Source organism: Terrapene carolina, unplaced genomic scaffold, assembly GCF_002925995.2.
Source record: "Terrapene carolina triunguis isolate 2854851 unplaced genomic scaffold, T_m_triunguis-2.0 Scaffold131, whole genome shotgun sequence".
NCBI classification, from domain to species: Eukaryota; Metazoa; Chordata; order Testudines; family Emydidae; genus Terrapene; species Terrapene triunguis.
In genome coordinates this window covers 18,958,306-19,027,320 of record NW_020664482.1, presented here as the reverse complement: position 1 = coordinate 19,027,320, position 69,015 = coordinate 18,958,306, and the positions used below count along the sequence as shown (strand labels likewise).

The window sequence follows — 69,015 nt, the reverse complement described above, 5'->3', positions numbered from 1 at the left end:
GCATGTGCCCCTCCCCATTTGTTGCTTGGCTTGTACTGAACATGCTCGCATGGACCGAGCATGCACAGTAACACTGCTGAAGTGGCTGCCCTCACTCTGCCACCTCACTATTGGCAGGCGTGGGTCATCTCTGGTGCTTAAACCTATATTGGTCAGCTCCAGCGTGGTTAGGCAGGTATTAGCAATGAACCCTTTAAGAATTTACTTGTTTATACTCTTCAGCAGAAAAGTGATGTCATTGCCAATTACTGACTTCAGCTAAAAAACAATCTGAGACAGTTCACCCTTATTTCCAGTCTTAACCCAGATAAGCTTTACAAGGCCATTCCCCCTTACCAAGGCCATTCCTCCCTATCTCCTCCTCCCCTCCTCCTTGTGGATCAACAGTGTTTCCATTGCACCTGGGTTCACATAAGCTTTAACACTGGTATGTGGTTGGGAAGGCCATGTTGTCTCATTTTAAGACAGATACTTTTTGTCTTATTTAAAACCATCTGCAGTCACCCCTATTGGTTAGCGGCATTCTTTTTAGCAACTTTCCCTTATCTCATTAGTTATCCTTTGAATCGGACATCCTCCCTATTTTATTCCTTATGGCCTTATTATTTTCAAGGCCTTCCTTCTACTTGTTAATCAGGGCCTTTCTTTACAACATGTATATATTTCCTTAACTAAACTTAAGATAACTATAATACTTTAATTTCATGCTTATCCTACAGTAGGTATAAGCTATTTGACAGTCAACTAGTGGGTGGTATTAGCTCTAAGTCATTTTTTTTTTCCTCTTCAAGGTATCTCTAGAAGGAAAGAATGCAACCATTATCTATGATCCCAGACTCCAGACTCCAGACTCCCTTCAGGAAGTTATAGTTGACATGGGATTTGATGCTACCCTGGCTGATTCAGACCCAAAACCTGTTTTACTTGACACTACTTTTCTAACCATTCCTACTCAGTCACATGTAACATGTGAACAGATCCGTAACGCCCTACTAAAGAACAAAGGTATCTTGGATGTTAAAATTTCCTCTGACCAAAAAACTGCAGTTGTGACATTCATTTCTTCCATTATAAATGGCAACCAGATTATTCAAATGGTGCCAGGCATAGATTTAAATACTGGAGCACCAGAGAAGACATCAGGGACTGGTGAAGATTCCATTTGGTCCCAAGCATCTGATGTTGTGCTAAGGATGAAGGTAGAGGGGATGACCTGCCATTCTTGCACCAGCACCATAGAAGGAAAGATTGGCAAACTGCAAGGGGTACAGCGGATTAAAGGTAATGCCTTGTTTTAATTTTACATGTAGATTAATTGATTACGCTGTCCTTTTTTCATATCTGTTGATGCAATCAACAGATGAAGCTAGGTGGTTCAGTAGGATGATTCACCTGTGTATCAGTGGACACCCAGTTCCATGTTTTAGAGCAGTGGTTCTCAAAGCGGGTCCGCTGCTTGTTCAGGGAAAGCCCCTGGCGGGCCGGGCCGGTTTGTTTACCAGCCGCGTCCGCAGGTTCGGCCGATCGCGGCTCCCACTGGTCGCGGTTTGCTGCTCCAGGCCAATGGGGGCTGCAGGAAGGGCAGCCAGCACATCCCTCGGCCCGCACTGCTTCCCGCAGTCCCCATTGGCCTGGTGTGGCAATCCGCGGCCAGTGGGAGCTGCGATCGGCTGAACCTGCGGACACAGCAGGTAAACAAACTGGCCCGGCCTGCTAGGGGCTTTCCCTGAACAAGCGGCAGACCGGCTTTGAGAACCACTCTTTTAGAGCACAAGTGAAAATGATTTTCTAACCGTTTCTAGTTTCTAACAGCAGCATTCTAGTCTCTTTCACTTCCCCAGTGACCGAACACTTGCCTACTTTACAAAACCGGTTTACAGTTTGGTACAGTGCATCATCTATGCTCAGGAGACTGCCAGGCCTAAAGACAACAGGATGCAAATTAGTATTGAAGTTCGCTGACAGTGTCATAAAGAAAATAACCCAGTGTCTGACCAGGCTGTTGGTCTCACACGAATGCCTTACGTTTTGATTGGGACAGGAGTAATAGTGTTCCTCTTTCTTTCAGAGCTCTAATTATATTTAACTTTTCTTTTCCATCTAACCTTAAATAACTAATAATGGTGTATGTAAGGTAGTGTCGTAAATGGAGATGGCAGAAATACCTAATTAATTGTCTATAACATAAAGAAAATGACTTGGGGGTCTATGATAGAAGAGTTAGTTATTTCTTACATTAATGCTAAACAAACATATTGCTGGGCAAGGCATGAACTTTCTAGGAAAAGGTCAAAAAATTAGGCAACAGGAGATTAAGACCTGTTGCAGTATTAGGCACCAAAGGTAGAAAAACTAGATCACTTTGGGTACAGTTTTCAAAAGTACCCAAGTCCCTTTTTCAGCGATTTAAGCACTTAAGAGCCTAAATCCATCGCATTGACTTTCAGCGAGACTTAGTGATTAAATCACTTTTTTGAAAATTTTACCCCATTGACAAGATGCGCTGCTCATAGGACTCTCTATAGTCAGTGATATTTAAATGGAATGTTATGAGGAGGGGATGGGGAGCAAAGACACTAATACATTTTTCTGTTTAATTTTTAGTCTCCCTGGACAATCAGGAAGCTGTTATTGTGTATCAGCCTCATCTAATTACCGCAGAGGAAATCAAAAACCAAATTGAAGCTGCAGGTTTCACAGCATTTATCAAAAAACAGCCCAAACCCATCAAGCTGGGTGTTATTGATGTGGAGCGTTTAAAGAACACCCAAACCAAATGTTCAGAGGGAACGCTTCAAAAAAGTCCAAAGCATATTAATGACTTAAAGGCCATTGTTTTCAGAGTCGATGGCATGCACTGCAATTCATGTGTCTTAAATATTCAGAGCAGCATATCAGCACTCCCATCTGTAGCAAGCATAGTAGTTTCTTTAGAGAAGAAAACAGCTACTGTAAAGTACGACCCAGACTTCATCAGCATAGATACACTGAGAAGAGCCATAGAGGCAGTATCACCAGAGACGTTTAAAGTCAGTCTTCCTGATGAATATGAAAATGTAGAGCTTTTCAATGCACAGATCTCTCCAGTGAAATTTTCTCAGACCTTCTCAGGTGCTTTAAACAACACCAACCAGTCCCTTACTCAAGTTACTGTGATAAATATTGAGGGAATGACTTGTAATTCTTGTGTGCAATCTATTGAGGGAGTCATTTCCCAAAAGCCAGGTGTAAAATCAATATGTGTGTCTCTTGTGAATCATAATGGGACTATAAAATATGACCCTCTCCTAACTTGTCCAGAAGACTTAAGAGCTGCAATAGAGGACATGGGATTTGATGCTTCCTTATCAGGTAATGCCAAACTACATTTTTTTGTACTGAGTTTGTATGACTAATTCACTTCCCTTTAGCATATCATACTGCCTAGAATTAAATGTACAGAAGTATGGGGTACAGACTCAACTTGCTGAATGAGGTATTATCTATATAATTACTTTTCATGCTAATGGGATTGTACATGTGGAGACCCACCCCTATAGTGTTGAGACTCATTTCCTTAGTCCTCTGGATTAATTGAAAATGATTAACTCAAGATGCCTAAGAAAATTTTCCCCTCATTTCATGTTAAGTATTTTGTTGCTGTCTATCTTTAATGGGATGAATATGGGGGATGGGGAGAGTCCTTCGCACTTCACTAACAAAAATGTTGACAAATTGTAGAGAAATTCAGAGAAAACAAAAATGACTCTGTGGCTGAAGGGGAAGGGTTAGAAGAGCTCTGTATGAATCACTTGGCAAAACAATGGCTAGTGAGACATAGGCATAACTGTCTACTATTATCGGAATGGTGTAAACATCCAGGAGAAAAAGGAATTCATTAAATAGCGTCTCGTTTCTATGGTGATTGGCACCCCTTTATATGTGAAATGGGAAGAGATGTTTAACTAGGAGTAATGAGATAAAATTATGGGAGAGAATTTAGGCTGACTATCAGTAAAAAGAGATGCTGCTCAAGGGAAGGGGGTGGAAGTCCCATAGCCTGAATCACTAGGGCTAGATAAAACACTGACAAACATACCATAGGTAACAATTATTCTTCAGAGGTAGGGAGATGAGACTAGATGGCCATCTCCAGTTCCAGTGATTCTTTCAACCAGCTCCTGTGTGTTACTCAAGAGTAAGTCAAGAATATTCTCCAGAAGGAACTGCTACAAGAAGCAATTGCTCATGGTATTGAGAGAGCCTATTTACATTGCAAAGACTTTCACGCATGCTTAACTTTACACATTGTGTGAGGTCAGTGGAACTCTGCATCCGAAGAAGTGGGTTGTAGCCCACGAAAGCTTATGCTCTAATAAATTTGTTAGTCTCTAAGGTGCCACAAGTACTCCTGTTCTTTCTTCACAGTATGTAAAGTTAAACTCATGCATAAGTTTTTGCAAGACTGTGGCTTTAAATGTTTGTCCTGTTTATATTTGGAGTAGTTGTACTCACTGTAGCCATCCATATTTCTGACTTGTGCTCTCTGCCTAAAAAATCTTTTGATATTCTAGGGAATCTTTTCTGTACAGGACTGCTCCCCAACCCCTACGACGTAATCCATCATTTCTATACAGTGTGCAGGAATTAAATTATCCATTGATTCTTGGGAGGAAGGAAATCCTGAATGCTAATTCCATCCCTGCCACTTATTTGCTGTGTGACTTTGGCCACTCCTCTTAACTTCATCTCTTTCACCATTTGTAAAAATGGGGTTAATAATACTAACTCCATCTTCATTAATGTTATACAGCACATGGAACAAATAAAGTGCTAAATATTATCCTACCATATCTAGGCAATTCCAGCTATATCAAATGCCAGTTTTGTCTTTTAAAGATAAAATGAGAGAGAGTTGCTATAAATGTTATGCTAAATTGGCAAGGAGTGTGGTTCTGTTACATATCAACCGTCAGTGTATGACTGTGTCAATAACACATTTACCTGATCAGATTGCAATATGTTAAGTCTGTAGCATCTCTGATCTGGAGTAATGCATAATACTACTGTTTTAGTTCATGGAGGTCATGTCATGTACCTCTGTAAAATTAGAAGTGGCTATTAATTTTTGTAATGTCTGTTGAAGATTTATTATTATTCGTATTATGGTGATGCCTAGAAACAGCAATCAGTCTTCAGGTCCCAAGTACCAGTGCCACATTCTGGGGTGCAATCCAGACCTGTGAGGGGTTGTCACCCGCTGCCCTGTAATCTTGGGTGCTTAACAATGCTTTGCTGCTGTAGCTCCCAACCTGGGCCTCTTACAAACAGTCTATAAGCATGCAGGTCACAACCTGAGGGTCTGTGTGCTAGACAGCCCTGGTTTAGCAGCTCTAACCCCAGCAATCTGTCTACAGCCCCACTCTGGGTCCCACCAGTCTTGGTTACTACTTGCAGGTTAACCCCAACACATTCTCTGTCCCAGATTTTCCCAAAACCCTGTACTCTGCAATGTCCAGCCCTCTCCTGGACAGTTCAGAGAAATAATATGGTTGGTTTGTTCCTCTAAAGACACAAAATCAAATCACAGCTTATTAACTTAAGTGGGGGTAAATACAGCTTTCCCTTTAAATGCAGCACAGAGGTGGCTTCTAATAATAATAAAACAAATTGATTAACAATAGTACATAGGCTAAGTGATGCTAAGTAAAAGGAATAAAGTTAGAAATGATTACAAGCAAATAAAAGTGAAAACACTCATCTAAAAGTCTAAAACTTAATCTAACAAAATACAGGCTTTGTTCAAGACAGTTTCTCTCACCAGTTATTTTTCTTCCCAGCCATGGCTGACTTTCCCTCAGGCAGGACCTTTCACAAAAGTACAAGTTCCCTTATCTTCATAGGTGAAAGATCTTTGCCTAAGAAGGTTTCTCACCTATATTCAGTTCCAGAGACTTCAACCCCCTCTTGGTTGAAGGACCCATCTTTCTCAGCTTGCTAGAGCTCTCTTCCCTTTTGTCTGTCTACTGATGGACGCCAAAGATGGCTTCTGTTCTTGAGAGTTCAATGACCTGGCTTCATGAGGTAGGAAGCCCTTGTATATTCAGCTTGCTATGTTCATCAAGAAGCTGACCTCATGCTGTTCTTCCCTTCCTGTGGGATTCCTATCCCCCATATGTAAATGGGGTTTCCATTGTTTTGATTCTATCATACTTAATTTACATAGGAGACAGGTAAATAACTGCCACGACTCCTGTCTGGGTGAGAACTGTTCCTTCCCTTGTTCGGCCACACACTTTAAAACATAATATCAATGAGCATTCATAATTCCTTCTATAATGTTTGTCTCGCCTGCTGGAAGTGGCTCATGACTGTGAGTGCCTACTTCAGGGCAGACTGTCAAAAACAAGGCAGATACCCCAACTGATGGTGTGTTCTATAATTAGATTTCACCAGGCCAGTAACAAATGTTAACTCTTGGATCACTGCAACAGTTTTACCATGGAGTAACAAACAGTCCCGTTAGACTCTCCAGTCTATCTTGCTGCTCAGATAAACTGGACTTAGTGATAAACGGTCACTTACGCCAAAAGTCACACAATATTCAAGTTGCTTCCAGACCCAAGAGTCCAGTCACTTAACCCAGATCAATTGGTACCTTAGATCTTACACCAAAGACAATGCCAGTAGCCAATCCTGTAATAAATTATGTACAGGTTTATTGACTAGAAAAAGAAACTAGAGTTATTTACAGGTTAAAGAAAGCAAAGATATGCATACAAATGAGTTACCATTTAAATCCAAAGAGTGACAGAGTTGTAGTAATCTGTCAATTCAAAGTGTCTTTCATGGCGGACCCAGGAGGCAGCCCCTGGAGATCTGTGACTTTAGTTTGGTGTCTCTAGCCCAGTCAGAGTTCAAACAGAGCAGAGATGGAAAATTTTCCTACGACTTTGTTTTATTTTCTTCATTCAGCTTCCAAGTCCACAGGACGAGCTTTCTTGACATAACATTTCCAAGGTGCGATAGAGCCACTAACCAATCCTTTGTATTGTGATGTTCCTTGATGGCCATATGATTTTGATAGCCCTTCTAGATGGGCAGTGGGGACAATTCCTGTGCCTGGGTTCAGAGCAAACATGTTCAAAGTTATAAAGCAAAATTTACATATTTTCTTATAGCATGGAATACAGACGTTACAAGCGAAATTAATGTGTGCAGCAACTTACAAGCATTTCATAGAGTCTAAACACATTCTCATAAGACTAATACTTATTTTGAGCAAAACTAATGTACAGGTGAACTGGTCTGATGTCCAGCTACAAGGTTGTCAGTTCTTAGCTAATGTCTGCAGCCTGGGCAAGAGTTGGCATCAAGCTTGCCAGCGTCACAATGTTACAACATATATATCACAACGATATTAATCACCAGTGTGTTGTCATTAGCTTTCAGAAAAGACCTCACTCTATACACTTTTATAGTACAGTAATATTGTATATACTCAGTTAATTCAGTTGCTGATCACTTGAGGCTCAGACCCCCTGCATTTGTAGACCAGTAAACTTTTGAAACGGATTCTACTGAAAAGTAAAACCCACACCAAGCGTCTCTATCCTGCTGGGTGTAGATGCCATGCTGTCTTCTCCCCCACTTGTTAATGTAAGTTTTGCTTCTACCCTTGTTAGCTTCATGGGTCTGTTTACCTCAATTTATATATAAGCAGTAAACACACATTCCTTTGTTTAGGATAGACCTGGTTAGCAACTCCCCCTCATATACCTGGTTTGAACAAATTCTAGTTATAATTTCAGCTTATGTCCATAAGTCTTAATACCCACCATGTACATACATGATACAAGATTATTAATGATCAGTGAGTTACCAGTTTTCAAATAATACCTCTTAAGGTATATTTTGTATGAAGATTATTACCATAGTGGGTAAGGTGTAAATACAGCGGTGCTTGGTGTCACAACTAGGGCAGGTCTACATTTAAAACAGTGCAATGGCGCCGCTTCAGTGAAAACGCTACCTACACTGATGGGAGGGCTTCTCCCGTCCATGTAGGTACTCCCACTCTGCGAGAGGTGGTAGCTATGTCGACGGGAGAAGCGCCCCTGTCAACCTAGCACTGTCTGTACCAGGGCTCAGGTCATTTTAACTGTATTGCTCAAGAAGGTACATTTTTCACATCCTTGAGCGATGTAGTTATACTGACCTAATTTCCTAATATAGACCTGGCCTGAGTACTGTTCAGACATATAACAAGGATTCATTCCTTGCCCCAGCTTACCATCTACATAACAGACAGGATACAACAAAAGGACAAAATAGATAAAGATGATGGGGGAGGGTGAGTAAAAAAGGTAATGAAATGGACACAGTTGAGCAGAAAAACAGAAGTCACAGTTTATCAGTTGCCTAACCAGTATCTAAGGGAGTGGTTTCTAGGGAGCAGAGGTAGGCTTATTTGACTTAGCACCCACAGAGCAAATACATGCATCTTTCTGATAAGGTGAGTATAATTCTGCTTCTCAGTCAGGAATACTACAGTAATGTGCACTCATGTTATGTTGTGTCCGGGTCATAACTCGTTTCAGAGGTTGTTAATAAATTCATGATTTGTGATGTTTTTTCCACCCCCCAGCAAAGACAGAACCATTGGTATTAATAACTCAGCCTTCACTGGAAGTGCCGTTAGATTCTCAGGATAATATGCTTTACAAAACAGCACCGCACTCCAAAGTGTCACCAGTCCATGATGATAAACAGGAGGCAAAGACTCCATCGAAGTGTTACATCCAGGTCACTGGCATGACCTGTGCTTCCTGCGTAGCAAATATTGAGAGAAATTTGAGGAGAGAAGATGGTGAGATATACTTCAGTAAAACCTGTTAAATCTCTAGCCGTGTTTTAGAGATGTCTTTGCAGCTGTTGTAGTGGAATTTTAACATGGGGTTAGAGGGAAAAACAACCACCGTTGAATTTTGATTGTTTTACAGTGTACATCTTACACACTCTTACTTTATATCCAGTAAAGCATGTGGCCCTGCACACTGACTATATAGCTCCATTGCCACACTTGATAGATTCTACTCTAAATTGCCTTGGCAGGAGTGAAATTATAGCACTCAAAGGATTAAACACATTGTAAAATCAACTTTCAGATTTCTAGGGAGATTAAAACAAAGTTTTATAAGCTGCAGCCCCAAAGCACAAGGGAGAGCGTAGAGGGTAACATAAAGTTGAAGCTTCTCATTTCATCAGTACATCACTCCCCTGTGCATTGGGGCTGCAGCTTATAAAACTCTGATCCCCTACTCACTCCTAGATACATACCCACTGTTTGCCTGTCCCACCCATAGCATGGTATTAATTAGCATTCAGCACGTGCAACACATTGACAATGTACAATACAGAGAGTCTCCTGCACTTTGAGCATAAACCAGTTACTGATGTACACAGTGGTTCTTTAATCCTTAAAAACTCTGATCAGTACAAAATGAATTGTTTCAACTTTTTAGCAGGGCAAGTAATTTCTTTTAAAATGGCACTCATTTCTCCATTCAATTTTTTTTTTTTTTTTTTTGGTATTCTCTCTATTATTGCCCTCTTAGAAGCTAGACAATTGCATTTTGTTTGTTCAGCACACTTAAAACTCTTTCCAGATTTTCAACTTCGTGTTAGCTAACTCTCCCCCCATTATGTAGACCAACTTAACCATACTTTTCCTGCTTTACTTCCTTGTTGTAACCACTTTCTCCCCTTTCCTCCTCCCCGCCTTGGGTCATCAGTGGGGATGGACCCCAGGGCCCCTGGAACTAAAAGCAATGAGCTGTTACTGTTTGACCTAAAGGACCATATATAGACCTGGTAACTATAGGCGTTGGCAGACTCATAAAAACTATTTGTGGTCTAGCAAGTAGGGAAGGATAAAGAGCCAAGTTCTTACACTGTTACATGGTCATAAATGTAATTCATAATTATGACCGTAATTCTGTGCTCCCTCTCCTGACAGGATGAGGAGCTCTGCAAAAGCAAATTATTGCAGAGTCAAATAACAATGGCAAATGAAGCTATACTTAATCAGTTTAAAATAATGTGAAAGTTGGACAAATCTTGGACTATTTGATGCTTTAATCCTTTGGTGCTGTGAGAAATTGGTAGAGAAAATTCTTTCATTCTGTTTTTGACAGGACTGTGTGTTTAGTTCATTTCTCTTTCTCAATCAGTTTATTTCTTACAGAAAAGTCCTTTACAAGTACAAATACTGGGGAGCCCTAAAACCCTTACTTACAAAGTGTGTTTCTTAAATTTCTTAAAGGGAACTTTGGGGGGGGGAAATTGAGGATGTTTTAGAGCCCCCTTAATGTATCATAAACTGGATTTTTTAACCAATTTAAATAAGTAGTAAATCTGGCATTGCCCTCTGTTTCCTTTATCTTCCTTTACCTCTAGACTTAGATTCTTCCAGTACACATGTTCTTTCAGAGCCTACCTTTTGTTGTTTGTTCTGAAAGTGCCTCTGCAGTATGCTACGTGCAGGCTACCTATTTCACAGTTTTAGTGAATGTGGGTAATTGCTAGCCTCCTGTAATATGGTGATTGAGGTACAATATGCTTACTACACTAAACATGTTTGCACATTGTTCTAATATAATGTTTGTTTAACACTGTACTTTCTGGTTGTATATTTCTAGGAATATGTTCTGTGCTTGTTGCTCTAATGGCAGGGAAGGCAGAAGTGAGGTATGACCCTGCTATCATACAGCCATCAGTCGTAGCAGATCTAATCCGTGAATTGGGATTTGGAGCTACTGTTATGGAAAACTATGATGGAGATGGAATTCTAGAACTTGTTGTAAGCAGATCATTTTAATAAAACTATATCAATCATTTATAGCTGTTCAAAGTGCATGCGTAATGTTTTTACTTCCTAGAATGCTTTCCATACAGATAGGATTGTCCGATTTAAAGAAAAATAGATATTTGTAAGTGTGTGGCTGCATTTGGCTGTTATCATTAGATCAGATCTGTAGTTAAAAGGACATTGATTAAAAGATAAATTCAAGATTCTGATAAAGCACCTTTAAATAGTACAGAATTTTAAAAATACTTTAAAAATTTTAAGAGTTCTTATGTTCCTCTGTTGATGTTTATAGGGGACTTATGGGTAGATCTGAGAATAGCAACACAAAACATGATTTTACATAGGTCTCTCTGTCTTAATGGCACCCATTACCAATAGTACTTGAGTGCCTCACAATTCTAACAACACTCCTGTGATATACAGAAATAAAGTTATCCCTGTTTAAAAAGCTTGCCCAGGGTCACACAGGAAGCACCAGGGAACTGAACCTAGGTCTCTTTAATCCCAGGCTAGCGTTTTAGTCGACGGACCATCCTTCCTCTCCAGTTGCCTCTTCCCCACCTTCCTCTCCATGCATACTCCTGCTTGCTGCATGTGTCCTCTTCAGTGTCAATTCCAGCTTTGCTGTTACTGGTAAACATGCTCTTGCAGAGCTTAGGGATAGAGCATGCATGTGAGCACCCCTAGAGCAAGACTTGAGAATGATGTCCTCATGCTAAGTGTGAGACAGGAAATGTGACTGATCATCAACAAAACAGCTGAAGATAATTTTTCACCCAGTGCAGTCCAATGCACAAACACCTTGGTCTACACTAGGAACTGAGTAAAAAGGGGGAAAAAGCTGTTTTTCCCATCTAATCTTTTAATCTTTGTTACAGTAATCTTAAAGATTGCTTTTACCAATAATATGTAGATGGTTTTTAGATGAAAATGTGACTTTCAAATAGAATATCTGCTTCTACAAGGTTAAATGTCAGTGGAAAGCTATGCACAGGTGGGTGAGAAACAAATGCAATAATACATGTCAAATAGCAACAAACCTCCCAAATATATGGCAAATGTACCTTTTCCCAGTGTATTCGATTCATGCCTTTTATTGAAAGTTTGGAATATTAGCAAGGACCCAAAAAGCTGAATGCTGACCTTTGTACCACCTCTTCAGTCTTTTTAAAAATTGTATATTGACTATAAATGGAAAAAGGTAGCATTCAGAATTTTTCTACCTTCTCTGAAGATGTGCAATTTATATGCCTCCACTAGAGACTTTGTTATTGCAATTGATTTGATAAGAAGTTGCTCATATACTATGGTGATAGGCAGCAGAATAAAACCTAAAGATAGATAAATATTACAAACTATATGTGGATTTGCTAACCTAAACATTATGCAAAGATCAAGCCACAGTGCCACCTGCTGGTCAGATAGCTGTATATTCCAAAAGGTTTTTTTGGTTTTTGTTATACCATCTAGGGATGCTATAACTCAGATAACAAAAGCAGTTTATGGTTTCCTAATTTTTCTTAGATTCTCTGTAATAAATGAAAAAGTATTCACTAATATTTTAAAAAATCAGTCTTTGGTTTTGATAACAGGAAGAATTTGTGTTTAACAGGTCAGAGGAATGACATGTGCCTCATGTGTACATAAAATAGAATCCACCCTTATGAAGACTAAAGGTGTATTATACAGCTCAGTAGCTCTTGCAACCAACAAAGCACACATTAAATATGATCCTGAGATTGTTGGTCCTCGAGATATTATACAAACCGTAGAGGTAAGTGCTTAGGTGGTATTAAACTGTTTCATTGGGCCACTGAAAATCTTGTAGAATATCCAATATGCTTCCCAGAGTTCTAAACCCTGGAATACAAGAACTTTTGGTATGTAATGGTTATGGAACAGAGGTATATCAAGGCCAAAATCCTGTCCCCTTTCTCTTCCATCAACCCTTCTCACCATCAGTGTAGAGAAGTCAACATACAGAACAGGTGTTCTGGCAGTAAGGGAAACTCCATATGCCAGCAGAACAGTACTCCTTGGTGACTTTGTCCAGGCCTTGCAAGGAAATGCTGAAAGAGCATTTTAGAACAAGTTGAAGCATAAATCTGACAGCTATTTCTGAGGTACCTTTTGACATGGAAAGTGAAAGAATGACCTTATAAATGTGCTAATGAAGCAAGCTGAATGCATGGCCTGCTCCACCAGATAACCAACAAATATCTCTATACAGCACAAGATGTCTTAAAAAAAGTAGAAATAAGTTTTATATTGGCCACATCTGTATGTTTCAATTGTCTGTGCCAGCGGGCAAATTCCTTTTTCTAGATGGCAGGGAATGGCTTTTGTATTCTGTAGAGCAGTTAGCATGGTATAAATTGTAGAAATAGAATATCACAGGTGATATTTACTTGCCTGGACAAAGAAGTACAGCTAAAGGTGTTTTCTCTGCGTTCAGTATTGATGACTTCCTGCAAATCAAGATGAAAGTGTATCTTTTGTGGTGTTAATTCTCTGTATGGTAAAATCAAATCCTTGATACATTTCTCATCTAGGATTTAGGTTTTGATACTTCTTTAATCAAGAAGGACAGATCTGGTAGCCATCTAGACCACAAACAGGAAATAAGGCAGTAAGTATTACTGAGCCTGTTTTAAATTCTATTTAAATGTTCATCTGATTCTTCTTTTAAAATTTGAGGCTGTTTTTGAACCAGAAGTGAAGTCTTCACAAATTACTTTGTTGGTCTCTGCAGACATTGTAGCTAAAATGTTATCTGTGTGATGATTAATTATCTGTTACTTGCAAAACAAGTCAGACTTTCATTATTATTTTTTTTCCTTATCTAAGATGGAAAAGATCTTTTCTTGTGAGTCTCTTTTTCTGCATTCCTGTAATGGCGCTGATGATTTACATGATGATTATGGATAGTCATCTCGCACATGTTCACCAGCATCGCAACATGAGCAAGGAGGAAATGGAGGCCTATCACTCTTCTATGTTCTTGGAGCGTCAGGTCCTGCCAGGATTGTCTGTAATGAACTTGCTGTCTTTTTTATTGTGTGTCCCTGTTCAGGTAAATAAAAACATGGTGACTTTCAGTTTGCTGTCATTAGAAGTTCACAAATTGAAATTGTCTTTTTATAATGGAACGTTAAAAATATTAAGCACAAAAGATCACTTTGTGAATTACATTGATTCAAAATGCTTATTGAAACTGTTATGGGGCCTGCTTTCGTTGAAATCCGTAGGTGTTTTGACTTCAGTGGGAGCAGGATTGGATCCATCATCTTCTGTATTTTAGCATTGTAATTATTAGTTGTTGTTTTTTTTAATTTGAGCTCCCTTGATTTGCAGTAGACTAATTAAATGTTTGTTCTTCATATCTATTGAAATATTAATGTTTAAACTTTTAAACCTGAACTTTAAAAAAGGACGTACAGAAAAGAATCCTGCACCTCTCACTTTCAATAAAGTAGCTTTAGAGCAGTAATTTTTGCATTTGTATTTTTGAGTAAAGTACCATTGTGGTTGTTGTTGTTACAGTTATTTGGGGGCTGGTACTTCTACATTCAAGCATACAAAGCACTGAAGCATAAAACTGCTAACATGGATGTGCTGATTGTTTTGGCAACCACCATTGCATTTGTCTACTCCTTCGTTATTCTTCTAGTTGCAATGGCTGAAAAAGCAAAAGTGAATCCTGTGACCTTCTTTGACACACCTCCTATGCTATTTGTGTTCATTGCATTGGGCCGATGGTTAGAGCATATGGCAAAGGTAAAGCAAAATAAAAGTACCTTCTCATATGTTTGACATGAAATAAAATACTATAAAATGTTCCAGACAGGTGGCACTAGAAAGCATGAAAGATTAACTTTTTAGTGAGATACAGAGGAAATACTTAGCAAGCAAAATCACAGCTTGTAAGAAAACAGAAGCAAGACTAAACTTTGTATTTTTATAAATCGTTATGTGGTGTAAAGTGTCACATCTACAAATTGCAGGAAACTACATGGGTGTAGTTATAGGGTGCACATGTTTTAAAATGAAATCACATGGGAAAGTCTGATCCTGATTGCTTATCATTTGTTCATGTTGCAAAACGATTTTCAGCAATTTTGAAAACTATTTAAAATGTCAATTTTATTTTTTCTAGTCAGTTTGCAAGAAGTATTTGTTTTAAAGGGTAAATTGTATTGCATGTAGCTGTTTAGCCTGTGATTATTTTTTGTCGATAGCATGATCAAAGACAAATGTGTAAATTCATATTCTAGGGTAAAACATCGGAAGCCCTTTCAAGACTAATTTCACTACAAGCTACAGAAGCAACTCTTGTTAACCTAGGACCAGACAACGTTCTTTTGAGGTATTTCGCTTTGTCCTTCCTTTCTTTTCTTTGTTTTTGAACTAACACTTTTACCTTGCTGAAGATGTGCACAACAAGTAACTTGTTCAACTTAAGAGAATTTGCCAGATGTAACATTAAAATGTAATAAAATTGATACCATTCTGATATGCCATAGTGCAACCTTGCTAATTTGTGCTTTGAAATTGAACGGATTTTCTGAATTGGCAAGTATACAAAAACAAACAAGTAATAAAACAAGGATAAAGCATCACAAAATGCCCTTTGTCAATTAGCAATGTATGAATTGGTGAGATTCTGCTGTATATAATGCTGAAAAGTAACTTTTGACTTGGTAACATCATTAGCCATGTTTTATTAAATGTACTATACTCCCTTCTCAGTGAAGATCAGGTTGACGTTGAACTGGTTCAACGGGGTGATGTTGTCAAAGTAGTTCCAGGAGGCAAATTCCCAGTTGATGGCCGCGTTATTGAAGGACAGTCTATGGTAGATGAGTCCCTCATCACAGGTAAGCTGTTTGCTTTTAAAAAAAATTTAAAATATTTATTTGTATCAAATACTTATGAACAAGGGAGATTAAAGTTCACTAATTTGCTTGTATGTTTTCTAATGGTATGTTAGGCCTAGGTAGCAGTTGGAAAAATAACACTGTCAAAATCAGAATTTGCCACCCTAATGTCTGCTGTTGGCCTTTATGTAGGTGAAGCAATGCCTGTGGCTAAAAAACCTGGCAGTACAGTTATTGCAGGTTCCATTAATCAGAATGGGTCACTGCTGATCTCTGCAACTCACGTCGGAGCTGATACAACTCTCTCTCAGATTGTCAAACTTGTGGAGGAGGCACAAACCTCAAAGGTACTTTCACTGAATAGTAGCATTGATTTAAACTATTAGTTTCTGCCTCTTCATTTAGGCCTCTATTCAGCAAATCGCATAAAGCTTAGAGTCTTTTAAACCTCAGCATAAGTCTTAAAATCAAGACACCAAGCAATCTCGACATATCAATCAGAGAAACTTTGAACTCAAAACCTTCAAAGTTCTGAGTCTCTTAATTCTCTAAAGTCATGTCAAAATGTCAAAACTATTGAGAGACTATCTAGGTTTTATTAGAAGTATTTGTTGGATATGCTGAGATACTCTGTTTATACTGGTGCTTTAAAGCATGGAAGAGTGTATCATGTGATCAGAATTGATGTTTATGTATTTTCTCCCCCGTAGGCTCCAATCCAGCAATTTGCAGACAAACTTAGTGGCTATTTTGTTCCTTTTATTGTGGCTATCTCTGTGGTTACCCTTTTTGCTTGGATTGTAATTGGATTTGTCAATTTTGAAATTGTGGAAACATATTTTCAAGTAAGTGACTCTCTTAAATGTTGTTAAAAAATAGGTGTAATAGAAGTCTGTTTGACTGCAACAGTTCCATCCTAGAATATCCTCACAGTCACTTGTCTAGTATATTGTTCACATACTGCAATGTTTTTCTATATTTCTGCTTATGAAAGGAAAACTGCAAAGTCATATAGCATGTGATAGTTAACTAAGTCTTTACAAAATATTTAAAACTACTTAGAAAGCAGTTACTAGACATCCTTGCCACTGTTCATCTCCATTCAGCCATAGGGATATTATTTGAGTATAGGCTGCTGTCTTACTAGTACTACTTAGCAATGGCTCTGTCTGATACAAATTAGGACTGAAAGTATCAACTTCACTACTAAAAAGACTCAGAAATGGGAACTTTATTTTGAAAAAGTATTGAACTTACAAACCTGAAAGAGTTCAATGATTAACAAAAATACCTTGTTTTAAAAAATATTTTAATTGGTTAACTTAATTATTAAACTAACTATTAACTGTTTAAAACAAACAAAACAGTAACTTGACATTACAAAAACCTTGAAACTTTCCAATTTCATTTCCTTTGGGAAAGATGATCTCTTCAATCTAGGTCCCAATTCTGCATCAGGATCTCCTGGCACAGCCCCATGGAGAATCCAGCTTGAAGTCAATAGACTTTACACACTGGTGGATCTCATTTATAGGACTGGGGCCCATCATTTATAGGACTTTGCACCATCAGACAGTTATGATGGCAGTTTCTTGCTTGATTATTTTTTCTGACAGAGGATGCAAGTGAAGATTCTAGTGGAGAGTATTTATCGGGCATTAATCACCATATATAGTGATTAGAGTATTGTTTATTATGGTCCAGTTTAAGGGAGTCTCATGGCTTTTATTCTTTAGTTTGAGTAAATAAATAGAATGAGGGTCTTATGAGTAAAATATAGCATGTGATAGGTATATGCCCTACAGGACAGAATAAGGTTGTGTGGGCAATCAGAATTCTGGTACTTCCTAACTTTTGAGCGCTTTACTTTTCAACTTAAAAATCTATGTTTGAAGAATGTTATTGTATGTAATTACAAATATGCCTTTGTGACTAAGAAAATATATAGTTGAATACATGGTTTACAATGTTCCTTACTTTGTTACTAAAACGTGTTTCTGTGTCCACAGGGTTACAATAAGAGCATTTCCAAAACCGAAGTAATAATCCGCTTTGCTTTCCAAGCCGCCATCACAGTTTTGTGCATTGCCTGTCCTTGTTCATTGGGATTAGCAACCCCAACAGCTGTGATGGTGGGTACTGGGGTAGGAGCTCAGAATGGCATATTGATCAAAGGTGGAGAGCCACTAGAGATGGCTCATAAGGTAAAAAATGTAATTTATTTTTCCAAGGCTTTAATTTATAGTAGGACTCTACATGCCAATATTCTGCATTTGTTTCCAAACACAGAAGTTATCACCACATGTTGTCTGTAGGTGGCTAGGTAGTAACTTTGGACAGTAACTTTGCATCTGAATGATTCTGCAGTAAGACCTTCATGCAACAATGCAGTTTTCTGTTTTGCTGCAGGTAAAGGTGGTGGTATTTGATAAAACAGGAACCATTACCCATGGAACTCCAGTAGTGATGCAGGTGAAGATTCTAGTGGAGGATAACCAGATGCCACGTAATAAGATTTTGGCAATAGTGGGGACTGCTGAGAGTAACAGTGAACACCCTCTGGGGACAGCAATAACAAAATACTGCAAGAAGGTATGGTACTGAGATTCTTTTAGATGGGCAGAATATTTTGCAGTGATAGAGATCCTCTCCTGTAGAGCTTTGTCTCAATATTGTGTGTGCATCTGTGAATAACCTTGCACTGACTAGAAAGTGGTTGGCTTATTGAAGTGGCCTTTTACTTGGAGAGTTCTGAAAGTTGAAAATTATGAAGGCATGTGAGTGATTTAGTACTGTTTACACTAGAGCCTGACACTTAAAATGCAATCATCAAAACAAGTTTATCTGCTTATGTTCTAGATTTGGGTTTGGGTGTAATTTACTGTCAGCACTCTTATAAATGCAACTGGTTCTGTATTTTTCAGAAAATGTTTGACCTTTTCTCTTAGGAACTGGACTCAGAAACCCTTGGAACCTGTACAGATTTTCAGGTAGTAGCAGGCTGTGGCATTAGCTGTAAAGTCACCAATATTGAAGCATTGCTGTACAGGAGGAACGAGAAGGTTGAAGAAAATAATATTAAGAATATGACACTCATAAAAGTTGATGAGAACTTTGAGGAGTCAATGCAACCTGCCTTGATTATTGATGCCCAGTTGCCAAGTAAGCTGACACATGCGTGTAAAATAAAATGTGTGCCAAGAATGATGATCTGGTTTTGTCTGACTTTTGTTGAGGATGCTCGGGGAAGAGGCTGCCATGGGTCACTAACCTTTCCTCTCTGGAAAACTGGGTCTGCAATCTCTTGGAGGCACAAAGGAGTTGCTTTTTACTTAATTTAATAGCTGTGTATTTTATTCATCTGTGGAATGGGCAGGAGCGGCGCCAGGATTTTGGGGGCCCTAGGCGGGAGTCCTTCCGCGCTCCCGGTCGTTGTCGGCAATTCTGCGGCGGGGGGGTCCTTCCGCGCTCCCGGTCTTCGGGGCACTTCGGCGGCGGGTCCTGGAGCGAGTGAAGGACCCGCCGCAGAATTGCCGCCGAAGATCCAGAGCGCGGAAGGACCCCCCGCTGCTGAATTGCCGCTGAGGGCGGCAAATTGCCGCCTCCCCCCAAATCCTCGTGTCCTAGGCGACCGCCTAGGTCGCCTAAATGGAAGCACTGGCCCTGGGAATGGGGTAATTGATGCTTGCGTATCTCTAAGGGACATGGGCTAAAAGGAGCTCTATTAAAATGGGACACAGAGATTTTAAAGTTCTGTGCTAAAGGTAATTCGTGTCAGAACTGGAAATAGAACACAGGAGTCCGCTCCCACTGCCCTTCTGTGTTCTCTTTAAAACTGTGCTACTACCCAAAATCTTCATGTAACTTACACTGTTGACCAGTCTTTGCTCAAAAGAGGCTCAACTCATGACTTTCATGTGTAGTAGAGCTCAGAGAGAGGAAATTTACGCAGTGTTGTCCCATGTTAGAACTGTAGGTCCAAGTAAATGCTATCAGCCTCTTATTGCAGAACAGCTAATTTATTTCCTTATCAAAAAACAGGGAAAAGAAACGATTGTGGGGTGGGTAAGAAGAAAACTGTTCCTAAACATTATTTAGATTTTGGGTAATGATGCCACTAATCTGTTTGAGCACCCTATGAACTCTTGTCTGGATTAATTTGAATGTATCCACATGATGGTAGGATTATATTTTCTTCCTACAGCTACCTTGAATCATCAAAAGTATTCTGTTCTCATTGGAAACCGGGAATGGATGAATAGAAATGGCCTTCTTCTTAAAAGCGATATTGATAATGCCATGATTGAACACGAACGTAGAGGTTGCACTGCAGTCCTTGTAGCTGTTGATGGTAAGATTGTTGTCCCTTTTCTGTGTTCTTGGGTTTGACTTGTGAGCATTTAAATAGAAAGCGATGAGGGAAACAATTGACCCTGAAACTATAATCTGGATGATGATGATTATTATTAATAATAATAAGTAATAATACCTTGCGCTTGTATAGAATCATGTGACCACAAATGAGTTTCTAGCTTTCAAGTTTTTGTAACATTTTGAAAGGTAGAGCCTCGTCCAGCTCTCCTCTACTGCACAGATGTTTGGGCATACTACAAGGACTTTTAAGGGTTAGGAGACTAATGAAGAAGAAGAGGGGATCCTTTGGGCTCTGAGAGGGTCTTCTAGGACCCATTTCCTGCTAAAGATGGGGAAGAGAACTTTAATAGGAAAACATTCATTTTCATGCTGTCTGTATTAGGAGTGCTGTGTGGTTTGATAGCTATTGCTGATACAGTGAAACCTGAAGCTGAATTGGCAGTCCACATTTTGAAGACTATGGGTTTAGAAGTTGTTCTAATGACGGGAGACAACAGTAAAACAGCGAGATATATTGCCTCTGAGGTAAGTTGCTGAATATCTAATTGACTTACAATTTTCTTCATGGTATTCTCCCCACCCTCCCAATGAACTCTGTTATGCTCTACTCCAGAGGGAGGGAATATCTCCTCTCATGTTTAAGTGCCCCACTGGCTGATACATAGCAAAATTGGTTGAAGGTGAAAAGTGCCAACAGTGGGGGAAAAAAATCTAAGCTGTTACTAACTAGTTCAGAAACACTTGTAGGTTTTTTGTAAGCAGCTATAATTCTGACTTCAGTGTATTGCACTTCTTACATCAGATTTGGACCAGGACTTTTAGCCTGATGATGTTCCTTTTTAACCCTCATAGTGCATAATTAAATCAGTTTATTTTTTAATGATCCTCAAGCAATTATCTATTTAAGTATCTCTACTTAAATAGCTGGTATAAAAATACATTGATCATTGGAGAAAGATTACTCTTGAAGATATAAAAATCTAGATCTCTTTGGTTTCTTTGAGTTGTTATAGCAGTTAGTGTCTTCTCAGCAGTATGTACATTCTCTGCTAAAAGGATGAATTAGGACTGTTTCCTTCTTTATACAGTATCTTCCTATTTACTTTTTAAATTTCAGTTTTTTTAACAGAATTGGTCTCCCTTTGCTAATCCAGTAATCACAATTATTACCTTTCTTGCTAAAATCAAGTCACATCCCTAAAATAGACTAGGCTCTCCCTCATGCCAGTGACCGCATTGGGGAAATGATAAAATAGTGTGGCAGTGGGAAAAAATAGTCTGCAGTGTGGTATGTTACTTAAAGTGAAATTGGATTGTAGTTGGTTCACTGTTCACTCAAAGGGATACTGTCGGCTCTTCACCAGAGAGAATAGAAAGCATATACATTCAGAGACAGAATCTTGGACAGCACATGGAAAAGTTGTAATATGGTTTTGTTCTTTCTCTTCCTTTAGGTTGGCATCACCAAAGTGTTTGCTGAGGTTCTTCCCTCACACAAGGTAGCCAAAGTGAAACAGTTACAAGAAGAGGGCAAGCGGGTAGCAATGGTGGGAGATGGTATCAATGATTCCCCCGCTCTTGCCATGGCTAATGTTGGAATTGCAATTGGCACAGGCACTGATGTAGCCATTGAGGCAGCAGATGTGGTTTTAATTAGGGTAAGTAATGGAACTAAGCTTGTTTCGTTAAAGAAACATGGGTGGGGCATGCCAGAGACAGTGAAGTGAAAGCCGTTGTTTGGGACCTGTGCTCAGTCCCTCACTCTGACACTGGCCTGATTGGGACAACTGCAGAGGTGATGTGCTCCATCCCTACAGACCAATGGAATTGGAGCAGGGAGGAAACTATCTTTCTCTGACTCCTGAGGGTGTGATGTTCATTGGCTCTTGAAGGAAGCTGCAGCCAGCTTTCTTTTGCTGGATGTATTGTGGCAAGAGTGCCAAGTTTGAGGATGGGTAAAGGAGAGGGAATGAGGGTTTTTGGAAGGATGCTATAACACCTAGAATCTGGTGATCATGTCTTCCTGCATGCTAAGTTGCACTTAAGAATGAATTTTCACAGCCTGGTTATAAATTCCTAAAAAACAGAGCTTGATAGGAACTCTGACAAGTGATTGTAGCAACACTAACGTTGCTGTAAACATATTATTTATTTGTTTTGCATCAGTGCCCAGGGACTCCTAACGCTTATTGTGTTGGGCACTGCACAAACATAAAATAGAGGAAGGACTGACAAGCTAAAAACACCTACTAGAGAGACACTTGCATCTTTTGCGGGAGGGATAGCTCAGTGGTTTGAGCATTGACCTTTTTTAGCAGGGTTGTGAGTTCAATCCCTGAGGGGGCCACTTAGGGATCTGGGGCAAAATTCAGTACTTAGTCCTGCTAGTGAAGGCAGGGGGCTGGACTTGATGACCTTTTGGGGTCCCTTCCACTTCTATGAGATAGATATATCTACATATATTTTAGAAATGCTCAGTGCACAGTATTTAGGTTTGAAAACAGTAATATGATAACATTTCATATGTGACATTAGTTTTCTTTTGACTTTTCCTATAAACGCTTTAATTTGCAGAACGATTTGTTAGATGTGGTGGCAAGTATAGATTTATCAAGGAAAACCGTCAGAACAATCCGGTTCAACTTTGTCTTTGCTCTAATTTATAATCTCGTGGGAATTCCTGTTGCTGCTGGTACGTGAGTGTTCTGTTGTTGTACTGATGTGCTTTTTTAATAGATGATTGCAGTGTTTTTTCTTCATAAAATGGTACCCATCGTTCTTGCCTGTGACTGATTATCAATACAAGTTCTTTATCTTTAGAGAGATGGTGGTGGAGTAGCAGGAAACTATCCCCTATTATGATATGGTCTGTACATCAACATATATTTAAGAGAAACATTTTGTTGAATGAGGTGTGAAAACCCATGGTTTTGACTCCATTAAGAGAATCCTTTACTGCAGGGAAAACAAGCTATGTCTACACTTGAACTTTCAGTTGTATTTTAACCCATGCTAGATAACCCATTTTAGCTAATACAGCTGTAAATTCTAGTATAGAAATGACAAAATTATTATTCCTACCTGTATTTCTGTTTTGCATACACTAGAACTTACAGACATGTTTGTTAATGTGTTAAAATGCAACTAAAACTTCATGTATAGACATCCATAGGGACACTTGCTTGGTTGTATACAGTGCATTAAAGGTACTGTATAAGGAATATTCTGTTCTTATGTGGTTTATCTGGAATCAGCGCTGGTTTCTTTCCTAGGTGTTTTTCTGCCAGTTGGTATCGTTTTGCAGCCATGGATGGGCTCTGCTGCAATGGCTGCCTCTTCTGTTTCCGTTGTGTGTTCTTCTCTGTTGCTAAAGCTGTAAGTGAAAAATTCTGTATTTATTTTGATTTGCAGTCACAGATCTCTTAGTTTAGAGGCAGAGGGGTCTAGTGAACTGGGCACAGGATGAAGAGTTAGAGGCTCCTAAACTCTAATCCTAGCTCTGGAATTCAGGCAAGTCCGTCTTTAGTAGTGGCTGTCTTCAGGCCGATCACCTTCTCAACACACTGCCTTCTTGGTTTCTTTTTTATCCATTTTGCTTCATTGGAGTAGCCAGTCGATCCAAAATATGTCAGGCAGTTTTGTTAAACATGTGAGTTTGAACTGCAACCCGGCCAGGTGCACATAATGCAAAGGGCCATGGGTAGAAAAGGCGATGATTTCCTAATTATAGTAGAACACTTCCATAATGCCTCTTCCGTTAACAAAACCTGTAGATGCATTCTACCAGGAGGTACTTGGGAATTTCAACACCAGTCAAGCAGTTAAATAGAAGTGGTATGAATCTGCTTTGCTCTCCCTTCCCCTTCTGTGTACTGTTTTAAAATAAAGTTCTCATTTGGTATTAGAATCAACCAAAAGATGAGAAATTAGAAGTTTTTAACACTGCACTATGTATTCAAATTATGAATGGCAGTGGGTATTAACTGTACTGATTTGTACATGAGCATCTGCAGTAGTTTCTTTCCACATTGAGTTGTTTCTATTCACAGTTACTGCCAACTAATTTATACTGGATTTTTTTTTCCCCTTAGCTACAAGAAACCAAATTATGAGAAATATGAGCTCCATGCCCGTGGCTATATGAGACAGAAGAGCCGTTCGGAAATCTGTGTCCATGTTGGAATTGATGATACTGGGACAGCTTCTCCCAAACTCAGCCTAATGGATCAAATCATCAGTTATAGTAGAGCCTCACTAAATTCCCTGTTCTCAGATAAACGCTCCCTCAACAGTATAGTTCTCAGTGAACCAGATAAGCACTCACTTCTAGTGGGAGATTTCAGAGAGGAGGAAGACACAGCATTATGAAAAGCTCTTAAAAAGATACAGTTGGCTAGAATTCTGTATGCACTGATAAGTTCTGGAGGTCTGAATTGTTTTAAGGATTTTCCTCTTATCTTCTCTAGGTTTTAATTGCCCAATTGTACAGGAAAGAAAATATTTTTTCATGTTTTAAACACTGAAGCTGGTCCATTTATTTGCAGTGACCTTCCAGTATTTTTTACCAGACACGGCAAAGAAAGAAAGGGCAGTGGCAGCTGGAGCCTGCAAGTGAAGCTGGATAATGTCACTAAGAAGCTATTAATGTCACACTATTTTTCTAGAAAATGCTGAAATACAATTAAGAAAACACACAGGGGAACCAGAAATGGAGTAGAGGACTGACCAACAGGCAATTGGGGACAGTTTCTTGATGTGTAGCATGGTTAATATGTTTGCTGTATCAAAGATGTTGATGACCACAGCTGTAAACACTGAAAGTGCTCTTCATTTGCAAATGGATGTGCCTTATTGCATAACGTTTGGGATTACTCTCATTTATAACCTATTCCATACAAGAAATTGTCCTGCAAAATCTTAGATTTTTTTTTTTTTTTTTTAAACCAAATCCCTTGCCATCTCTCCTCCCTTGATCTGGATCCTGGTCATATGTAGAGAGAGAATTGCGGGAGCTTGGGTTTATTTCCCCCCATCTTCTCCCTGCTTAACTTCTTTCCTTTCTCTGTACACTCGTGCTACTGAGATTGTCTGCTAGAAAGCACATTAAGTACACACACAATGGGTTAATGTCTTGCCTCTCTGAGCCTCTGCTAGCTCAGAAAACATACCACCTGAGATTTCTCTCATGCTCATCTGAGGAAGTAATAGGGTATGCTACTACCTGAATTATTGGATTTTTTAAAAAGACTGTTAGCATTCAGTGTAGTTATTAGTTATCAGCCCTGCCAGTTCCCTTTAAATGAACTGCAGTGATTCATACTGATGTTATAAGGTCCACCATTGTAATCTTTACCTAAATGGGAAGGCGTAATTGTAATGTTACCACACAGCGTTTGCTCTATTTACTACCTACTGAGATAATGTCAATTGCTTGTAAAGATGTTAATAGTGTACCAGAGATGGCCCTGAAACAAAACCCTGGTTCCCAACCACCTCAATTTGGGAATATCCAGATCCAGATTTTGTGAATTGGGCCCACCTTCACTTGTTACAATACTGAATTTTCAAAATTAGATTTTTGATTGCTAATCATAAATCTTAAAAATGAAATTTCTCACTGAGAAAGCAACTAGGTGTTTATCACCCATTTACCTCCCTGGAATATTGACTAATCTGCAAATTTTATTCTTTAAATCCTTTGCTGAGAGAGCTATTTAACAGTTTACTAGGTAAATAATTATGAGGAACTATACCATGAAGTCTAATCCATGATGTGAGCATTTAATTCTCATTTGTGTTTTTCAGAGAGGTCAGCACATTTATCAGAGAATAGACACAGAGAACAGTAAATGTTAGTGTTCTAGTTTTTAAGTTTGGAATCACAGATAATACACACATAATGTATGTAAAATGTCAAAAGCAAATGTTTGATATATTGTATAATTTTCACTACTGAAGTGTCTCTCGCTTCATAAGGGAAAATATCAAAATCTGAAAACAGGAAGTTTTGTGCAGCAGAATATGTTGTCCCTAAGGTGTGATCAGAGAGTATTTTACACATATCGTAATGCTGAGTGCAATATATAACTTTTTTGTTGTTTCCACATTAAAGAGAAAATTAGGAGTAGGAAAACACCAAATTTCCATTCAAGAATTTGGTTTCATGAGATCACAAACTGATAAGATTTTAAGAAATATTTCAATCTAGATTATAGCTATATTTGTCCTTTCTAGTGTCAGGAAACTTTAATTTATGCTATAGTAAAGACATTCTATTGTGTGTTGTTCTCAGTCTTGAACAACACAGCTATTTTTGATTAGTGGATGATTGTTATGTAGAAACCAATATAATACTACCATGCAGCATTTATTGCTTTAAGATCACATAAGTTGCTTCCATGATTCCAGTTTTGTTTTTCACCTACCCTCATTTTCAGAGGCTCTTTCTGGCAAGACTCAGCAGGTCCAATTGAGAGTATTCTGCATGATTTGTTTTCTCAAGGAAGAACTTTCACATGGCAGCAGCCTCTTTCTTTATACAAGAGAACTTGGTTTTGAATTATGCTAGTAATTGGTCATCTTCTGTTTGATCCTGCAACGAATATGATTGGGCCCTGTCCTACTCAAAAATGGGAATTTTGCCACTGACTTATGTGGGAGCAGGAACAGGTTCATAATCCTATGCTTATGACATCTGTTGCATGGAAAAAAATATCAAAATTAAGACTTTTACTTCAGGAATCAAGAATGGTCACTTAGGACAAATCCTGGTTTTAAACTCTTGGTTGGTAGTTAGCAAACATATGGTAATGAGAACAATTTATTACTCAATGTTTAAGATTAATAGATGTGGTTAAATCTGCAAGTTTTCCTTGTATGAAAGTCCCCCTTTAATGCTTTCTATATCATTAAAACCAGTATTTGATCCAATTACTGCACATGCACAGTGGTATCCAATACTAAGAAGCCCCTTATTTTAATCAGGTGACTGGAAATTTGTCTTGCACTTGAATGAATATACATTGCATTGACATACTCAGTATTGTACATCTGGTCCAGAAAATCTGAGTCAGCCTTTTTGAAAACCGTTTTTTTCCCCGGTAAACGTCTGTGTGGGAACTTGCTGAAATTTTAGAATGTTTATGTTGATGCCTTGTGAATAAAATATTTCATGCTATGCTTGAAGTTGAAAAACCAAAATGTTTTCCAGTTTGAATGTACAGTGGAGGTGAAATAGCATAAAAGGTAAAATATGTGCACACATGTAAATGTGCTAATTTTTTCTGTAAATACACTTTGCTCCTGTCTATGGACATCTTGAAATCATGTGATTGTGTCATCAAAACCATTTTAAGATATTCAGTTACAAATGAAACTATGCATCAAACTAGTTTATTTATTATTATTATTTCCTGTACTGTCATTAGATAGTAAGACCTATGGTTTACTTAAAAAAACAAAACAAAGCCCTGAAAATAATCAGTCTGAAATTTTACACTGGATTTACCAGTAAACTTTTACAAATGATACAGGCATGCCTCTTATTACATGTAATCAATTTCATACCAAAAGGAGCTGTAAGACCAACCAAGTCAGAACAGAAGCAGGGCAATGTTTAATTACATGAGCCGATAAGAATATTTTGTTTTCTGGCCAAGAAACCAGAAGTTCCAACCAAATATTTTTAACTTTAGAGAAATCTTTTTTTATTAAGTTTGGTATCAGAAAAGGAATGGTGAACAATTCTGTGAAATACTAATTTTAGTACTGTTATGTCTCTTTAAATTTACACCTATATGTATGTAATATTACATTTATAATTCTGTCAAGACTGTGCCTTCAACTTTATAATTATAATGTTGTCAAAATGTAATGTCCAATGCCTGGTTTTTAAAGTGCTTTCTAGAATTCCATTTCTAATACTCCTATTGTGAAATTGGAAAAATATCGTTGCCAGCTGCACTTGACTGCTTGCTAATCCCTGCATTGTTGTGCTTTACTATAAAGCTTAAAATATATGGCCTTTAGAAAGGATTCTTCATTCACCTAAGTAGGGTTGCTTTGTAGCATATTTAGATATTCCACATGTAGTGGATCGGCATTATGGAACCATCTGTCTGGCACCACATGCTGTTTCAACCTTGCTTCCTCTTTCCAGTTTCATAGGTGACCCTCTTATTTGGGAATGTGATTTACTGTGAATCGGGATTTTTTTTATTTTTGTCAGCTCTGCCATTGGTCTGCTACCCTATATGATCTTTGGCAAGTAATTTCAACTTTCTGCCTCAGTTGGTCCAGCTATAAAATGGGCTGGGATGCTGTGGGCATGGTCAATTAATGTTGGTTATGCACACTTTGAGATTCTCGGGTAAAAGGTATCTCATAGTATTATTGCAGACTGGAACCTTTCATTTACGTAGTCACCCCATATCCAAAATAAACTGCTAACTAGCATAAAGTTGTACTTGAAGCATCCTAAACCGAGAAGAAATCTAACCTGAGGGCCCCTGTGTGAGGTCATGGCACTTCGTTCTGACCAGGGTTTAAGTCTAAGTCCTAGATCTCTGCAGGTACTGTGCATGGCCAGAATGATTGCTGCAATAATTCAAGGGGCACAGAATGAAAGATGCAAGGACACAAAAATGACAGGCAATGTGGTGGAGGGTTGCCATTGAGTTCACTGGCTAATCTCATAGACTCATAGACTTTAAGGTCAGAAGGGACCATTATGATCATCTAGTCTGACCTCCTGCATGATGCAGGCCACAAAAGCTGACCCACCCACTCCTGGAATAATTCTCTCCCTTGACTCAGCTGTTGAAGTCCCCAAATCATGATTTAAAGACTTCAAGTCGCAGAGAATCCTCCAGCAAGCGACCCCTGCCCCATGCTGACTTCCACAGTATAATCTCCCAAACACAACATTTAAAATAAAAACAATAATAGAACTGCCTCTAACATTTTGCTACCTGCAAAATACACCTCTCCACCTGAGGCTTCTTTCTGTTCCCCTTCCTGTGATTGCTTTTCCAGCATCATGCACACTTTATCCCTGCCTCTATGAATGTATAAGTAAAGGCATTGTTGGCTGTGAAATATTTGTCTTTTGTGAAAAAGTCAGTTGCTTGATAAGTCCTCTCTGTCACCCTCAGGCTCTGATCCTGCAAAGATCTAAATAGGTGCTTAACTTCTGCATGGTAAGGTGTCCCATTGATTTTATTGGGACTGCTTACAGTGTGGAAAGTTAAGTGTGTGTGTGTGTGTGTGTGTGTGTAAGGCTATGTCTACTCTGCACTTTTGTCGGAAAAACTTTTGTTTTACCCACAAAAAGTGCCAGTGTCGACAGCGCTTTGTCGACGGGAGAGCTACCGCCCCTCATTGAGGGTGGCTTTATTTTTCATAGAATATCAGGGTTGGAAGAGACCTCAGGAGGTCATCTAGTCCAACCCCCTGCTCAAAGCAGGACCAATCCCCAGACATAGAGTTACCATATTTCCACAATAAAAAAAGAGGACACTGGGGGGGGGAGCCCTGCCCCCCCCCCCCCCCCCCCCCCACCCCCACCCCCAGACAGACCCCCCCGCAAACTCCCGACCCATCCAACCCTGCTCCCTGTCTCTTGACTGCTCCCTCCAGAACCTCCCTGCCCCTTCTCCGACCTCCTGGCCCCCTTACCGTGCCGCTCAGAACAGAGTGCTGCAGAGCAGCGCGCTCGGCAGCAGGGGACGGGGGAGCAGGGGGAGGAGCTCCAGACTGCCGGAGGCCCGATGCGAACGGCCGGCCGACGATCTGCGAATGCAGGGAGGGGGAGGGAGGTTGAGAGAGGAGGGGAGTGATTTCAAGCTACAGGGGAGAGGAGGGGCTCTGGCTGCCAGAGCCCCATGCGAGTGGCAGGATCCGGTCGGCTGCCCTGTCAGCCGCGCGTGCTCTGCATGGGGGGGGAAGTCCGGACATTTACAAATTCCCCCCGACGCTATTTTTAACTCAAAAAAGCCAGACATGTCTGGGAGAATCCGGACGAATGGTAACCCTACCCAGGCAGATTTTTGCCCCAGATCCCTAAGTGGCCCCCTCAAGGATTGAACTCTCAACCCCGGGGCAAGCCAATGCTCAAACCACTGAGCTATCACTCCCCCAAGCTCTCTTCTGCTGCCAAAGAATGACTACACTGCATACCTTACAGGGGCATGGCTGTAAGGTGTGTCGTGTAGACATAGCCTAAGTCTTTGCAGGGTTGGGTCATTAGCTTTCCTTTAAAAAAACATTAGCACAGGACTCCTGCAAACAGGTCTGCAGGTGCAGATCCCCATTGAAATTAATGGGGTGCCACGCACATAAGTCTGTGAATTTTAGTGCAGGGATGAGACCTACATTTCTAGCCATTGGGGTGGTGAGGCTTGTCTACACACAAACTGAAACCAAACTAGCAACATTGGTTTTAATTCACACCTTTAGCTATTTTGGTGCAAGTCTGTGTGTGGACACACTTATTTCAGATTGACTGTCCTATTTTGTTGAGGTCTATTTTTTTTACCAATTTAAATTAACATAGAACATTCTTATTCCAAAAGAAGTGTCCACATCGATTTGCACCAAATTATCTAAAGGTAGGGACTAAAACCACTTTCTAGTTCATTTTGTGTATGTGTGTGTGTGGACAAATCCTAATCTTTCAAACATGAACTAAGGAGTAAACCTCTGGAGGCCTAGTGGTTTGGAGTAACCTAGGAAGATTAATTTGGTCAAAGAGGTGTGTTCATCTCTTCATCTTCATTTGAAACACTGAAAGACAGAGTAGATAAGATTACATGGCAGTAGGATCTAAAGAGAAGAGGCCAGCCTCACTGTAACCACTGTGGATTGCTGTTTACAGAAGATGGGCAAGAGAAAAAGCGAGAACTCTTTGCCTTTAACAAGAATGCTGGGAGCTGCCTGAAGGCCACCAGAAGAGAACTGCCTAGTCTGTCTTTTTACTTTTATGGCTGTTTTGACTGAGTGTCTCCCCCTCCATAATGGATTTCATCCTCAGAACTAGAGTTGGGCAAATGACTCTTTACATTTGCTTGCATTTGTGAAAAATCAGAAAATAAATCCTGTTCTTCCCATAAACCAAAAATTCTAAAAAAAAATTCACCAAATCAAAAAAGTTGTCAAAAACTTAATTGCAAACAAGCCATTTTGTTCAACCTGACAAGAACTGTTTCATTTAGTTTCTTCACACTTTTTTATCATAAAAGCAAAGACACTCTAGAAATGTAGGGTTGGAAGGGATCTCAAGAGGTCATCTAGTCCAGCCCCTGCACTGAGGCAGGACCAAGTAAATGTACATCATCCCTGACAGTGTTTGTTCTTAAAAATCTCTAGTGATGGGGATTCCACAACCTTCCTTGGAAGCCTTATAGTTCTTTCGTATGGCTTGGGTAGGTAGCAACAGCTATAAATTTATATCTAAGTTTGATAGCCAGCACATTGCTGCAGCAGTGAGCTGGTGAATGTCCTTCAGGCCCCCGGCAAAAGGTCGAAGGGGACATTCAGATAAGATGTGCTCTATTGTTTGTGCCTGGTGACCACAGTTGCATACAGGTGTTTGCCTCATTTTCCATTTAAAGAGGGTTTGTCCACATCTCCCATGAGATGTCCTGATGCGATTCAATCTGCACCAGTCTTTCCAGCATAAATTAAAACCCAGTGGTTCCTCAACAGGATCAATGACAATTTGTTTGTTTTGAGTGGTCAAAGTGCTCCATGTGACTCTCCATTGAGCCTCAGCATCGAAGTTGGGTGTAAGGATCTTGATACAGTTCCATAGAGCGTTGTGGGATTTTAATCTCTTCTTTGACAGGTTCTTCAGATCATGGTGCAGTGGGATCCTCATATTTGCATTGATATGAATAAGAAAGTGAGATGTCTTAGCAGCTCTTCTAATCTGTGGAGGCTGGATGTGTGATAGGACCAGGAGCCAGTCAACTGGAGTAGATTTGAGCGTCCCTGACACTATGCGCATAGCATTATTGAGTTGCGTGTCAAGGAGCTTAGTGTGACTTCTATGAGACCACACTGGTGCACAATATTCAGCTGCAGAATATACCAAGGCAATTGTTTTTGTAAGGTCTGTGGACTGGAGCCCCATGATGTTCTGGCCAATTTTCTGATAAGCACGACACGAGATCTGACCTTATCTTGGGTGGTCTTGAGGTGTTGTCGAAAGGTCAAACTCCAATATAATGCCAAGATACTTTGGATTAGCTTCTTGGCTGATGCTCTCATCGTAGAACTGCACATCAAGTTTGGTATTAGCCATTTTATAGTTCAGATGGAAAGCAATTATCATGGGTTTTTTTGTTTTGGATTAGGCCTAAATTTCCAGCATTGGAAATAATCAGCCATAGTGCTAAGGTCTCTGGGTTAGGTTGCAGCTGATGGTATGGAGGCTTGTATACTGAACTGCTAGGGCAATATCATCCGCATACATGAATTTCCTTGACTCCGTCACTGGTATATAGCCTTCTAGTCAGGTTAGATAATAGGAGAAATGTTCTAATTCTCCCTTGTTGCAGATTAAGCCCATTCTTGTCCTACCTTCAGTGGACATGGAGAACAATTGATCACAGTCCTCTTCGTAACAGCCCTTAACATATTTGAAGACTTCAGGTTCTCTGCCCCCCCACCCCCGCTATCATTTTTTCTGAAGGCTAAACATGCCCAGTTTTTTTTTTAATCTTTCCTCCTAGATCAGGTTTTCTAAACCCTTTATCATTTTTGTTGCACTCCTCTGGACTTTCTCCAATTTGTTCACATCTTTCTTGAATTGTGGCACCCACAATTTGGACACTACGGCAGCTAGTGTCTCACCAGAGCCAAGTAAAGTGGGACAGTTATCTCCCTTGTCTTACACATGACACTCCTGTTAATACACCCCAGAATTATATTAACCTTTTTTTACAACTGCATTACATTGTTGACTTTTATTCAATCTGTGATCCTGTAGCGGGGCAGTTACCCCGCTCCTGAGAGAAAAGGCTAGGCTGATTGGGGAAGCAGCCACAGCTGGCCCTATAAAAGGGCTGTGAGCCAGGAGCTAAGTCAGTCTCTCTCTAGCAATGCAGAGAGAAGGACCTAGCTGCCTGGGTGGGAGCAAGGTACCAGAGGTATAGAAGTGCTGGGGAAAGGCGAGTTGGGGAGCTCCAGCTTGGCAACTCCCCAGGCTGCAGGCCTTGTTCAAAGCCTAAAGAGAGGTACTGGGCTGCAGGGAAAGGGAGCAGGTCCAAACCCTCCCCCCCCCACGATAAGTGGTTTACAGACTGTAGTTTGCCCCAGTGAGTGGGGGCTAGATGACAACTGGTAGTAGCCACTGAGGCAAGGTGGGGATAGAGGGTTGGGGGTTCCCCTGGGAGGGGAGATCCAGACTGTGGGTTACTGCTGGGGGCAGAACCCAGAGGAAAAGGAACACCAGGGTCTGGGAGAGACATGGGGGCCCTAAGGCAGGCGAGACACCCGACAATAGGAGGTGCTCTGTACGCTGGAGAGCTAATTCCCAGGATAACCAGCAGGAGGCGCTGCATCAGTGAGTCTCGCTTCACTACAGATCTGCTATAAACCCCATAGCTAGTTATTCCGTTTTGTATTCTTGCATTTGATTTTTTTTTTCTTCCTTAGTACCTTGCACATGTCTTTATTGAATTTCATTTTGTTGATACCAGGCCAGTTCTTCAGTTTGTTAAGGTAATTTTGAATTCTAATCCTGTCCTTCGAAAGTGCTAGTATGCAGTGTGCACTCCTTCTTGGCCTCCAAACAAGTTATATACATTCTTGATGTATAATGCATTAACTCTTCCCTTTTTTCCTTGCCTATTCTCCTTGAACAAGCTATGCTTCTCTATACCGATATTCAGGGCTGCCCAGAGGATTCAGGGGGCCTGGGACAAGGCAATTTTGGGGGCCCCTTCCATTAAAAAAAAAAAGTTGCAATACTATAGAATACTATATTCTTGTGGGGGCCCCTGCAGGGCCCAGGGCAAATTGCCCCACTTGTCGTCCCTCCCCCCCCCCGGGTGGCCCTGCCGATATTCCAAACATGAGATTTATCTCATCAAATCTGTGATACCAATTGTCATAATTCAGTTTATGTATGAATACTACCAGCTGTTCCTGTTTATTCCCCATATTCCTTGCATTTGTGTATAGACATCTAAGATGTTGAGCAGATTTCCCGCACTGTTATCCTGCTTGTTCCTATGACCCTACTGAATTTTTTCATTTCCCTGACAACCCCCACCCCCCAACATCTATCCCTGTGTTATGGTCACCTTTTTTAATACCTGTGTGTGGGCTTTTGTCATCTTCCCCCTTTGAACCTAGTTTAAAGTCCTCCTCACTCAGTTGGCGAGTAGGTGATTGAAGATGCTCATCCCTTTCTTGGTCAGGTGGACCCTGTCTCTTCCCAGCAGTCAGTTTTCTCAGAACAGAATCCTACTATCAAGGAAGCCAAAGCACTCCTGTCTACACCAACTGCGCAGCCATGCATTCATCTTTAGGCTGCATGTGTCCCCTGTCTGGGCCCTTATTCTCAACCAGGAGGATGGATAGGGAAAAAAAACCTGTGCACCCAACTCCTTCACTTTTGCTCCCAGAACCCTGCACTTACTGCTGATCTGCTCAGTATCATACTTGGCAGTATTATTAGTGGATGATTTGGATGTGGATGATTACCATGGAGTAGTGGTCAGAGAGATGGATGAGCCTTTGCAACCTTTCCATAAGGTACTGAAACACTTATAAAATACCTTTATCATACAGAATTGAGCTCTGGATATAAATGCTTCACTAAGGAAATTTACTGTGGCTTATGATCATATTGTAAGGAGTCAGATCTCTCCTTGGGAGGGTCTAGGTATAAGGTGAGTGTGGTTGGAAAATGTGTGTGTGCACATTTCAACTGGGTACTGACATCCTTGAATGTTACTGTATATTTTTCCTTGTGATGTTTCATAGACAGGGCCGGCTGTGGCTGTGTGCGTCATCAGCCCCCACGTGGTAAAAGGAGTCAGCATCCACCATCAGTGTTCTCTGCTGATTCATCTTAGTTTCTACCCGAGGACTGAAAGAACATGATTTTTACAATGCTTAGAATCCTAAAAATAAATGAACACTAGGTGCTCCAGAAACTGCTGTCTAACACATAGGACAAAGCTCGTAATCAGTGGATCATTGTGTGCATATTTGGACAGGGCTTTGAACATGTACTATATTTAGACAATACAATACTTAGAAATGTGACATGAATGGAAGGCAAGATTATCTCAGAGTATATATGTTTTCAACTCTACCTACAGCGCTGTGGACATATTAATGTGTAATACACTAGGACTTGTTCTGCACATGAACACCTCTGTAGTAAGTGAAGGCCCTGATAAAGGCTCAGTATGAGGCCTAAGGCCTGAACTAAAGAAATGGTCAAGACTTTGCTAACATAAAGCAAAGTTAAGCTGTGAGCAAGAGGCAGGCCCTGCTCACAGAAGCTGGCAAGGAAAGGGCTGATGTTGCATAAATGTATATTCACCTAGCACAGTTAAAGTATAAACATGGTACCAAGACACACTATACTGGAACATTCCACAGATAACATGGAACAGGCCGACCCATCCCAATGACGGGGGCAAAAGGGTAAAATGATGGATAGAGTTGTTTTGATCGAACCAACATGTACAAGGTGAGAGGCGGCACCTTACTACGTAGGGAGGTTGTACCTTGCTACGTGAAGGGGTTGCACCTCAATACGTCAGGAGTGATGTGTAACTTTTGTACCCGTGTATAAGAATGTATCCCTGGGGTGGTGTCTTTGTCCGGCCACGGGGGCAGTGGAAAGTCCCGCCACTGAGCCGGGTCCTTGCCAAGAGGCACTTTCTCGTAGTATGCCCGGTAGACTAAGTAATCTACGGGGAACTGCAATTGTGTCCGAGATCGCAATAAACCTGGTCGACGTGACTTTGCATCTTACTAGACTCTGTGGTTATTGGGGGTTCTTTTTGGGTCTGCTGTGTCAGCTATCTGCAGAGCTGGGACAGCACACAGAGGGAACATACGCGCGCAGCCGAGTAATATCAACATAGGAGCAACCAGAGCACCACACCGATAGCATCTGACAACAACCTCTACTAAAGACCTGTAGAAGAGCTCCATGAAGTTTGAAATCTTGCCTCTTTCACTAACAGAAGTTAGTCTAGTAAAAGATAGGGTGAGTCAAGGTGGTCTATCTAAAGGCATTTATTATGCATTAATACTTTTACACAGGCTGTGACAGTGGTAAAAAGAAGTGGCAGAATTAGTTCTATTAAGTTCTCACACACACACAGCATGGAACATCAAACAGGCTAGAACTAAATGTTTCAGGGCTGGTCTATACTTAGCCGCTAGTTCGGCGGCTGGAAATCGAACTTCCTGGTTCGATTTATCGCGTCTGGTCTGGACGCGATAAATCGAACCAGGAAGTGCTCGCCGTCGACTGCGGTACTCCAGCTCAACGAGAGGAATACCGCGGAGTCGACGGGGGAGCCTGCCTGCCGCGTGTGGACCGCGTCTGAACCGCGGTAAGTTCGAAGTAAGGTATGTCGACTTCAGCTACGTTATTCACGTAGCTGAAGTTGCGTACCTTACTTCGACTTGGGGGGTTAGTTAGACCAGGCCTCAGACTGGGGTCTGTGTGCCTGTGATCTCTCTGGTGAAAGAACAGGGTCTTTACACACTCATCACCTTGAGCAGAACACCCCTTCCTCCACCTGTCACCGGTGTTTAGTGTGTTGTTTTTATTTAGCATGTGCACAGGCATCCAGCCAAGCAATGGCATCTTCAGTGGCGTGATGCAGTTCTTCTAAGCCACCGCTGAACCTAGACAGCAGGCATTCATTGACAACGTACGTCATCGTCTGTGTAGCACCATAGCTGTACAAAGGGCTGTAATGAAGGCCCCAGCGATACTAGTTGGCTGCAGAGACCTTGCCCGGTCCGGAACCTGTTCAACAGGGACCATTGGTGATGGGGCAGGTCAAAACCAGATGGACAAATTGTGGGGTTGGTCCCAAGGGACTGGTTGGGGATTATAAAACATATCCATTCCTCTTGCCAGAGTGTTTCTGCCCTAACATCCTGGTGATGGATGAGACCATAATGGGCAACGTGATGGCAAATGTGCAGCTGGTGGTTTTAAAAGGTCATTGTGCAGCAACAGGCTTGAGTTGGCGCATACTTTCTCCAGTAACCTGCCACTGGCAACCTCTCGTCTGATAGGAGGAGGAGCAATAGTGCTCAGAACTGGAAGCCATGGGAGTGGAATCGGACGCAGGGTGCCAGAGATGAAACGCATGGCGGCATGTAACTGCGTATCCACCAGTGCGTGCGTGGGGATGTCACAAAGAGTCCAAGCCTAGCAGTGCATAGACTGGGCCGCCATGGGGTGCACTTCAAGCCCCATTTTCCCAAAGCTGCTGCTTGCAGCTTCTTACAAAGTGAGTGAGCTAATATCTCTGATAGGACCAGCGTCTCTGGTGATGGCCACAAGCTGCCCACTCCACTTTCCCTGAGCTGGACAAGTGCTCTGTGGTGCTGGTCCAATGCGGGTTATTACCTCACTCACATTGTCTCTCCCCAGACTGGGCCCAACAGGTTGTAACAGGCAGTGCCAGGTTTACAATGGCTCCATGGAGCTGGGCCCATGATCAGAAGGGTCCCCAGCCTGCTCCTCTTGCACTGTGTCCCGAGACCCTGCTGGCTCCCCCCGCCCACCACTTGCTCCTTTCAGCCTGCCTGCCGGCTGGCTGAGGGCTCCTCTCCACTCCCTAGCCCCACTCCCTGCTCCTCTCAGCCCCCTGGCCAGACCCCAGTGCACCTCTGGTTCAGGGCAATCTCTGCTTCTCACCACCAGTGGGGCCCCACCTGTCTTCCTGGAGCTGAGCTGTCTGGGACTGGTGCAGAAGCCTGGCTAGTCTTAGCCTGCTGTGTGTGGGGGGGACAGTGTGGAGGGCTTGGCTGGGCCCCTCCAGGCAAGTGCATCTTGAGGGACCCTGGCCGGGGCAGGCCTTGGTGGAGCTGTGAGAAGGGGTGGTGTTGTGCAGGGTGCTGTGCATTTGTGGGTGGGTTGGGGGCTGGGTATGGTGGGTCCAGGGAGCCTCTGGCCATAGGGAGTTGGGGGGTGTTGGTGGGGGAGACGGCCTGCGTGGCGTGGCACGGGCTTGCCTCCAAGGGGAAGGGGCATGCTGGCAGCACAGGGCCAGGTGGGCCACTGTGTGTCTGGCAACTGCCGGTTTGTAAATGGGCTGGGTGGAGCGGGGCCCCCCGTCCCATACCATGGCCCCTTGCCTCTGGCTGGCCCCTGGCTCCCATCCTCCATTGCCTCCATGGGGGCCCACAAAAGGTGAATCCAGCCCTGGTAACAGCCCTGCCTGCTCCTGCTCCTGCTCCTGCCCCTGCCCTAGGCCAGACCTGCTGCGCTCCCAGCCCATTCCTGCAGCGCTTAAACACAGGCCCCGCGAGCCCCTCAGGCCCCTACAGCCCGCATCCCCAGGAGCCGGGCCCCGCGCCCCGCCCCTCAGACACCCATGAGCCCGCCCCCGGCGAGCCAGGGCTCCGTGCGGGACGTGACCACCCAACCCAGGCAGGCCCAGCCTCCCGGGGAGGCGGGCGCTTCTCCGCGATTGACGGGCGGCCCGGCCATTCGCCTGACTCGGCGCGGCCTGGTGCCCAATGGGCTGCGGCCGGGGGCCGGGCCGTCCTGCCGCCGCGCCGGGGTGACCTAGGCGCCGAGCAGAGCGGGGCGCTGCGCAGGGAGAGCGGCAGGCGGCGGATCTCGGGCGCGTGGGGCAGGACGGAGCCGGCTGCGGGCACAATGTCTCTCTCCACCAAGCTCACCTTGGACAAGGTGGATGTGAAGGGCAAGCGGGTGATCATGAGGTGAGGAGCCGGGCTGGGCGCCGCCCCGGGCAGGGCATCGGAGCCGGCTGCGGCCCGGGCGGCAGGGCCCTGTGGGGGAGGCAGCCGGCCCCGGGGGCAGGGAGGGAGTGGGGCCCGCTTGGACGAGGGAGAACCACCGTACGCGCCGCGTGCCGGCCCAGGGGTGAGACCGGGTCTCTGCTGTGCTCGCCTGCTCCCGGGCAGGGGGGCTGCGGCCGGCCTCCTCCTGCTGGCTGCCTTCAGGCAGGAGAAGCCCTGTTAATGTCACTCACCGACCCAGCCGGGCATTCAGAAATCAGGAGTCAACCGCGCCCTCCCCCCAGGAGACTGGATCAAAACTAATGAGCGTCTGAAATAACAGAGTCCAGATTCTTTTTTCTTTTGGGTTCCGGTGTTTCAGCTTTTCACATGGGCTCGGGGCACGTTTTCTCCACAGCCACGAGGGCCAGAAATTCTCTCTCTCTTTTTTTTAAATGAAAGTGAGACTCTTAGGACTCCAGCAGGTGGAGCTTTACATAAGGCATCAGGGAGCACAAGAGTTAGCAACAGCGAGTCGTTCTTCATGGTCCCCCTCCTTTTTTTTTAATGTTCCCCTCATGAGTGTGCCAAAAATCAGTAAAAGGTCTGTGTGTGATGGAGAATGAGGTTATGGCTCCAATTAGCGACCCAGTGAATTTCAGGGATTTATTCTAATGATCTCAGTCCACGCTCCTAAAAAGACAGGACATTTTAAAAAAAAAAATCCCAGCCCCCCAATCTAGCAACCACGTGTTGCTTCATATTTTCCTTGGGCCCAGCTTCATGAAACTGCCGCAGCTTGTGTGAGTGATGCATCAGTGAGCAGGCTCCTCTGCAGGGCATGCGGTGCGGTGTGTATCTGTGATTGTGACACACACCCAGTGGGATCGGCTTTAGGAAAGGCGGATAGGGTATTTTTTTTTTTTTTTCATATGTTAGAATTGTATCCAGGAGGTATTTCAAACTGTATGAGGACATTTTGGAAAAATAAAATTAGGTCTAATTTTCACTCAAACTGTTCATGGGGGTTTGACATGCATTGCACCGGTCTGCTTAAAAATGTATCTATCCCGTTTAACCAGCAGGCAATCATCTGCACACTTTTTTTTTTTTATTAGTTCAACAAACTCTTTTCTGTGGCTTTTCTTTAAATGCACTTTATCAACCTGGCAATGGAATAATGTGAATTCTAATCGGAATAAGATGGAATGAAATAGATGTTTCCTTTTAGGAAAGTTTATGATTGACAGGCACGGATGTGAGTTCACCTGGCAAAAGTTTATGGGATAGTCCTCTGATGGCTCTGAATATCCATTCTGACATAGGAACATGTATAGATCTTCCACTACTTACCCAGGGGACTGAAATTTCAGGCTATAAACGTACTGCTATTTACTTAATACCCCTCCCCCCTTTAAACTAGACCAGTTGTTCCAATAAACAACTGAAAATAAATTAATTGCTATTAACTGAATAAGGTGATTCCTGTTAGCGCAACTAGAGAGTCTCATTGAATTGTTGGTGCATTGCACCTCCCAATATCAGACTCTTAAACAGGAAATTCAGTTGGCCTTTATAGAAATCAATTTTAAACCTGACTTGGGAATTGGTACACTATGCACCGTGAACTCTTTTGGTGCACTAGTGCTTTGGGGCACATCTGCATGCAGGTAAGCTTTAGATTTTGTTTTTTCTAGGGCAAAGGCTTTTCCCAAGGTCATCTCAGCATAACTAAGTGCATACCACTTAATTTGGTGCATGAGTGGCAGATGTAATGTAATGACCATACCACTAACTTCCTTTGTGCCTGCTCCTAATTTGTAAAAATGATTTTTTTCCCCCCGTGAAGTAATTCAGCAAGTTTTTGGCTATCGGGAGTCTGGTATTGACAGATGGACAGAATAAACTCAACCAGAGAAAATCCTTAAATGACCCAAAATGCATCCTAGTTCATTTCCCAAATACAGAAGAACAAGAATTTCAGTCTTATCTCTTTAACTGCTTGCTATTTGACCAGTTTTTCTTGTGACGTGTTTTAGGGAACAACCCTGCATTGGCAGAAGATGGACCGGGTGATAGAATCTAGTAAAATCAGAGGGTCTCCATTATTAACTGCTGTGATTTAAGAAATAACATTACTTTAAAAGTGGTTCAGTTGGTACCTTATGAAGAAAATTGACTCATCTGATCAAAGGCTTGCATATTTACCAATTTAGCTTGGTACCTGTACTTAGTCTCTCCTATCTATGTCCGCTGTACCAAAGGCTTTAAATGTCTTTCCTACTTCTCTCCCCTCTGAATTGTGGGGTCGATACAGTCAATCTACCGTCCAAAGTCTGCTGAGTGATATGCATTCATCATCTGAGGTGAAATATTTCAAGTCACCCAAATAGTTCCTAAACTCACTTTAGTTTTTGCTTGATTACCATCCTTCTAACACAGTATTGCTGCTAATTTTTGAAATGTATCTGTACCATAATGCAGGCTGCTAAACGGAAATACAAAATTGCAGCCAAGATGTCAGGGTTGATCTCTGTGTTTTTTGTCTGAAGCCCATTTCCCTGAAAAGAATCAGCTTGTCTTCTAATTGATACTGAATTTAACAATTTTTTTACTCCTGTTCACTCAGGTAATTTTCGTGTGTGTCTCTCTCTCTCTCTCTCTCGAGAGTCCACATATCTTTCAGTGCTAATGCCAAAGAGCAGGGGACCTAAGCAAAACTGGTGGTTTAATGACTTCCATTAGTCTTCCATTTATTCGGTTTAAGGAGCAATTGGGTTTCTTTGTCCATTAACTGTAAGGCTGCAGAGGGAGGCAAGGGTGGACTGGAGACTTTGCTAAGCAAATTGTTCATTTGCCTCATGATTGTAAAACAGTGACCGTGTTTTATGGTGCATATTCTTTTGTTTTGTTTTTTAATTAGTCTGTTGTACCATGGGCTGCCAGTTCAATTCTTTCTGCTCAGCTACTCCTATTTTGCTGGCAGCTTTTAAAGCTCTGGCCTCATGCATTTTTTACTAAGCATACTGCAGAGAAAAATACATGCAGCCTGTTGGATTTTGGGACCTTTTCATATTCTTATGACACACAGACTCCAAGGTAATATCTCATTTACTCATCCAGATGCTGGGATACAGTCAGAGTAAAAGTTACTGTTTTCCCCCAAATTAAAAGGCTTTTCTCATTAGTTGTCATGCTTCAGCAACATTTTCCTATCAGAATTGCTCAAAGTAAAAGCAAAGAGAGGTTTGGTCTCATTAAGTTCTAACATTCTCTGTCATTCTGGCATCCTGTGAATAAGTTCTGCCTTCAGTTATTATGCAACACAACTTCCTGTCACGCCTTAGCTTATGGGTACTAGTATGCTAGACAGAAATGGCAGAAATGCCTCCCTTTCCTCTCGCCATCTGGCCAATGTGCTACTGGGAAATTACCCTCCAAATCCACAGAAAGACTAGGGATAATTAAGTGCACAGTACAGTTCACCAACAGGACCAACAAAAATCACAGATCTCTGCTTTGAAAATCCTGTGATTGAAAGACATGAGTGCATATAGAATAAATGGAAGAGATCAGAGTTGCAGGCAATATCTGGGATACTTCATGAAATCCTTCTGTTTTCCACCACTCATCCTGATGGAGTAACCAGGATTGTTTTATTTTCTTCCCTCTCTTTATCCTGCAGTATTAAGGCCCCTGGTCCTAACTGTTCTGGGGATGTGGTTTCCTAAGGATGTTTTATTTTTGCTGCTGACTTAGCTGGAGAACTGCAGTCTGCAGAGCCAGTTCATCTTTCACAGCAGCTCACTAGCTGAGCATCAACTTACCTTTTCAGCGGGCGACAGAGTAAGAGTCTAAATTGGGCTGGGAGGAGAAAGTAATGGTACTCTTCCAAGCCCTGCCCAGTTGCTTTACCAGAACGTGATGCTACTCACAAAACGCAGGTCCTAATAAGAAGGGGGGATGGCTGTTGTGTGATTTGATCAGTAATAAAATTGTAAGCAGTATTTACCACATAAATGTAAACAATAGGCTTCAAAGTTAACACACTGAGATGAATAGGGAAGGACACACCATTCAAAGCTGCTATTTCAGGCTGATTGCAGAGATAGGCAGAGATGATTTTTTTTTTAGAAGATGCTGTGACGGGTTGGATCACAGAAACCCCCTTGGGAGCTGCCACCCGATGTGCAAAGACTACCCCTGCTCCTGTTTTCCCCGCCAGCTCAGGACTCCAGCACCCTGTCTTGCTGAGCCAGACACTCCCGTCTGCTCCAACACAGACCCAGGGTCTGAATCACTTGCCCCAAAGCTGCAAGTTTACCTGAAAACAGCTCACAGAAGTATGCTTGTCTTTAGCACTCAGATGCCCAACTCCCAATGGGGTCTAAACCCAGATAAATCCGTTTTACCCTACATAAAGCTTATGCAGGGCAAACTCATAAATTGTTCGCCCTCTATAACACTGATAGAGAGAGATGCACAGTTGTTTGCTCCCCCAGGTATTAATACATACTCTGAGTAAATTACTAAATAAAAAGTGATTTTATTAAATACAAACAGTAGGATTTAAGTGGTTCCAAGTAGTAACAGACAGAACAAAGTAAGTCACCAAGCAAAATAAAATAAAATGCGCAAATCTATGCTTAATCAAACTGAATACAGATAAGTTCCTCACCAGTTCCAGAATGCTCCCTTTTACAGGCTAATCTCCTTTTAGCCTGGGTCCAGCAATCACTCACACCCCCTGTAGTTACTGTCCTTTGTTCCAGTTCCCTTCAAGTATCCTGGGGGGTGGAGAGGCTCCTTCCTTAGCCAGCTGAAGACACAATGGAGGGGTCTCACATGGGTTTAAATAGACTCTCTCTTGTGGGTGGAGACCCCCCCTCCTATGCAAAGTCCAGCTCCAAGATGGAGTTCTGGAGTCACCTGGGCAAGTCACATGTCCCTGCAATACTCAGTCTTTACAGGCCGAAGCCATTGTCCACATGGTATCTTGCATGTCTCCAGGAAGACTTCTTATGTGGATTGAAGCATTCCAAGATGCATTGTTCTCCAAGTGTTTCCTGATCAGGTACTTAACCTGGCGAATTCCTTCCTAAAGAATCTGACCAAATGCCTCCCAAAGCTTACTTAGAAACCAAGCAAGCATACAGCCCATATTCTTAACCTCCGGTAGAAAATGATATATATGTACAAATAGGATGGATAGATATAGTAGACCATAACCTTTATGGAGATATATTACATGGCACAGGCAGCACAGAACATATTCCAGTTATGTCATACATACATTTATAAGCACCCCCTCCCCATAAAGCCTTATGGGGTACACTGTCACAGATGCTTTATGACTAACTGGTGGGTCTGGAAGATTCTGAGAGAAGTGGAAAGTAAATCTTGGCATCCTGCTGGAGAAATGGAGTTTTTAGAGCAATTTTCAAAGGTGCCTAATTTCCATTGAAAGTCATTGGAAGCTAGGCACCTAACTTGCCATTTGTCTTTGAACATCTCCCTCTTTACTTGTGCCTTCCTCCACTTCAGTGGAGGAGTCTCCATAGCCACTTCCAAAGAGCAAGAAACTAGCTGATCTTTCATAAAGCTTTTTCCTACCCATTGAAAATAAACCGTGTCGTTGGGATTTCATATCATGGGGCCTGATTGTGCATATAGTATTCTTGTTGATATCAAACCATCAGACCTATGGGAGTTAGCTTTATGGAAGCTTGCCGTTCGGCTCTAATGCTGCAAGACTGTCAATGCAAAGTTAAATATTGCATAATTTTGCTGTCCTTTTTTTCCTGGCTCAGATGTGGTCATGCCTTTATCTGTAGTCACATTGCATGGTTCTTTTAACAATGTTCATGATTTTTTATAACTGAACACTGTGCTTCTCTTCCCTCCCTTTGTAAATGACATGCTTTAATTTACCTTAAGCTTCCATGCTCTTTTTCTTTCTCTTATAACAATGTAATTTTCATGGATACTAATGTTTACTCACAAGTGGCAGCATCCATTGACTCCATAAGAAAAGATTTAATGTAGCTTTTTTCTTTTCCTTTCTTGCCTTCTACATCCTGGCTACTGTGACCTCACTATTCCGATGTTTTCAATCACATACCAGTTTCATGTTGGGACTTGCTGTATATTAGGGTAGAACTGAAAACCTTGCACTAACTTCAGTGAGCTCCAGAATTGTTTTCCTAATCAGCCCCTTGATCAGCAAGTTCCCAACCTCTTTTTAAAGGAAATCAGTTTTTGCAAGTGAGCTTAAAACTTTTTTTTCTTTACTTTTAGGGTTGATTTCAATGTTCCAATGAAGAACAACAAAATAACAAACAACCAAAGGTAAGACTCCTCTTAAAATACAAGTAGAAGCCCTGATGGCCCTGTCTATACTAAGGACATATTCTATACGGTTCAGCTCCAGTGGTGTCCATCATTGCTAACGTGTTAGTGTGGTTAGGCCACCAGCTGCTACCACCATGTCATCTAAATTGTCCTGGAGAAAGCCTAACTCCGAAACATTATTAAAAATGCCTGTGGCTGTCAGCAAACCATCTATACTAGAGATCAGATTAGCAACTGTTGGTGTCAGCAATGGTGGGACATTCATAAAAAAATTCCCTAGCAGAGACCAAAGCCTTTGCTTCCATGCTAAGCATGGTTGCAATGTTATGACTGTCAAGAAATTGTGTTTTTCCCTGGCTGTATCCTCATGTGAGAATCTGCTAGAGTTGACATGGGGTGCCAAAGGCACCTCTCCTCTCATACAACCCCATCAGGGTTTTGAAAATGATTATTTTGCAGATCTAGAAGGGGACAACCTATGTGCAAAACTTGCCATATGTCATTTTGGTCCACCCCAGTTGGTGCAGATGGGATCTTAGTTCTTTCTAATCAGGGAAACAGTTGTTAGGGACATTAAGATCAAATGGCTAGTTGTTTCGCTTGTCCTTGTAACTGTTCCAGCACTTATAGACACATACTAGCCTTGTTAACACAAGTATATTTTTGCTAAAATTTCCCACCATTACTACTGGCCACCTGCAGGGATTAGGAAGAGATCCAGCCCCCAATGTATTTGTGGGGTAAGGGGGAATCCCTTCCTCTGAAGCATCAGGATAGCCATGGCTGGAGATGGGACCGGGTATCCTCTTTTTCAGGTGCTTGGCTGTTGGCTCTTGCTCACATGCTCAGGGTCTAATTGATCAGTATGTGTGGGATCAGAAGGAATTTTCCCCAGGTCAGATTGACAGGGATCTTGAGGAAGGCAACCCCCCCCCCCAATAGTGTGGGGGTTCAGGTCACTTGCCAGGATTATCTAGGCATATCTTGCTTAATCATTTCTCTGCCACTGTGGTGGCCTTGGGCTCTGCTGTACCTCGGTCCCTTCTATTTTCTGTCATAGTTTCCTGTGGGCTATAATACTTTGGTCACATTTCGGTTGTTGGATTTAGTGTGCAGGTGCAGGGTGATGTTGGTGGCCAGTGACATACCGGAGGTCAGGCTAAACTAAATGATCTGTTGGTCCTTTTTGGCCTTAAACGCTGACTCTATTGGTTCAGCTTCTAGGGCAACAATCGGGTGGATGCTAGTTTCTGTAAGGTGCAGTGTCTGCTGGTGGTCTAACCGTGAACAACTACCAGGGTTAGATGATGTATATAAAACTTCCGTGCCCTGTCTACAGTAGAAGATAGCAGCAGTCCAGCTACTGAAAAATGGGTAGGAAATTTAGTAGTGCAGATGTACTTACTGTTTTTGAAGCTGTTTGGTTGCAAGATGAATTGAGTATGAACATGTCAGAGTTATACCAGTGCACTCCTGAAGCTCCCCACAGTGCCATTGCTGCTGTTGAGTGCATGCTACTGGATAATCTCCACGTGCAAAGCTCTATCTTATGGGCTCCTTGATGTTAACATACACCATACTAATCATTATAACCAGTGCCTGTTGCAGACCTATGGAGGGGCTTGATATCCCATATGGTATAGGATTGTTGGTAATGCTGTGCTGTGTTTTGAGAATAAGGATGGATTTTACAAATATCTGAGGGAAAACTGTGGTGGACTTCCCCCTTATTAATAATGTCTTGCAAGTTGTTCAGATGAGAACCTATTTCTGCTGTTTCTCTCTTCAGCTTGCCCTTATTTCTGTTAGAGGTGATTCCTAGCAGATACGCCCCGAAGAGTCTGCTTCCTGTGCTTAATGGCCAACAAGCCCAGTTCTCTGGGAGTTCAAATTGAACCCCTTACCAACTTCTCTTCTGTCATTTTCTTTGTGGTTGCAGAATCAAGGCAGCTATCCCTAGCATCAAGCACTGCTTGGATCATGGTGCCAAATCTGTGGTTCTGATGAGTCATCTGGGTCGACCTGATGGAGTCCCGATGCCTGACAAATTCTCCTTGGCACCAGTGGTTGGAGAACTTGAAGCATTGATTGGCAGGTAAAGTATGATAGCTGTTCAGTTTATGCAGACTCTCACTATAAATGGATCTTATAAGAAAAGATGTTGTTGATGTTAGATGCATCTGTGTGTCTTGACTCGTGCTTCCAGGAAGGTCTTGTTTCTGAAAGACTGTGTGGGTCCAGAGGTGGAGAAGGCCTGTGCTGATCCTCCAACTGGCTCCATCATCCTCTTGGAAAACCTCCGATTCCATGTAGAAGAAGAAGGGAAAGGAAAAGATGCTTCAGGGAACAAGGTGAGACATCTCATTTTTAACTCAGTTGTGTCTCTCCCTTATTCGCTATTATAGGGCAAGCAGGAGTGACAAGGGGCTGTGTGGGATATTTTATAGAATATGTTTAGAAAGACTCTGATATAGCTGGCAGCATTTACTCTCCAAATGCCAGTGGGAAAGGCACTAATACGATCCCACATAAAACACTATGTGGCTCTGCTTGCTTGAGGCCACTGTGGAAATGCAAAAGAATTTAATAGGGGAATGACCAGAGGCTTGGTTAGTAGCTGTGTTCTGGATTTGCCACTGCATACTGTGGTGATAGGTGTGGCGTAAAAACTAGCCTTCTGGTCCTGAAGCTTTCTTGATGGACAGGAGGGTTTTTTTTTCCTTTTACAGTTTGGAATAAAATAATCCATTCATCTGAAATGATTGGACATGTTAGTGTATTGCTTTAATATTACTAGCTAATCTGACAACTTCCTGGCAGGTTAAAAGCATCTGATGACTAGAGCAAAAAATGACACAACTTCCTTAGAACACACACTGCTCATATGTAAACATTATGATATTGAGTGACCATATTGACAGGTAAAAGTAGATGATGCTGTTGATGCCAGGAGCTTGGGATGAAGGTGCAGTAGCTGGCACTGTTATAAAGGGAGGAGCGGAGCAAAGGGTTATGGGGAGGCCACTGGCTGCAGCTGAAGAGTTTTTATTTTGGGATGTGAACGGGAGAAAATATAGTATGGAAGGAGAGAATTTATTGCCTCTTTGTAAGTGTGAGAACCATGTGTCTATCTCAGTCTTATTTCTAGGGTGTACTAATGGGATGTTTAACCACTGTATTGTACCAGCACTCTGAAATACCTTGAATAAGGCTGCTTTCCCATCAGCAGCCATACAGGGTCTGTGCTGCCTTGTACCTCTGACATTTTCTTGAAGGTCAGGAAGAACACTTGCTCTCAGATGGTTTCTTTTCTTAGCGTTGGTGACCCCATTAGCCAGGCAGGCTTTGGCTCCCTTCAGATACAGTACATGGAGTGGAATGCTGATGTACAGTACGGTGCCCTTTATAGCCTGACACACAAGACTCTGTAGCTTAGAAAAAATAGCCTGGAGTGCAAGTGAGCCTCTGAAGAGAGGGTGCTCCCGTTATGGGTACTAAGAAACCATGAACGGCTGATATTTCTTGCCACAACCTAACTCTTGGAAGATAATATGTCTTATACTGAGAGGGACAGACTCATTTCCTTCCTAAAGAAATAATTGTCTGTACTTGTTCCGACTTACTCTCAGGTCTCTAACTGGCTGACTACATGCTGTAGCATATCAACAGGGGCACAGACAATGGAGAGTGACAGTAAAGGAGGATGTGGCTGGCTTGGTTTTTGTCCCAACAGAATGAAAATAGATGCTGCAGTAACAGTGATATTGCTAATCTGTGGCCCTGTGGAGCTAATGATAATTTCTGGTGCACACTGAACATGATGGGAAATCTCTGAAGCTTATTAAGCCCATCATTCTGCAGTGATACCTACATCTAGATCCATCTCCTGTTCTGCTTCTAGCTATTATTGGCTCTAAGAGAAGCACTTAAATTGCTCAACTCGGGAGACTAGGGGGCTACTGATAGCATTAGTCTAAATTCTGAAAATCTTTTTTGGCTTCCCTTCTCAGCCCACAAGAGCAAAATGGTGTGTGTCTGTCATGAATACTAAATTCGGTTTAAATCTCTTGTTGCCAGTGGTTGGGCTGGAAAAGAGGCTGAGAAGTCCTGACCAGTATCAAAAAGCTGTCTTCTAGGTCATGGGTACTAACAAGCTTCTCAGATGATCCCTCTTTTCAGTAGTTGGATTTGTAGACCCAAAATGAACAATTGAGTCTGCTTTGCAATTATTCGTTGCAGAACTCCTGGTTCATATTGTAACTAAGTAACACAAACTTGTCTCTTTATCCCCTCAGATCAAGGCTGAACCTGCAAAGGTGGATGCTTTCAGAGCATCTCTTTCTAAACTGGGAGATGTTTATGTCAATGATGCTTTTGGAACTGCCCACCGAGCTCACAGGTATGTTAACCACCTTTTACAGGCAGTGTTACAGAATGATGTCTGTCCTTTGGATTCACTCTGGATATGCGAGTTAGCTTAGTCCTGGTCTTCTATTGTAGCAAGTTTCAGAGTAGCAGCCGTGTTAGTCTGTATCCGCAAAAAGAACAGGAGTACTTGTGGCACCTTAGAGACTAACAAATTTATTAGAGCATAAGCTTTCGTGCATCCGAAGAAGTGGGCTGTAGCCCACGGAAGCTTATGCTCTAATAAATTTGTTAGTCTCTAAGGTGCCACAAGTACTCCTTTTCTTATTGTAGCAAGGTATCCTGAACAGCACTGCAAAGGCTTTTCAGATTAGCAACTGCAACTCAACTCTGATGCAGTTCTTGCTGAAATCAACCAGTTTGACATTTGCATGTTGAGTACCCCCTAGTCGTTCAAAAATGCATATAAATCTTCAGGGAAATGAAGCCTGTTGGGATGTGATTAGGGGGATCCAAATATAGAATCATAGAAATGTAAGACTGAGCCTCCTGTGCTGAGGCAGGACCCAGTAAATCTAGACCTTCCTTGACAAGTGTTTGTCTAATCTGTTATTAAAAACCTCCAATGATGGGGATTCCACAACCTCCTTTGGAAGCTTATTCCAGTGCTTAACTACCCTAATAGCTAGAAAGTTTTTCCTAATATCTAACCTAAATCTCCCTTGTTGCAGAGTCAGCCCAGTATTACTTGCCCCATTTTCAGTGGACATGGAGAGCAGTTCTCTTTATAGCAGCCCTTAACATACCTGAAGATGACTGTTCTCAGGTTGCCCCTCAATCTTCTGTTCTCAGGACTAAACCTGCCCAGTTTTTTAACCTTTCCCCAGAGGTCAGATTTTCTAAAGCTTTTCTCATTTTTGTTGCACTCCTATGAACTCTGCCCAATTTGACATCTTAAAGTGTGGCACCCAGAATTGGACACAGTACTCCAGCTGAGGCCTCACCAGTACCGAGTAGAGCAGAACAATTACCTCCTGTGTCTTACACGCAACACTTCTGTTAGTGCACTCCAGAATGATATTAGCCTTTTTTATATCTGCATCACACTGATTCATATTCAATTTGTGATCCAGTATAACCCCCAGATCTTGTTCAGTAATATTACTGCATAACCAGTTATTCCCCATTTTGTGTTTGTGCATTTGATTTTTTTTTTTCCCTTCCAAAGTGAAGTACTTTGTGCTCGTCTTCATTGAATTTCGTCTTGTTGATTTCAGACCAGTTCTCCAGTTTGTCAAGTTTGTTTTGAATTCTAGCCCTATCCTCCAGAGTGCTTGCAATCTCTCCCAGCTCGGTGTTATCCACATATCTTAGAAGTGTACTCTCCTTTCCATTATCTAAGTTTAAATATTGACTGCACTTGACCCAGGACTGACCCCGGTAGAACCCCACTTGATATGTTCTCCCCGTTTGACAGTGAACCATTGAGCATGGTCTTTCACCCAGTTGTGCACCCACCTTATAGTAATTTCATCTGGACTGCATGTTTTTGTTTTGCTTATGAGAATGTTATATGGGACGTGTCAAAAGCCTTACTAAAATCAAGATACATCTACTCCTTTCTCCTTATCCACTAGGCCAGTAATCCTCTCAAAGAAGGAAATTAGGTTGGCGTGATTTGTTCTTGACAAATACATGCTGGCTATTCCTTGTAACCCTATTATCCTCTAGGTGCTTACAAATTCATTGTTCAATAATTTGCTCCCATATCTTTCCAGGTACCAAAGACCTGCTAACTTGAGCTTCCCACCACGTGGGAAATGTACATACAGCTTTACCTTCAATAGCCTTGTGACATTATTTTTGGATGTATGCTGAGAAATCCCCAGTTCCATTGTCATCTAAGTTTAGTCTTGAATGACATAGTCTCTGGAGCTTTTACTCATAACCATGCACCCTTTCTGAGCAAATGGCTGAATTTAACCTAGCTAAAGTATAGTCGAGTCCTGTTCATTTTGTAGTTTAGAGTTTACCTCTTATAAGAATTGGCAAGCATATGAACTTTGAACTGACTTTTAGGCTATTGAAACTTTAAATCACTTGAGACACAAAATGGGTGAGGCCTTTTATTGGACCAACTTCTGTTGGTGGAAGGTACAAGCTTTTGAGAGCTCTTCTTTAGGTCTGGAGAAGGAAGTGGAGGGTCTGGCCAAATAAAAGTTCAGACAGATTGTTAAGCAAAAGGGATAATGTATGTTGGAAATGGTCACTTGAAACTGAGTGGGCAATTGGGGGTTAGATTGTTATGCATAAAGAGTTTGAAGTGGGCAATTTAAGGGTAACAGGCAGTGTGTGTGTGTGTGTGTGTGTGACAAATTTTTGTAATGAGCCAAAAATCAGTGGCCCTGTTAAGTCCATGGTGTTTTGGTATCTAGCAGATTTATTTAAGTTTCCCTTGAAGACAAGTAGTGAAAGATCAGACATAGGGCAGGTCTACACTTACTTCCTGGTCCGGCCGTAAGCAATCGATCTTCTGGGATTGATCCCGGAAGTGCTCGCCGTCGACGCCGGTACTCCAGCTCGGCGAGAGGAGTACGCGGCATCGACGGGGGAGCCTGCCTGCCGCGTCTGGACCCGCGGTAAGTTCGAACTAAGGTACTTCGAATTCAGCTACGTTATTAACATAGCTGAATTTGCGTACCTTAGTTCGAAGTGGGGGGTTAGTGTGGACCAGGCCATAGAGTTAAAATCACTTGGCTAGGACTTCTCTAGACTATCAGGCAAACAACTCTGTAATTGTTATCCTTTGCCCTAAAGGTTTAAACTTAGTTCAGCAGACATCCACATGTGTGGGGTGTGCATATATACGTGCACAAACTCCAGGGAGGGCCTGCTTGCCCGGCTTTATTTCATAATCCAGGGCTATGTGAAGATGAATCTGCTTTTATTTTTGTTATTCCCACCCCAGAATTTCAGATGTTGGCCCTTGCATGTCAAACGGTCCATGCAAAAATTCCCTGTATCTGCAGAACACTAAACATAGTAAGATTAGACACATGTGTGGTCATTGTTTTCATATAGAGCTCTTGCTGCTGTTGCTATTATTATTGCATCTGAGTAAAGGGTTAACGTACGCTGCTGTGACCATTAAAAGTCCCCTGGCACTAGGAATGTTAGGATTTTGCTGTTGGATGGCTCTGATACAGATTACAGAACTCTTTCCCCCCCCCCTTTTGATTCCACAGCTCCATGGTAGGCGTTAATCTGCCTCAGAAAGCTGCTGGCTTCCTGATGAAGAAAGAACTGGATTACTTTGCAAAGGCTCTGGAGAGTCCAGAGAGGCCCTTCTTGGCAATCCTTGGAGGGTAAGAGCCAAGAGTGTATCTTACGTGCACTGTTTCCTTTTAACGTACACCCACTTCAGTGTTAGAGTGAATTAACAGTTCTACGAGTTTGCGTTGTGAACAAGAATTGTTTTCTTCCTAACCAAAAAATGGTATGCTCATCTTGAGTCCCATGTAATTCACACCCTACAGAGGAGCTGAATGGCCCTGTCTACTCCAGTGTTGCTGGCAGGCTCTGTTTTACTACTATGCTAGTTCTTTAGCTGCCCTAATCAGAGTAAGGGTATGTCTGCACTGCCCACATTACAGTGTGGCTGTGGCCGTGCTGTGACATGGGCAGTGTAGACATGCTTTTTCCCCCGGCGATTTTTAAAAAAACCCACCACCCCGAACAAGGGGTAAAGCACTGTCTATACTGGCACTTTTAGCGCTAAAATTTTTGTCACTCGGGTGTTTTTTCACACCCCTGAATGACTAAAGTTTTAGCGCTGAAAGTGGCAGTGTAGACACAGCCTTAGCCAGCGGCATTATGCTGTGCAAATGAACCAGAAGAGCTGTCAGTTAGCGACCTTTCTACTGGGGTTCAGAGTACAAACCTAATGCAAACTCAGCGTGTCTCTATGTAAGTTGACACTACCTGTCATTATGCAACTGTGACCTACTGTAGCTAGATTCACATCAGCTCTTTACAGGCGATTAATGTACGAAGACTTCCCCGGGGGGAAATCTGTTGAGTAACTAGGAGTAATCTCCCCATGTGTTGCTCATTCTTGTGGTATGTGTGTGCGCTTTTCAGACTGGCATGGTGGCTCTGCCAGAGTCCTTTTTGACCCTGAGGAATGAATAAAAACATAATGTAGACACCTGGCTAAGTGATATGAGCCTTGGACTTTGCATTGCCTCTTGTGGTCCAGTAAGACATGATTATTAAGTAACATGAACACTGTCATCTCAGAAGAGAATATGACTTACTCCTCGCCTCATTCTGCCCATAAATGTAACCTGTTACCTAAGAAATACTCAGTTTGTTTTATTATAGAATATAAAAAGCTCAAACTTCCATTGTTCATTCTTCATAACATGACCTGGGCTTCGCAACACTCCACAATGCTGCATTTATTGACACCCTTCAGAATCTTAGTCCCATCTTGCCTTCTGTTATATGCACATACCGCTCTCCTAGACTGGCAGGAGCTGCATGCACAACACCAATGGCAGCATTTGGCCTGAATGGGTCTTTCAGGATTAAAGGGAGCAGCGCTTTGCTTCTCTAGTGGAAGCTCCTGCTCGAGGAGCATGTTGAATGGCTGGATTATCAAAACATCAAGGTTGTTGGTGAAATCAGAGATCACACTGCAAATAAGACCATAAGAATGGCTGTACTGGGTCACACTAATGGTCCATGTAGCCCAGTGTCCTGTCTTCTGACAGTGGTTGATGCCATATGCTTTCAAGGAAACCAATAGAACAGGGAAGTCATCAAGTGATCCATCTCCTGTCATCCAATCCCAGTGTCTGGCAGTCAGAGGCTTAGGGACACCACTGCATGAGGTTGCATCCCTGACTGTCTTGGCTAATAGCTAAGGTTGTGAGTTTGTCACGGAGGTCACGGATTCTGTGACTTCTGCATTGGCCGGAGGTAGCTGGCTCAGAGGCAGCTCATGCAGCTCCTGTGCCAGACGCACCAGCCACTGCTGGGGCAGTCTCGGGCCACAGCATCGCCCCTCCCCCCAGTGATGAGCTCCCAAAATCCTAATAACCGGTTCCCTACTGGGTCCTCGGCGACACTTCGGTGGCGGGGGGGGTGTCTTCGCTCTGGGTTTTCGGCGGCACTTGGGCGGCGGGTCCTTCAGAGCTGGAGTGAGTGAAGGACCTGCCGCCGAACTGCCACCGAAGACCCGGTAGGGAACCGCCCGGTGAGTACAAGCCCCATGTGCCTCTTCTTCCCCCCCCCCTCCCACCCACGTCCCCCCCCCCCCCCCCCCCCCCCCCCCCCCCCCCCCCCCGTTCCTCGTCCCCTGACCGCCCCCCCAGAACCTCTGCCCCCCTCCAACCGCTTCCTGCCCCTTATCCAACCCCTCCTCCCAGCCCTGGCCCGGCCCTCTTACCATGCTGCTCAGGGCAGCGTGTATCGATGCTGCGCGGCCCGCTGGAGCTCGCAGCCCCACTGAGGCTCTGCGAGAAGGGGGAAGGTGGGGGAGGGGCCGGGGGAGCCTCCCCAGCCGGGAGCTCAGGTGGGCCGGACAGGACGGTCCCGCGGGCCACATAGTTTGCCCACCCCTTTACAACCGGTTCTAAACCGGCTTCTAAATTTAACAACCGGTTCCCACAAACCGGTGCAAACCGGCTCCAGCTCACCAATGCCTCCCCCCAGCAGCAGAGTTTTGGGTGTGGGAGGGGACAGTGTGAAGCGGGCTCTGGGCGGTGGTTACCTGGGGGGCTCCCGGCCAATGGGAGCTGCGAAGCCGGCACTCTGGTGCTCCAACCCCCTGTCCCTTCCCACACCCAAACTCTGCTGCTGGGGGGGGAGGCCTGGAGCCAGGTAGGGAGCCTGCCGGCCCCGCCAACCCCCTCCCCCCCCCCCCCAAACCCCAAGCGGGAGTCCTGGGCGGCGTGCCGCTGGCCATGCTCCTGACCCCCCCAGCACCAGCTGGGATCCTGGACTGTGCGCCACCGCCCGCCCCCTCCCCACCTCCTCAAGCAGCCAAGCCACCCGCCCCCACGGGTATTTTTAGTAAAAGTCATGGACAGGCCAAGGGCTGTGAATTTTTGTTTACTGCCCATGACCGTCCTTGACTTTTACTAAAAATACCCGTGACTAAAATGTAGCCTTACTAATAGCTATTGATGGTCCTCTCCTCCACGAACTTATGTAATTCTTTTTTGAACCCAGTTATAGTTTTGACTTTCACAACCTCCCCTGGCAACCAGTTCCACAGATTGACTGTGTTGTGTGAAGAAATACTTCCTTTTGTTAGTTTTAAACCTGCTGTCTGTAACTTCATTGGGTGACCCCTAGTTCTTGTGATATGTGAAGGGGTAAATAACACTTCCATATTCACGTTCTCCACACGATTCATGATTTTATAGATCTATATCCTATCCCTCCTTAGTCTCTTTTCCAAGCCAGAAAGTTCCAGTCTTTTTAATCTCTCCTCATGTGGAAGCTGTTCCATACCCTTAATCATTTTTGTTGCCCTTCTATATACTTTTTCTGTTTCTAGTGTATTTTTTGAGATGGGGTGACCAAAACTGCATGCAGCATTCAAGGTGTGGGCGTACCATGGATTTATATAGTGACATGCTATTTACTGTCTTCTTCTCTTTCCCTTTCCTAATAGTTCCTAACATTCTGTTAGCATTTTTGACTGCTGCTGCACTCTGAGCAAATGTTGTCAGAATTATGCACGATGACTCCAAGGTCTCTTGCTTGAGTGGTAACAGCTAATTTAGACCCTATCATTTTGAATGTTCTTATCACTTGCATCTTCTTCCAGCCTGGGACTGCTGCTGGCTGCACAGGGCATGGGACTTCTATATGACCTGGTTTCTGGGTTGCTCTTTGGCCCTGTGTACCCTACAAAACTTGCCCACCAGTTCAGCTGTTGCTATCTTGCTGGGAAGCCTGGCAAGTGTCACTTTTTCTCCCCAGTTTGTAAAATGGGAATTGTAGCCGCTACATGGGTGTGGTGAGGCTTGAATAGGTGATATTTATACAGAGATATGAAAATATTAAGAGCTGAATATCGACTAGGAGTTGCTGCCAGTGCTGTTGTTGTTTTACTTCCTGACTTTTATTATACCAGCTGCTGCAAGACAACCTTGAGATGTAAAGCCTGGAGCATATCAGGCTGAGTGTTGCAATTCTTGGGTGGCTAAAATGGCTCTGCCTTGCATGTTGTCACCTCCTGAAAGGTACAAAGATCCAGCAAAAATGCACTGCTTAAATCAAATAAATCCTGCTCAAATAGTGATGTGATGTCTGTCTATATTACTTGCTTTCTCTTCCTCTCTCCTCCCACCAGAGCTAAAGTTCAGGATAAGATTCAGCTCATCAATAACATGTTGGATCAAGTCAATGAGATGATCATTGGTGGTGGAATGGCTTTCACTTTCCTCAAAGTGCTCAACAACATGGAGGTATGAAACCAGCAGTTCTGTTTTAGGGGGAGCAGGAGGGAGGCCAGGTGTAAAGATGCTTGCACTAGATCATTCTCTCTCCCTTCTCCTGGAATTCAGAACTGAAAGTTCATAATCTAACTCGAGAACAAATGAAATACTGCGTGGTCTCAATCTGCCAGCATTATGAGTGCCTATTGCTGAGGTCTGGATGATGTCAGGGAATGAATAACGTTTTGAAATTAAGTACTTTAGACCTCGGGCGAAGCTCAGCCCTGTACAGAAAGCCAGCAACAAGGGCTAGGCATCAAGTGTCGGCCTTCAGAAAAGGAATTCTGTGGGGCATAGGACTCGTGCTGACCCTCTGCCCAGGGGTGAATTTCCCTCTCAAAGCGCATATTAGGGTATATCTCCACTGCAATAAAAGACCCATGGCACTGCTATGGCTAGCAAATCGACTTGGGCTTGTGGGACTCGGGGTGTTGGGCTATACAATTGCAGTTCAGACACTTGAGCTTGGTCTGTAGCCTGGGCTCTGATCCTCCACGAGGGGGAGGATCCCAGAGCCTGGGCTCTGAGACTTGGTGCCACAAGTTTTTTATCATAGTGTAGATAGCCCCTTGGAGCCTCAAAACAAGCTTTCCATGTTGCTTCAGATTGGTAAACCCATAGCAACCCCTCCATACCGATTGAAAGCTGAAAGAAATTCTTTTCAAATATCCCATTGTGCTCTTCCTCCTCTAGATTGGCAATTCTCTGTTTGATGAAGAGGGATCAAAGATCATCAAGGACCTGATGGCCAAGGCTGAGAAGAATGGTGTGAAGATCACTCTGCCCGTTGACTTTATTACTGCAGATAAATTTGATGAGAATGCGCAAAGTGGGGAAGCCACTGTGGCCTCCGGGATCCCTGCTGGCTGGATGGTAGGTGTAATAAGATTCATAGATTCCAAGGCCAGAAGGGACGTTGTAATCATCTAGGCTGACCTCCTTTATAGCACAAGCCATAAATCTTCCCCAAAATAATTCTTTTGAACTGGAGCATTTTTTTAATGGTTAAGTAACCTCCCTGTTAAAAATGGACACTTTATTTCCAGTCTCACTAAGAAATAAAGACTAGGGAAAGTACTCTGGGGAGAGGATGCGCATCTTGTCTAAGATTCTGTGCAGGAAGCTTGTGCAGGTTCTTTAGTGTATATTGACCAAATAAGTTGTGAAAATGTGGCTTGTCTTGCATTTTTAAGTATAAATCTTGAGTAACTTTTCTGATACTAAGATTAAAAAAAATAAAATTCCCTTTAAAACGTTCAGATTTCAGATCAGAGGGGTTCTGCCTAGAATAGGGGTTGAGCAATTTCTGTATTTAGACTTATTCTGAATGGCAAAGGTTCATCTCCAAGGCTCTTGAGTGCTTTAACTTTCTTTTAAAATGACTGTTCATAATAAGAGAGATACCACAGCAGGCTTCACCATATAGCAACAACAGCAAGCAGTTCCCGCCTAGTTCCTCAATATTCACTGCATGGGGAGGGGGAAAAAGCTCTCACCTCTTATCCAATCTATTGCTGTTCCTGCACCAACAGTGAGCTTACTGCATTATAAACAAGTCCACTGGTCCTTGTCCCAAGGAGGTGACAGTGTCTTTCAGACTGTGGCTAGCACCTGTCAGGTTGATGTGACTAAAAGGTGGTGCAGGAATCTCTGATTTAGTGAGTGTTGTATTTATTTATTTTTTAGCCACCTATATGTGGGTGATTTCTGATGAAGCTATACAGTAATTGCATCCATGTTCTCTTACCTGTGTTAGGGCTTGGATTGTGGTCCTGAAAGTACTAAGAAGTTTGTGGAAGCTGTGGGCAGGGCCAAGCAAATTGTGTGGAATGGTCCAGTTGGTGTATTTGAATGGGACAAGTTTGCCAAAGCAACCAAAGCACTGATGGATAAAGTGGTGGAAGTTACTGGCCAGGGTTGCATCAGCATTATTGGTAAGATTTTTGTGGAGATACATTTTTCCCCTCTTAAATTCAAATGGAAAAGCCGCTGCTTGCTGGCATCAAGTTATTAAGAGATTGTAAAATCTCATGCCCTTCCTTAAGGGAATGTTCAGTTCTGCTCTGGCAGCAAGTATGGCCTTGAAGGATGCTGCGCCCACTTCTGCGGTGGACTCGGCTGACACATAGCCTTGCAAGGAAGAGCGTGCTCTTCCTTGCCAGCTTTCTCTTAGTTGGATGAACTTAAATTTCCTTCTATCTATAATTAATTTGCTTTGTTAAACAGGTGGTGGAGACACTGCTACTGCCTGTGCTAAATGGAACACAGAGGATAAAGTCAGCCATGTCAGCACCGGAGGTGGTGCCAGCTTGGAACTTCTAGAGGGTAACTTCTTTCCTTCTGTTAATCTAGTTCAGAAACTGAGGGGGGAGGGGCACTAGAGCTGCCTGTTCTCAGTTAGGCTGGGGCTTACTTTGTGGTCGCACAGTAGTGTAATGTGTCCCTTGTATTTCACCAGCCATAGGACGTGCTTTGTCACTACCTTTGAGATACCTAGTGACTTGTATTTTAAATAATTCTTTCCTTCCTTACTCTACTCCCTTTCCTTTCCTCTTTTCTTCCAATACTATTCCAAAAACAGAGTTTCTCATTCCAGAAGGGGCAGAAATGGATCAGTAGAAACTAGAACGGACTATTTTAAGTGTTGGCCTTGTTTTTTTAAACTCCCTGTCATGCCTTTTCTCCCCTGCACACCCCCATTTTTAAAAAAAAAAAAAAAAAAAAAAGGAAAATTTAAACATACTAAGAGGTTTTGTCTCAGATGCTAACACCAAGAATAGTTAGTTATTCCTTGTAATAGTTCTTTAAAGGGTTTCATAAAGCAACCTGTGTAAAAAGGCTGAGTAGTCTGTACTTCTAGCCAAAGTTTACAATAGCTTTAGAACACGGGTCTCAAACTCAAATGACCACGAGGGCCACATGAGGACTAGTGCATTGGCCCGAGGGCTGCATCACTGACACCCCCCCCATCGCTGCCCCTGGCCCCGCCCCCACTCCACCCCTTCCATGAGGCCCCACCCATGCCTCGTCTCTTCTCCACCTCCTCCTACAACCGGTTTTAATAAAATATATACACTCAGTAAAGCCCCCCCCACTGCACTGGGCTGCACCACTACTCCACCCCTGCTCTGCTTCTTCCAGGGGTGGCAGGTTTGTAGAAATTTTGGTGGTGCCCAGAACCTGCCCAAGGCTCTGGGAGGGAGTTTGGATGGGGGAGGGGGTTTGGGGTGCAGACTCTGGGATAGAGTTTGGGTGCTGGGTGCAGGCTCCGGGCTGGGGCAGGGGGTGGGGGTGCAGGCTCTGGGATGGAGTTTGGGGATAGGAGGGGGTGAAGGCTGTGGGGCTGGGGATGAGGGGTTTGGGGCATTGGAGAGGCTCAGGACTAGGGCAGAAGGGCAGGGGAAGGGCAGCCTGCCCTGGCCCTAGTGGAGGAGGGCACTAGGACCCTGCAGCAGCAGGTGATGCTGGAAGCCGGCAGAGTGGAGCGGAGTCAGCATGAGCTGCAGGCTCTGGTGGCGAGGGAGCAGCAAGTGAGGCTGGGGGACACTCAGGGGGAGGTTCATGGGGGCAGCAGGCAGGGCTGGGGGAGAGACCCGGCCCCAAACATTGGGGAGCAGCGCCCGGGGAGCTTAGCTGCCACATAAAATAACTCGGGGGGTGGGGGTGAGGGGAGTTGGGTGGCAACAGGAAGTAACGGGGGGGGGGGGCCGGGGGGCTTGGCGGCCCGCAGGCCTCGTGTTTGAGACCCCTGCTTTAGAACATCCTTTTAAACTAACCACTAGTTTTAAGGTGCCCTCTAGTGGTCACTTATAACTCTACACTAGTAGATTTGGGGGCTGCATTGTACTGTAAATGGGTTTTCATTTCCTCTGATAATTAGCTGTTTTCCAATATGTGTAAATTCTCTAGTGCTGTCACATACTGTATAAAAGAGAAGCCACAATAGACAGTAGTGCAGTTCAGCAGTTGTATGCTAGACAGGGCTTTTGTTTCTGTTGCCTAGGGGAGTAATGGTGAAGGGAAAGAATGCAAACTGCTGGAAGGGGCACTATGCAGCTGGCTGACTTGGAAGGACAAAGTTGTTTAGTTTTGGCCCAAATGTAGGTTTTGTGTGTACAGTCTCTTTAAACTTAATAAACCCCTAACAGATTAGAAATACGTTTCCAAAATTAAAGTAACTTTTGCGTTGAGAACACTAGTGAGCTCTTTAAAAATCAGCTATTGCAGCATTGTACTACAGCATAAGAATAAGACTGACTCAACAAAAGTGAAAACAAATAGTCTATTTTCATCATCCAAACCGAATGAGGTGCAGGAGTAAAATGGCATAAACAATGAAAAATTAGATTTTTTTGAAAAAAAAAAAAAAATCCTGTACTTCAATAATTTGGTATTTAACACAAGTAAATTTTTTTTTTAAGGCTTGTAATATTAACTCCCCACAAAATCCTTTCCATTTCCAGGTCTACAGGTCACCTATGATTCAAAAATATGGAACAGCATTAACAGCCATATCCAAAGCCCATTGCAGTCAAATGGGAGTCTTTCCATTGAATTCAATGAGCTTTGGATTAGTCCATAAGAGGGACTTGGATAGAATTGTACAAGCCATGTTAATTGTGCAGAAGAATCTTGACTTTTAAACTTTTATGTAAAGGGATTTTCTGTTTTCATATGAATACAGTTTTGTGTATCAAATGTTCATTGGCGCTTTAATATGTGTTTGCTCATATAAAGCAGCTAAGTATAATACTAATGGCTACAAAAATTAACAGGGGTATATGGGGTTAGTGTCCTCTTGCAGCTCAATTGTGACGGATAGTTAAAATGTTGCTTTTTTTTTTTTTTTTTTTTTTTTAACTTAACTTTTTTTTTGGGTTTTTAATTTTCTAACAGGTAAAGTTCTTCCTGGTGTGAATGCTCTGAGCAATGTGTAATGGACAGAACACTTCCCCAGTATGTTCCTGTGCACAGTCCCTAACCATCAACACTGCTGCGCTTCTGTATCTCAGCTCTGCAAGAGGCAGATCACAGAATGTAAACCGAAATTAGATGGTATTATGAGAAGATGACAACCGAGATGGCTTGAGTACAGTTTACATGATGTGGATTTGTCCACTGTTATCCCACTTGAACTAATGTAGTGCGTTAAATTGGTGGTGTTAATTTAGAGTGTATATATTTATATTTTGCCTTTTAAAGAGATTAACCCTTATTAAATGTCTGTTTCTCAAAATAGATTGCTGCGTTAAGCTTTATCAGTGTTTTTAGCAGCTGTTTTTTGTCACTTGACACAGTTCAAAAATAATTTGTTTTTGAGATTGACTGTAATAGCTGCTGAATAAATGTCAGTGCTAACCAATTGGTATGTGTTCCTTCCTTCACAGAGTTAGTCACCTGCACAAGAACACACTCCTCTAAAGCTATGCTTCATATGTTTGGGTTTTTTCCCTTTTGTGCTAATGCATTGTAGTCTTCTAAAATGCATTTTCAGGCTGTCCAAGTGTTTGGAATTATAAGCATCCTAATATATACTCCTGAAACTGATTTTCATGGCATGATGCTCATTGCTTTGAAGCACTTGCAGATGCCAGATTGTTATCAGGGCAACAACAGGACCTTACCCTAAAAAATCAGCATATATACTGGTATGCCAGATCTCCTGCATTATTTGATAAGATTAGAGCTAAAATTAATTTCAGATAACAGATTAGGATGAAAATTTCAGACATGGATAAGCACTTGCAAATCTGAAAAATCAGCTCATTTAGCTGATATGATTGATAAATCCAGTTTGGATATACTAGAAATCGAGGAATCCCTGAAAGTTAGGTAAATAGAATTTGAATAAGCATTCTCTTCCCTCTCCTGCATGCATGCAAACACAAATGAAACAAAGGAAGAAACAAAGGCTCACTCTGAGAATCAACTTCAAAAAATTAACCTCCTTTCAAACTCTTATGGGAAGCAATTATAAAAGCACTAAGGTGTGCACTAAATGTGGCTTAGCTGAAACTCTTAGCCGAGATCCTATAACCAGGGCTAGAGGATAATTGGGTAGCAATCATAGAAACTGCATTTTAAAGAGAATAAATTTAAAATAAAAGAACCCCTCCTCCATCTCCCCCTCTCCCCGCTTGTTCTAAACCTGTTACATCAGCATTTCACAAACTGGGGTCTGTGGACCCCTGGGGGTCCCCGAGGGTACCCCTGGGGGTCTGCGAGCCCCACTGATGAACTCCTCCCCCTCCCTCTCAGCGCCTCCTGCATGCTAAAAATCTGGTGGCGCAGCAGGGCTAAGGTACGCTCCCTGCCTGCCCCAGCTCCGCGCCGCTCCTGGAAGTGGCCAACATGTCCCTGAGTGGCAGAGTTAGGGGGCCTCCATGTGCTGCCTCCCCACCCCAAGTGCTGACTCCATAGCTCCCATTAGGGTGACCAGATGTCCTGATTTTATAGGGACAGTCCTGACTTTTGGGGCCTTTTTCTTATATAGGCTCCTATTACCACCCCACCACCCCGTCCCGATTTTTCACATTTGCTGTCTGGTCATCTTAGCTCCTATTGGCCGGGAACTGCGACCAATGGGAGTTAACTGCGTGCGCGGAGACCCCTGCCCCCCGCCTAGGAACCACTGCCAAAGGGATGTGCTGGAGGTTTCGGGAGCCACCCGAGGTAAGCACTGCCTGGCTGGAGCCCATGCCCCAACTCCTTGCCCCAGCCCAGAGCCTGCGCCCCGCACCCAAACTCCCTCTCAGAGCCCACACTCTACACCCCCTCCTGCACCCCAACCCCCTGCCCTAGTGTGATGAAAGCAAGTGAGGGTGGGGGAGAGCAACGGAGGGAGGGGGGATGGAGTGAGGGTGGGGGAGAGCGAGTGATGGAAGGAGGGGGGGATGAAGTGAGCGGGGGCAGTGCTTCAGAGAAGGGGTAGGGATAGGGCAGGGGCATGGCATCAAGGAAGGGGGCAGGGCAAGGGCTGAGTGGCAGGGCTTGGGGGTCCCTGAAAATTTTAAATCAAAATGGGGGTCTTTGGGTTGCTAAAATTTGAGAACTGCTGTGTTACATAACAGGATGTAGCAGCTGAGGAGACTCCTAAGAGCTTCCCAGTACAGGACATTTAGCGACAGTGTTCTAAAATATCCAGTCTTCAACAGAAAAAAATACTGGGCGGAAGGGAGATGGCATATGCTCTGGCTTCTGGGACATATCTTGTATCAGGGAGATGTGGGAGCTTGGTACCTTATGTGCCTTTTGGACTGAAACGTAAATGCTGTAAGCAAACATCTAATTAGCTTCTTACTAGACTGACTCCTACTGGACTCTCCATGGATTGTTCAGACTGTAGGTGCTACAGCAGTAACTTGTGAAACATTCCTGTGAGGTAAAGGTGATCTAACATGACTTTCTCTCATCCGTGTAAACAAAACAAGTTTTTGCAGATATAGGTACTTGGGCCTAAAACACTGTCCTCTGACATCTGTCTACACAGACAAGAAAATTTTTTTTACAGCTGGGCTGAGTTGAATTTCACACATGCTTTGGGAGAGCTGGTTATGAAAAAATTGCCTTGTGTTTTTTGAACACCTCTAATACTTGCATTTATAAATGCAACCCTCCGCCTCTGCCTCCACCCTAGTCTGCTCTTTTTCAGCTACTGGATCCACTTAAAAGACAACTACATTAAAAATTTTCCTGTAACATCACTATTCCATGCAAGCAATTGCAGTAGTTGCCACAAGAATATCATGCACTTGTAAAGAAAAAGGGCACCATCCATGAGAGTGTTAAAATATGGCCTGGATTATGAACAAGTTTGAGGAAACCCTAGATTAAGAGAAATAAAACAAGGAAGAGCAAAAGTAATGCCTCCAAGGACAGTGTCTCTCTCTGACATGCTGAATCTATTGTGACTCAGGAAATGGCTACTGCTCTTGCATACATGCAGATGCCTTAGAAATGCAGGAAAAGGGATAATAAAATTGTAACAGTTGACAATCAACAACTGTTACTGTCAAGTGTGGCAGTTGTGGTGTAATAGGCCTCCTTGTTAGATTCAGCTGACAGAGGACTGAATGAGGTATGGCCCCCACACCTCTAAAGATGGTCTTTCCAAGTTAGGATTGATGTTATTCACAGGGCTGATGAAGTACTGAGGTGGCTCATGATTTTTTTTATTATACTGTAGATAATTTTTAAATGGCTTGTGCTGTAATGTAGCATATTGGTTCTGTGCATAAATGAAAGGCTTCACTCAATTGCTTTGAATGTGACACTTAGCACCAGGACTAAATTCACACAAGTCTTTTCAAGCCTTTTATTTTAAAATGTTTAACTCCCAGCGGCAAGGGCTGAAGTTCTTTCTTGCGTCTATATTTTTGTTACTCTTCATTTGCTAAATATATTATTCTGTACATTTGCCATCATCAGCTCATGATTTTTCTGTGTTCTAGCACCACATTTCCATTGTAGGATGATTTATAACTAATATAGTATGGAGATAACCTTTAATGTTTTTGATTTCACTCCCTCCCAATCAAATTCTAAACAAATACAATTAAAACATAAAAGCAGAATAATAAAATCACATCTACAAGAGTATCATTTAAAACTATGCAAGGTTTATCTAAAAAATACAAATCCAGCAATGCACAAGAAATAGCCATTAAAGTGGTCTATCAAGATATTTATACTGTAGATAATTTTTAAATGGCTTGTGCTGTAATGTAGCATATTGGTTCTGTACAGTGGTATCTAGGTGCTAAAACAAAATTAAGGGTTGCATACAATTTTAAATGGCTGGGAACTATACTGCCTACTAATACAAATATCTACAGATAGTATGTGGATATCTTGTATGCTCATTTTGGAATGTTCCCCTTTTCTCTTATTGTATCTTTTTGGCCCTGTTGTCATGGGATGGCATATGTAAAGAGAGAGTTCTCAAATCCCATTGTGAAGGCTTGGGATCATTTGGGGGCAGTGAGTTTCATAGGTTTGAAAGCTAAACGAATTCAGATAAGTGATATTGAAACTGAAACCTTTTAAATGTGAGTAGCAAGTTCCAGAATCAGGCAACAAAAAATGCTGTTAATAGAAATCACTGTGCATGGATGCTGCCCTTAATCACATTTGAGTCTGAGCAATTTTTATGGCACTGCTGATGAAAAAATTGCTGTTAGTATTTAATGGGCACATACTGACCTCTTACTGGAAATACTGAGAAAGCAGCTACATAAGGAGAATTTATCGGTCCCCCACAATCCAGTAGCATAAAAGAACAAGAGTGGTACACCAATGAGTTGTGTTGTCAACAGGGCTGGATGAATGAAACAGGGCTGTTATAAAACATGGTGGAGTACAGCTGCCTACAAAACATGAATAACAGCTAGAAGCCAGACCTGCAAAAATCTACGTAAGTGTTCATGCATGGTCAGAGAAAGCTAATTAAAATGTGTTGTTTTTTTTAAAAAAAAGCTATTTCTAGTTTCTTTTCTCCCTCAGTCCCACACTGGATTCCACAGTTAGTCTCAAATGTAAAAAGTAATAAATATTTAGACTTCATATGCAATCTACTCATTACAAATCTCAGGTTTTTGGGGTTGTAGCTTATTGGATAAAATCTGGGGAAGGGAACATGTCTTTATGGTGAATGCTCTCTTCTCTCTCTGTATGGCTGTAGGTGTACTGTACATAATACTACATATATGCATAAAACAACAGTTAGGACAGCCAGCTCATCACGAGTCAATTGGACATCCTCTGCCTTAGCCTAATTCAAGCGAAAGGTTGCTTTTTGTATATATAGACACATAACAGCGGTGGTTATTTTCACTATGGCTCACAAGGCACTGGGATCCGGGCTGAGACCCCCAGTGCAGCACAGCTGTGGACTCACGTCTTCCCCTGGGGACCTTTTGGGGGCGTGTAAGGGTGAGAGAACTACACTTCCCAGCAGACGTTGCAGCGGGTTCCCACCGTGGGGCATGCTGGGAGTCGTAGTTGGAGGTGCCTGGTGAAAGTTAATCACCGAAGCGGCGGTAGGCAGTTCCCAGAGCGCCTCGGTGTGTCTCATTGTCGTGCCGGCTTCGGCTTTGTCACCTCCAGGGGACGCGGCGCAAGATGGATGAAGTGTGGGCGGCTGCTGGGGCAGGTGCCCGCGGGGTAAGCAGCTGGGGCGCTGCCCCACAGGGCGGGCGGGCCGGGGGGGTGATCTACCCGGCACACGAGCGTGCGCGGTTCCGTGCCTGGCTACACCCAGCTGCTGCCCGTGCTGCGCCCCGGGGGCTGGGCGCGTGGCTCGCTGGCCGTGCCCGGGCGGTGCGGCAGGCTCGGGTGCACCCGGGAGCGGGGAGGAAGAAGGATCTGCCATCGCTTTTCCGCTGCTGCCCTTTGAACTGCTTTGTGTCCGCCAACAAAGGGGGGGGGATGCGCCGATCTCCTCCCCCTTCTCGCTGTCACGGGCTCTAAGGGCGTTTGCGGCTCTAGCTCCCTCCACAGGGCAGCGGCGAGAAACAAAACCGGCTGGATCCCTCCCCTCCCCCCGGAGCCGCGAGAGAGGGGGACTGGCCTCCCCTCGCTGCCCATCTCTTCCCCGCTCCCCCAACCAAGCCCTGCCCTAGTCCGCTCCACTCCCGCCCCAGAGTCCCGGGGGTGGGGCTGCCCAGACCCCTGGCTCCCCGCAGATGGCAGGGGGCTGCCCTCCCCTTCTGTCCCCTTTCTGCACCTGAGTCCTGCAGGTGCAGTCTGGCTTTACTGGCTCCCTGCCCACGCTGTATCGCCCGAACGGAGCTGGCTTGCGCTCCCCGGAATTCAGAGCCCGGGGTTCTCTTGTCTCTCTCCCCCTGCCCCACTGTAGCGGGCGGAGGCAGGAGCTGGGGGGCGGGTTTTGTGGCGAAGGCACTGAGCTGGGACCCTGGAGACCTGCATTCAGTTCCTGGCTCTACCACAGCTTCCTTTTGTGACTTTGGGGGGCAGAGGGAGTCTATTCATTAATAAGTGTGAGGTACTTGGATACAAGAAGGGTGGGGATATTTATCAGACAGAGGAAGGGGTTTCCCTCCCCCCTCCAGCTTGCCTTAAAGCCCAGAGAGAGCACATGCCCCTCCCCCAACACCAAAGTGTGGGACTGCCCTGCCCCACCTGCACCCCCAGCCCCAAACCTGTAGCATAAGAACATAAGAATAGCCCTACTGGGTCAGACCAAAGGTCCATCTAGCCCAGTATCCTGTCTTCCGACAGTGGCCAATGCCAGGTGCCCCAGAGGGAATGAATATAACAGGAGATCATCAAGCGAACCATCCCCTGTCGCCCATTCCCAACTTCTGGCAAAGAGAGGCTAGGGACACCATTCCTGCCCATCCTGGCTAATAGCCATTGATGGACCTATCCTCCATGAATTTATCTACTACTTTTTTGAACCCTGTGTGACGGGTTGGATCACAGAAACCCCCTTGGGAGCTGCCACCCGATGTGCAAAGACTACCCCTGCTTCTGTTTTCCCTGCCAGCTCAGGACTCCAGCACCCTGTCTTGCTGAGCCAGACACTCCCGTCTGGCTCCAGACACAGACCCAGGGTCTGAATCACTTGTCCCAAAGCTGCAAGTTTACCTGAAAACAGCTCACAGTAGTGTGCTTGTCTTTAGCACTCAGATGCCCAACTCCCAATGGGGTCTAAACCCAAATAAATCCGTTTTACCCTGCATAAAGCTTATGCAGGGCAAACTCA

At 43.1% G+C, this 69,015-nt stretch overlaps 2 protein-coding genes across 2 annotated transcripts in view; both read left to right on the top strand.

Moving 5' to 3' along the window:
* The window catches only part of ATP7A (ATPase copper transporting alpha), a 60,240-nt gene extending 35,071 nt beyond the window's left edge, over window positions 1-25,169 (top strand). Inside the window, exons 3-23 of the mRNA XM_024196774.3 lie at window positions 792-1,281; window positions 2,605-3,351; window positions 8,627-8,848; window positions 10,680-10,840; window positions 12,462-12,623; window positions 13,402-13,478; window positions 13,697-13,922; window positions 14,393-14,626; window positions 15,124-15,215; window positions 15,599-15,726; window positions 15,919-16,073; window positions 16,437-16,571; window positions 17,736-17,930; window positions 18,136-18,318; window positions 18,675-18,888; window positions 19,931-20,077; window positions 20,483-20,625; window positions 21,555-21,758; window positions 22,675-22,792; window positions 23,373-23,475; window positions 24,192-25,169. Of these exons, the coding sequence (XP_024052542.1) occupies window positions 792-1,281; window positions 2,605-3,351; window positions 8,627-8,848; window positions 10,680-10,840; window positions 12,462-12,623; window positions 13,402-13,478; window positions 13,697-13,922; window positions 14,393-14,626; window positions 15,124-15,215; window positions 15,599-15,726; window positions 15,919-16,073; window positions 16,437-16,571; window positions 17,736-17,930; window positions 18,136-18,318; window positions 18,675-18,888; window positions 19,931-20,077; window positions 20,483-20,625; window positions 21,555-21,758; window positions 22,675-22,792; window positions 23,373-23,475; window positions 24,192-24,468 (4,413 nt within the window). The 3' untranslated portion in view covers window positions 24,469-25,169. The remainder of the gene's footprint in view (window positions 1-791; window positions 1,282-2,604; window positions 3,352-8,626; window positions 8,849-10,679; window positions 10,841-12,461; window positions 12,624-13,401; window positions 13,479-13,696; window positions 13,923-14,392; window positions 14,627-15,123; window positions 15,216-15,598; window positions 15,727-15,918; window positions 16,074-16,436; window positions 16,572-17,735; window positions 17,931-18,135; window positions 18,319-18,674; window positions 18,889-19,930; window positions 20,078-20,482; window positions 20,626-21,554; window positions 21,759-22,674; window positions 22,793-23,372; window positions 23,476-24,191) is intronic.
* Window positions 25,170-38,885: 13,716 nt separating this feature from the next.
* Window positions 38,886-62,652, top strand: PGK1 (phosphoglycerate kinase 1). The gene is made up of 11 exons (XM_026652985.2): window positions 38,886-39,042; window positions 45,358-45,408; window positions 47,351-47,506; window positions 47,618-47,762; window positions 49,707-49,810; window positions 53,022-53,141; window positions 57,146-57,260; window positions 57,984-58,163; window positions 59,047-59,224; window positions 59,517-59,615; window positions 62,187-62,652. Exons 1-11 carry the CDS (start codon window positions 38,978-38,980, stop codon window positions 62,225-62,227), a joined length of 1,254 nt encoding a protein of 417 aa, XP_026508770.1. The 5' UTR covers window positions 38,886-38,977; the 3' UTR covers window positions 62,228-62,652.
* The last annotated feature ends 6,363 nt before the right edge of the window (window positions 62,653-69,015 follow it).

Bases quoted from the DNA above. Each gene is read 5' to 3' on its own strand.
- PGK1 (XM_026652985.2), top strand. From the start codon at position 38,978: ATGTCTCTCTCCACCAAGCTCACCTTGGACAAGGTGGATGTGAAGGGC. The intron at 45,409-47,350 runs GTAAGACTCCTC...TTGTGGTTGCAG, and splicing joins AAAATAACAAACAACCAAAG to AATCAAGGCAGCTATCCCTA. The intron at 47,507-47,617 runs GTAAAGTATGAT...TCGTGCTTCCAG, and splicing joins CTTGAAGCATTGATTGGCAG to GAAGGTCTTGTTTCTGAAAG.